The following is a 72,089-nucleotide window of genomic DNA, read 5'->3' on the forward strand; positions in this document are numbered from 1 at the left end:
ATTGTAGCTGGAAATGGCTGATTTTTTTATGGAATATCTACATAGGCGTACAGAGGCCCATTGTCAGCAACTATCACTCCTGTGTTCCAATGGCATGTTGTGTTAGCTAATCCAAGTTGATCATTTTAAAAGGCTAATTGGTCATTAGAAAACCCTTTTGCAATTATGTTAGCACAGCTGAAAACTGTTGTCCTGATCAAAGAAGCAATAAAACTGGACTTCTTTAGACTAGAATACGTGGACAACTACAAATACCTAGGTGTCTTGGCTAGACTGTAAACTCTCCTTCCAGACTCATATCAAACATCTCCAATCCAAAATCAAATCTAGAATCAGCTTTCTATTTCGCAACAAAGCCTCCTCTCACGCCGCCAAACTTACCCTAGTAAAACTGACTATCCTTGTCACGCTTGTCAAAAGGAGAGGACCAAGGTGCAGCGTGTGTGTGTGTGTAGTTCCACATTTTTATTTACTCTGTGAAACTATGCAATACATCAAATAACTGAATAGACAAAACAAACCATGACGCAGAGAAGAAACAAACACTACTCAAAAATATTCACCCACAAAACCCAGGAAGAAAAACCCCTACTTAAGTATGATCTCCAATTAAAGACAACGAGGACCGGCTGCCTCTAATTGGAGATCATCCCAAACAAACCAACATAGAAAAGAAAAACTAGAACCTAAGAACATAGAAATAGAACACATAGAATAAACCCCCCTGTCACACCCTGACCTACTCTACCATAGAAAATAACAGCTTACCATGGTCAGGACGTGACAACCCTACCGATCCTCGACTTTGGCGATGTCATCTACAAAATAGCTTCCAATACTCTGCTCAGCAAATTGGATGTAGTCTATCACAGTGCCATCCGTTTTGTTACCAAAGCGCCTTATACCACCCACCACTGCGACCTGTATGCTCTAGTCGGCTGGCCCTCGCTACATATTTGTCACCAGACCCACTGGCTCCAGGTCATCTTTAAGTCTATGCTAGGTAAAGCTCCGCCTTATCTCAGCTCACTGGTCACGATAACAACACCCACCCGTAGCACACGTTCCAGCAGGTATATCTCACTGGTCATCCCCAAAGCCAACTTTCCTTCCAGTTCTCTGCTGCCAGTGACTGGAACGAATTGCAAAAATTGCTGAAGCTGGAGACTTACATTTCCCTCACTAACTTTAAACATCAGCTATCTGAGCAGCTAACCGATCGCTGCAGCTGTACATAGTCCATCTGTAAATAGCCCACCCAATCTACCTACCTCATCCCCATATTGTTTTTATTTACTTTGCTGCTCTTTTGCACACCAGTATCACTACTTACACACCATCATCTGCTCATCATCATCTGCTCATCTATCACTCCAGAGTTAATCTGCTAAATTGTAATTACTTTGCTACTATGGCCTATTTATTGCCTTACCTCCTCATGCCATTTGCACACACTGTATATAGACTTTCTTTTTTTCTATTATGTTACTGACTGTATGCTTGTTTATTCCACGTGTAACTCTGTGTTGTTGTTTCTGTCGCACTGCTTTGCTTTATCTTGGCCAGGTCGCAGTTGTAAATGAGAACTTGTTCTCAACTAGCTTACTTGGTTAAATAAAGGTGAAATAAATGTTTTTTAATTATTTTTTTTAATAGTTGAGTATCTGGAGCTTCACCATTTATGGGTTCGATTACAGGCTCAAAATGGCCAGAAACAAAGAACTTCCTTCTGAAACTCGTCAGTCTGTTCTTGTTCTGAGAAATGAAGGCTATTCCATGCGAGAAATCGCCAAGAAACTGAAGATCTGGTACAACGCTGTGTACTACTCCCTTCACAGAACAGTGCAAACTGTCTCTAACCAGAATAGAAAGAGGAGTGGGAGGCCCCGGTGCACAACTGAGCAAGAGGACAAGTGTCTAGTTTGAGAAACGGATGCCTCACAAGTCCTTAACTGGCAGCTTCATTAAATAGTATCCGCAAAACACCAGTCTTAACGTCATCAGCGAAGAGACGACTCTGGGATGGTGGCCTTCTAGGCAGAGTTGCAAAGAAAAAGCCATATCTCAGACTGGCCAATAAAAAGAAAATATTAAAATCGGCAAAATAACACATATATGGCTTTTTAGTGTGAATAATGCAGAAGGGCAAATGCAAAAATGAGCTGTGCACACACATTATGATGAACATCTCTGAAAGCAGTACAATGAGACAATGTTGGTGGGAAGCTCAGGAGACAATGACTGTGTCATGGTACACTGTGGGCCTATGCGCCGTTCCACAAGTGTGGCTTCATATAGCCGGGGTCGGCAACCTTTTTCATGTGGAGTGCCAATTTAGGTCTACAATTGATCCTACCATTTCGAAAGATTAGAGTGCCAGTTATGAATTTCATATAAGCATTGTAGTCTACCTAACTGCCCAAAAAGTGTCTAACTGCCCACCAACGGAATAATTCTATTTGCCTTTATTTTTATTGACATCAAACAAGTTTTATTTTGACATGTGGACTTGAGAGACAGGGCTCCCCATGCAGGCGCTGTTCGAGATCGGGGGGAATTCATTACGCCGAATCTGTTGCAAAACGTTTATTGAACGGAAGCTAACAGAACGAAACCGGGAGGGACCTACCTGAATGTGTCCAATAGAAACAACTGTTTGGACTAATAGTAATGCCCACTGCGGTCCGTGCGTCCTGACATCACGGAGACATTGATATGGCAATGCTACTCTTGGAAACATTGTAGTCTGTTTCAGACGGACAGCATAAGCAACATCATGTCGTTTAGCTGGTCAGCAAAAGACCACAAGAGTTATACAAATCCACCCTCCAACCCAACCCAAGGGCTGAAGCGGCCACGGAACGACGCAGGGAACAAAGTGACAGTAGTGCTCGGTGCGCAATGGGGAGATGAAGGCAAAGGAAAAGTCGTCGATTTATTGGCGACTGAGTCTGACCTTGTTTGCAGATGTCAGGTAATATCGTGTGTATTATGATACGATATTAATGCAACGTTCACATACTTGAACTGACAAAAGTTATATCATCATGTCATTGAATTATAAGCATGGTTACTGTAAAATTCATGGTGCGTCTTTAGCAAATCGTGTTCCAACACATCGGAATCAGTGACTGTCACTGTAGCCTATTGTACTACAGTGTGACAGGTGTGGGGCAGGCATTGGAAAATGGTTGAAATAGAACATTTTTTGCCCTAAATGTTCTGTTATGTGATGTCCTCGAGGTTATAAGGGAATTTAGGATCAATAAAGTTCCGTTTTGTTTTCTATTTTATCATTGCAGGAAATTAGTTTAGATTGAATTATTTTAAGAATTTGAAAATTCCTTGGTGGACTATTACCCGTTCTTCAATTTCAACTGAATTTGCATTTATTGACTTGACTGGAGTTTAAATTAAACTTTTCAAATTGGAATGCTACTGACTGGTTATTTGTCTCTTACAACATGATCATTACAAGCATATTCTCTCAACTGGGGATTCATACCTCACACATCACTAAATTGTATCTATCTGAAGACCTATACAGTAAAATGCTCAAATAGACCGAAGTACCAACATATGGCAAAAAGCTAAATTCACACAGTACTGCTGGGGGAAGGAAGCATTAGAGCACAATTAGATCAATACTCATAGAATTACAAAGGGTTATTGATATCATAAAGAGGGTGTCATAAACTATTCTACTATATAGAGCTTGACCACCTTAATGAAGATGATGTCAATAATGACACTTAGGCAAAGTTTCTTAAGATCAAAGTTTCTCTTTGACCGGCAAAGAAAAACAAAACTTGCTCATAAATCATTTATTGGGAGACTAACAGTGTAAAGTCCATTACACAATTGTTGTGTTGTACTCTCCATTGACAGTAGGTCACAGCACTGTGCACTCTGTGTACTTCTTCAGCCAGCCCCACCCACTGGGCTGGTGCAGGGTCACATTCCCAGTGTGACTTGACATTTAGAAGGCCAGGTTTTAGCCGGGGTGCATGGAGTGTAGGGTCTGGCAGCCAAGTCTGTTAAAATAGTTGGTAGGGGGTAGCTTGGTGACAAGGAGGGGCCTTAGACTCTATTACACACTGACTAAAATAAGATTCTACATTTGCTCTGGATGTATGGCCAGTGTATGTCCTGACAGTTTTATGTCCATGTTCTGCTCACCCTTTACGCAAAACAGCCATAAATCAAACCAATAACTGTCCTTTGGTGAAATCAAGCTGATTGACTTTGGTGACAGTTGGAGGTTTGCTAAACACAATCTTGTTTTGATCTTCTAGGGCGGTAACAATGCAGGCCACACAGTGGTAGTGGAAGGCAAAGAGTATGACTTCCACCTTCTCCCCAGTGGAATTATCAACCCCAAAAGTATATGTGTCATTGGTGAGTGTTTCTCTACTCTTTATCCCCATTTCCACTAATTCCAGTTGGCAATGGTCAGTATGTTCTTATCTAGCATATGTTCCCTTGTAGGTAATGGCGTAGTCATACACCTACCAGGTTTGTTTGAGGAGGCAGAGAACAATGAGAAGAAAGGTAAATTAAATATTTTTAGAATAACAGTCAATGCTGTAGTTGTCAAGTGACGTGGAAACCATTACAGTACTTTTTTTCTCCATTCTCTGACCAGGTCTCAAAGGCTGGGAGAAGAGACTAATAGTCTCTGACAGAGCTCACCTTGGTATGTATGTATTTTTCTGGTTTCACAAATGAAGCGAAGATGTATACAGAATATGTGATTTTTTATCTGCATAATGTACTAAGTATACAAAACATTAAGAACACCTGCTCTTTCCATGAGATAGACTGACTAGGTGAATCCAGGTAAAAGATATGATCCCTTATTGATGTCACTTGTTGAATCCACTTCAATCAATGTAGATAAAGGGGAGGAGACAGGTTAAAGAAGGATTTTTAAGCCTTGAGACAATTGCGACATGGATCATGTTTGTGTGCCATTCAGAGTGTGACAAGCAAAATGTTTTGCTTGTCACCAATCAAGTTTTCAAGATATATAACTTAAAAAATACAGAAATCATCCCCATATGATACATTTTGCATCATATGATGCTGAATTTTGAAAAATACAAAATTAATCATACAGGGATGATTTCTGTATTTTGCAACTCAACATTAGAAGGTGTTCCTAATGTTTGGTATACTCAGTGTATATTTGTGTTCCTAATGTTTGGTATACTCAGTGTATATTTGTGTTCCTAATGTTTGGTATACTCAGTGTATATTTGTGTTCCTAACGTTTTGTATACTCAATGTATATTTGTGTTCCTAATGTTTGGTATACTCAGTGTATATTTGTGTTCCTAATGTTTGGTATACTCAGTGTATATTTGTGTTCCTAACGTTTTGTATACTCAATGTATATTTGTGTTCCTAATGTTTGGTATACTCAGTGTATATTTGTGTTCCTAATGTTTGGTATACTCAGTGTATATTTGTGTTCCTAATGTTTGGTATACTCAGTGTATATTTGTGTTCCTAATGTTTGGTATACTCAGTGTATATTTGTGTTCCTAATGTTTGGTATACTCAGTGTATATTTGTGTTCCTAATGTTTGGTATACTCAGTGTATATTTGTGTTCCTAATGTTTGGTATACTCAGTGTATATTTGTGTTCCTAATGTTTGGTATACTCAGTGTATATTTGTGTTCCTAACGTTTTGTATACTCAATGTATATTTGTGTTCCTAATGTTTGGTATACTCAGTGTATATTTGTGTTCCTAATGTTTGGTATACTCAGTGTATATTTGTGTTCCTAATGTTTGGTATACTCAGTGTATATTTGTGTTCCTAACGTTTTGTATACTCAATGTATATTTGTGTTCCTAATGTTTGGTATACTCAGTGTATATTTGTGTTCCTAATGTTTGGTATACTCAGTGTATATTTGTGTTCCTAATGTTTGGTATACTCAGTGTATATTTGTGTTCCTAATGTTTGGTATACTCAGTGTATATTTGTGTTCCTAATGTTTGGTATACTCAGTGTATATTTGTGTTCCTAATGTTTGGTATACTCAGTGTATATTTGTGTTCCTAATGTTTGGTATACTCAGTGTATATTTGTGTTCCTAATGTTTGGTATACTCAGTGTATATTTGTGTTCCTAATGTTTGGTATACTCAGTGTATATTTGTGTTCCTAATGTTTGGTATACTCAGTGTATATTTGTGTTCCTAATGTTTGGTATACTCAGTGTATATTTGTGTTCCTAATGTTTGGTATACTCAGTGTATATTTGTGTATTGTGCTTAGAGAAAGGATGACATTTATTTAGCTTTTATCTTTCAACAGTGTTTGATTTCCATCAGGTTGTGGATGGAATTCAGGAGACCCAGAGACAAGCAACAGAGGGAAAGATGTAAGGGTAGGGAAGGCAATGGTTGCTTACATAAAGGTAGAGAGTACAATGGCCCACTGTCAATAGAAATCCCAGGACTTCAGTCAATCACTTTCACAGTTGATGGAAAATTGCAAATGCTACTTTCTAATCCCTCTCAACTAAAACAGGTGTGTTTTTCTCATGACAGAATTGGAACAACCAAGAAAGGCATTGGACCCACCTATGCCAGCAAGGCATCTCGCATAGGACTGCGTGTCTGTGACCTGCTGGGAGACTTCAAGGAGTTCTCTACCAAGTATGCTTACTGACAGACAGAACACAATATAAACATCTAAACCTGACATACAATAAACATTTTGAGAGTCCAATAGTATATGGTTGTAGCTGTCTCAAGACTTTACTCTTGAACTAAATTGACCCACTAAAGTGAAAGGTAATAGAGATTGAGATGATTTGGGGGTTTCTTTCAGATTCAAGAACCTTGTCGAACAGTACCAGTCCATGTACTCATCCCTGACAGTTGATACTGAAAGTCAGCTGAAAAAACTTAAGGTATATGGTAAATCCCCTCTGAATGAATAGTCATGGGCTACAGATATATTAGATCTATGAGACTTCTTGTTGTCTTGTATTGTGCAGGAGTATGGAGAGAGGTTGCGGCCGATGGTTCGGGATGGAGTCTACTACATGTACGAGGCTCTTCATGGACCCCCAAAGAAAATTCTGGTGGAAGGGGCCAACGCTGCCCTCCTCGACATTGACTTTGGTAAGAAATGTTATGGTCCCATTGCGGACTGTTACAAAAAATAAATAGAGCCCGCACACTCCTAAGCTCCAACGTGGGCCTTTATTCACAAACAAACAACATTTTGATCTTACATTGAGGATCGTGCCAATGATAAGATGGACAAAAAAGTGTGATGGTTAAATGGACAACTCATCTGTATGTACGTTTATTTCCCACTTTCTCTCTTCCCTTTAGGCACATATCCTTTTGTGACCTCATCAAACTGCACCGTTGGTGGGGCATGCACTGGTCTTGGCATCCCTCCTCTGAATATTGGTGAAGTGTATGGTGTATCAAAGGCCTACACCACCAGGGTGGGAATTGGTGCCTTCCCAACAGAACAACTCAATGTAAGAGCTCATTCATCTATATGGACATTCTTGACTTTCTCAATGAGATTCTATTGCAATGTTAAAGATGAACAGCCATAGCAAGACTTGAACCAGTGACCTTGAGTGAGAGAGTGCACTATCACCTGTGCCTTGAAGGTGAAGAAGGTGTAGTGCATTTACATACAGGAAGGGTTAGTAGTTTGATATATACAGTTTGTTTGGAAATGTTGTTTTCTTTTGAGGTACAAGTTGAGTTGGATATGTATAGTAAGCCTAGTGTTTAAGATCATATGACTCTCACACATGTAGGAAGCCTGGTATCAAAAGGCGCTGCCTCTGTGGCCAGCTGTCAGATTGTGTGAGAGGCCTGTTACAACACTCTTTAGCTCTCATGCTGATCACATGTTCAAGGCCTAAATTTAGGCCAGAGTCAGGGTTCATGATAGATATACTGTCTGGTCTGGGGTTATGTAACCTAACATGAGAACTGTCCAGGGGGTTTTTGGTCAACATGTTTCAGCTTGATCCCTCACTCCAACTGTAAATGTATTGGTTTACTAAGTTTTTTATTAAATCAATCACATTTATTTTTTAAAGCTCTTATACAGATACCCAGTCTAAAACCCCAAAGAGCAAGCAATGCAGATGTAGAAGCACAGTGGCTAGGAAAAACTAGATAGAAACCTTTTGTAAAGGTACATGGTCATTAAGGCCAGATCGTTCTTCAAGATGTTCAAATGTTCATAGATGACCAACAGGGTCAAATAATAATCACAGTGGTTATAGAGGGTGCAACAGGTCAGGAGTAAATGTCAGTTGGCTTTTCATAGCCGAGCACTCAGAGGTCGGTGAACCGGTCAGGGTTTCATAGCCCTAGGTAGAACCGCATGAACTGGATCAGCAGCACAACCAGGTGGACTGAGGACGGGGACAGCCAGGAGTTGTCAGGCCAGATAGTTCTGAGGCATGGTCCTAGGGCTCAGGTCCTCCTGGAGGGGAGACAGAGAGAGAGAAAGAGAGGAGAGAGAGAAAGAGAGAAATAGAGGGAGCATACCTAAGATCACACAGAACACCATATCAGACAGGATAATTTAAACAGATGGGACAGACTGACCCTAGCCCCCTGCACATAGACTATTACAGAATAGATACTGGGGACTGATAATGTGGCTCCGTCCAAAGTTACCTCTGGACAGGGCCAACCAGGCAGGATGTTACCCCACCCACTTTGCCAAAGCACAGCCCCCACACCACCAACATTATATCAACAGACCACTAACTAACTGCCCTAAGACAAGGCTGAGTATAGCCGACAAAGATCTCCCCCACCGCACATGTGTTTATTTTTAATACTTTTTTTGTAATAAAAACTGTTAAGATTGGTGTCCATAAGTGGACAACACTGAAGTATTTGACTGTTGATCAATCAAATGATCTATTCTAAATAACTGAGTGTGTTTTGTGCAGGCGACAGGTGAGCTGCTGCAGACAAGGGGTCATGAGGTGGGCGTGACCGCAGGCAGGAAACGTCGCTGTGGCTGGCTGGACCTGGTCATCCTGAGATACGCTCACATGATCAATGGCTTCACTGCGTGAGTAGATATGACTGAAAGGCAGGTGGCCAAATCTTAACTCTTTTTGAATATCTGACCCTACTCTTTACTACATTCACATTCTACATGTTAGTCATTTAGCAGACACTCTTATCCAGTGAGACTTACAGTTAGTGCATTCATCTTAAGATAGCTAGGTGGGACAATCACATATCTCAGTCATAGTAAGTATATTTTTCCTAAATAAAGTAACTATCAGCAAAGTCAGTGCTAGTAGGGGAGAAAAAAGTCAAGGGCGATTGTTAGTTCACGAAAGGCAAGTTATTTTATTTGTTATTTCTTTGTCTGCCTTGTTCAATGTGCTGTATCTGTCTGTGACTGCTACTCTGAATGTAACTCATGTAGTAGTTTTCATCTCTTTCCTGAAATGTGTTAAACAAATAACATTGTTTCCTTAAAGAATTGCTTTGACAAAACTTGACATCCTTGATGTGCTGGATGAGATCAAAGTAGGAATGGCCTACAAAATCAATGGCAAAAGAATTCCCCATTTCCCAGGTATGCTCTCTAAATTCGATTCAAAAGTACTGTACCAAACTAGGCCTACCCTGTAAAATAGACATTTATAGAATTCATGAAGTATTATCTATACAAAAACATTTAATTTCTCCTGTGATTTATAATGATATTCATCCTACACTCACATAGCTGACATGGAGCTGTTGCACAAAGTGGAGGTAGAGTATGAGACCTTCCCCGGCTGGAAGAGTGACACGTCTGCAGCCAGGAAGTGGAATGATCTCCCCCAGAAGGCTCAGAACTACATCCGCTTTGTGGAGAGCCACATTGGAGTACCCAGTAAGTTACATATAGGATACAGGGTGTTCCTGCGGACCCAAACTGATAACAAAATAAAGCCTTCATATTGGACAAGTAGGCCTATAGGTTGTAGTAGTAGTACCTCCTCCATTTCACTCCATTTCAAAACATTTTCTTCAGTTGCATGTCTACTGAACATGACCCAGTTTTAACCATACCATAGTCCAGCATACTATTACTGACCCCTATATAGGAAACTGAAGAGCCAACTGAGTACCAGGGACATGGCTTAAATGTGCCAGTAGGGGGCACTATTGTCTATATCATAACTAGTACCCAGTTCTGCAAGGATGATACTAGTCTAGTGCAAATGTTTTGGGGATGTGTTCATGTTTTTTGAAATGTCCTTTGTCATTTCTCTCTACAGTTAAGTGGGTCGGTGTAGGAAAGTCCAGAGAGTGCATGATCCAGATGTTCTAGAGAGTTTACCTCCTCTCTCCCCAAGATGGATGCACAAAGATGTGGCATGATGTGACATATGTTTGCAACCCCCAAACTGTCTAATATTAGGTAAAAAACACTTATGCCAACAGATTTGTGTAGCTTTGAAACAATGTTGACTGCTAATGTTGGTAACTTTACATCTATCTATGCAGTGCTTCTCATCAGTAAGTTGCCTTGTGATGATGTCGGCCAGAAAGTCCTATTACTGACCCAGGAGTAAATCTTACCTTGTGCCACACAACAAACATGAAAGATAAAAACACATCCAATAACTTTTCCTCCTGTGTAACCTTACCTGCCTTACATCTACTGTTTCGGTCTTTACTCATTTATCACACCAGCAGACTACACATATTTTGTATCAACCAGCTGTTTGTTTGCACATGTTTAGGAGTGAAACAGTGTGATAAATAATTGTCATCCTTGTTAATGCAAGTCATTTTGTAGTAGGCTAATGTGGAATTTGATTTGTCTTTGCTAGCTACAATTTCATAAGCAAGACCTAACAAAGCATGAGTAAATGAGATGCTGCCTCACTGGAAGCTTTAAAATAAAACGTATATGATAGCTACATAACTTGGTATTTTTACATTTTAGGCATTGAGGAATGATAGTATGTAGCTAGTAGTGATATTAAAACGTGAGTTTTCTTAAACATTGTAACAGAATGCATCACTAACATTCATAAACTTGCGATTGTGGTTTGAGACACTTGAGTGAGAAAACGCTCAGTGTCATGTGATAAAGAGGTCCAAGATCGGATTGGTTAGTTAGCGCGCTAGTGTATTTTCCGCTGAGGTAGCTGGCTATAAGAACTGTATTTTTTTCCTCCCTGTGTTGAAGCAAGCAACTTTGGACGCTTGTTCTTTGCAGAAATGACTAAAAGAGCGTATCCTTTCGCTGAGTCATTCTCATCACAGTATAAAATTCACGTTGGACAAAAGGAGTTGAATCATCACGGCGTACTTGGGAACACGTACAGACAAGAGGTCTACGGTAATGTTTGCTGGCTAGCTAACCAATTATTCAGCTATTCGCTAACTTAGCAATGCTAGCTAGCTGGCCCTACGCTGTTTGCTGTTGTTTAGCTAGTTTGTACCAGATAAAACTGTATTAGCTAGATTACATACTGTTAACTACGCCAAATATTCATTTCCAGCGATTAGCTACTTGATAGTAACGTTAACTATATAGCTAATCCACCCACGACAGGCATTTCATGCAGTTTATGCCTTTGGTGGCTATTTCTAGGTAGCCACTACCTAGTAACAAGGCTAACAAATAGCTGGGTGAATCTTTAATCTAGACAACGTTAGGTGAATGTCTCATGCGCCACAGTACTGTAGTTAGCTAGCTAATACGAGGGACGTTTGAATTCTGGGAAGGCTTTCCACAGCAATGTTCCAACATCTAGTGGGGACTTGCTTCTGTTCAGTCACAGTTCATCCCAACGGTGTTTGATGGGGTTGAGGTCAGGGCCCTGTGCACACCAGTCAAGTTCTTCACCGATCTCAACAAACCATTTTTGTGTAGACCTTGCTTTGTGCACGGGGTGTTGTCATGCTGAAACAGTAAAGGGCCTTCCCCAAACAGCTGCCACAAAGTTGGAAGCACCAAATCGTCTAGAATGTTGTATGCTGTAGCTTTAAGATCTCTCTTCACAGGAACTAAGGGGCCTAGCCCAAAATACTGAAGAAAAGAAAAACGTACCATTATTCCTCCTCCACCAAACTTTACAGTTGGCACTATGCATTCCGGCAGAACCTTCTCCTGGCATCCGTCAAACAAAGTGTGGGAGCTGCTTTGTTAGACTTCAGTGCGGCTTTTGACATTATCGATCATAGTCTGCTGCTGGAAACTTGTGTTATGGCTTTACACTAGAGGTTGACTTATTATTTTTTTTATAATTTTTTTAATGATTTTTCAACGCCGATACCTTTTATTGGAGTACCCAAAAAAGCCGATACCGATTAATCGTCTTTTTATACATTTTTTATATATTTGTAATAATGACAATTACAACAATACTGAATGAACACTTTATTTTTATTTTAACTTAATATAATACATAAATAAAATAAATGTAGTCTCAAATAAATAATGAAACGTTTAAATAATGCAAAAACCGTGTTGGAGGAGAAAGTAAAAGTGCAACATGTGCCATGTAAATAAATCTAACTATTAAGTTCCTTGCTCAGAACATGAGAACATATGAAAGCTGGTGGTTCCTTTTAACATAAGTCTTCAATATTACCAGGTAAGAAGTTTTAGGTTGTAGTTATTTTAGGACTATTTCTCTATACCATTTGTATTTCATATAGCTTTGACTTTTGGATGTTCTTATAGGCACTATAGTATTGCCAGCCTAATCTCGGGAGTTGATGGGCTTGAAGTCATAAACAGCACTGTGCTTCAAGCATTGCGAAGAGCTGCTGGCAAACGCAGGAAAGTGCTGTTTGAATGAATGCTTATGAGCCTGCTGCTGCCTACCACCGCTCAGACTGCTATATCAAATCATAGACTTAATTATAATATAATAAACACACAAAGACGAGCCTTAGTTTCCGGATTTGGCCATATTAATGACCTATCATTTGAAAACAAAACATTTATTCTTTCAATGAAAATACGGAATCATTCCATATTTTATCAAACGGGTGGTATCCATAAGTCTAAATATTGCTGTTACATTGCACAACCTTCAATGTTATAATTATGTCAAATTTTGTCAAATTAATTAGTCTTTGTTAGGAAGAAATGGTCTTCACACCGTTCAATGAGCCAGGTGGCCCAAACTGCTGCATATACCCGGACTCTGCTTGCACTGAACGCAAGAGGAGTGGTATAATTTCCCTAGTTAATATTGCCTGCTAACATGAATTTCTTAACTAAATATGCAAGTTTAAAAAAATATATACTTGTGTATTGATTTTAAGAAAGGCATTGATGTTTATGGTTAGGTACATTGGTGCAATGATTGTGCTTTCTTCGCGAATGCACTTTTGTTAAATCATCATCCGTTTGGCAAAGTTGAAGTAGGCTGTGATTCGATGATACATTAACAGGCACTGCATTGATTATATGCAACGCAGGACAAGCTAGTTAAACTAGTAATATCATCAACCATGTGTAGTTAACTAGTGATTATGTTAGATTTTTTTTTCATATAAGATGTTTAATGCTAGCTTGCAACTTACCTTGGTTCCTTGCTGCACTCAAGTAACAGGTGGTCAGCCTGCCACGCAGTCTCCTCGTGGATTGCAGTGTAATCGGCCATAATCGGCGTCCAAAAATGCAGATTGCCGATTATGACAACTTGAAATCGGCCATGCCGATTAATCGGTCGACCTCTACTTTACATCCCCTGCTATATTGTGGATAAAGAGTTACCTGTCTAACAGAACAGAAGGTGTTCTTTAATGGAAGCCTCCCTGATAGTCCAGGTATAATCAGGAATTCCCTTGGGCAGCTGTCTAGGCCCATTACTTGTTTCAATCTCTACTAATGACATGCCACAAGCTTTGAGTAAAGCCAGTGTGTCTGTGTATGCGGATGACTAAAAGCTCTACATGTCAGCGACTGAAATGACTGCAACACTCAACAAAGAGTTGCAGTTAGTTTCAGAGTTGGCGGCAAGGAATAAGTTAGTCCTAAATATTTCTAAAAGCATTGTATTTGGGACAAATAATTTACTTAAACCTCAACTACATCTTGTAATAAATGTGGAAATTTAGCAAATTGAGGAGACTAAACTGCTTGGAGTAATCCTGGACTGTCATGGTCAACATGTTGATACAACAGTAGCTAAGATGGGGACAAGTCTGTCCTTAATAAAGGACTGCTCTACCTTAACAGCACTATCAACAAGGCAGGTCCTAGTTTTGTCGCACCTGGACTACTGTTCAGTCGTGTGGTCAGGTGCCACAAAGGATTTAGGAAAATTGCTATTGTCTCAGAACAGGGCAGCATGGCTGGACCTTGGATGTACACAGAGCTAATATTAATATGAATGTCAGTCTCTCCTGGTTAAAGTGGAGGAGAGATTGACTTAATCACTACTTGTATTGACATGTTGAAAGCACTGCACTGTTTCTTTTGAACTACTGGCGCACAGCTCGGACACCCATGCATACCCCACAAGAGGTCTCTTCAGTCCAGAACAGACTATGGGAGGCACACAGTACCTCAGAGCTATGACTACATGGAACTCTATTCCACATAGAGTAACTGATGCAAACAGTAAAATTTAGATTTAAAAACGCCTTATGGAACAGTGGGGACTGACGCAACACAGAGACATGCATACACATGATAACGTAAACTATACACGTACACATGGATTTTTGTACTGTCTATGTGGTGGAGTAGGGGCCTGAGGGTACAGTGTTGTGAATGTTTTTAAGATTAACTGCCTTAATTTTGTTGGACCGCAGGAACAATAGCTGCTTCCTTGGCAGCAGCTAATGGGGATCCATAATAAATACAAACTCAGATTTGTCCATCGGACTGCCAGATGGTGAAGTGATTCATCACTCCAGAGAACGCGTTTCCACTGCTCCAGAGTCCAATGGCGGCAAGCTTTACACCACTCCAGCCGACGCTTGGCATTGTGCATGGTGATCTTAGGCTTATGCGGCTGCTCGGCCATGGAAACCAATTTCATGAAGCTCCCGACCAACAGTTATTGTCTTGACGTTGCTTCCAGAAGCCGCATGGAACTCGGTAGTGAGTGAAACTGAGGCCCGACTACTTTTACGCACTTCAGCGCTCCTGTTCTGTGTGCTTGCGTGGCCTACCACTTCGCGACTGAGTTGTTGCTCTTTAGGTGTTTCCACTTCACAATAACTGCACTTACAGTTGACTGGGGAAGCTCTAGCAGGGCAGAGATTTGACGAACTGACTTGTTGAAAAGGTGGCATCATATGATGGTGCCACGTTGAGTCAGAGCTCTTCAGTAAGTCCTGTCAACGTTTGTCTACACCTATCAAATTAAACTTTATTTGCCAAATGCACCGAATACAACAAGTGTAGACTTTACCGTGAAATGCTTATTTACAAGCCCTTAACCAACAGTGCAGTTCAAGAAGAAAATATTTACCAAGTAGGCTAAAATAAAAAGTAGTAATAACAATAACTAGGATATATACAGGGGGCACCGGTACTGAGTCAGTGTGCAGGAGTACAGGCTAGTTGAGGTAATCTGTACATGTAGGTGGGGGTGAAGTGACTATGCATAGGTAACAAATAAACAGCGAGAAGCAGCCATGTAATGTAAATTATGAATTGTTCTGCAGTCTAATGGCTTGGGGGTAGAATCTTTTGAGGAGCCTTTTGGTCCTGGACTTGGCACTCCGGTACCGCTTGCCGTGCGGTAGCAGAGAACAGTCTAAGACTTGGGTGACTGGAGTCTCTGACAATTGTATGGGCTTTCCTCTGACACTGCCTAGTATATAGGTCCTGGATGGCAGGAAGCTTGGCCCCAGTGATGTACTGTGCCATTCGCACCACCCTCTGTAGTGCCTTACGGTCAGATGCTGAGTGGTGGCCATACCAGGCAATGATGCAACCGGTCAGGATTAGAGGTCGACCAATTAATCGGAATGGCGAATTAATTGGGGCCGATTTCAAGTTTTCATAACAATCCGTATTTTTGGCCACCGATTTAAAAAATGTAAATGTATTTTTTTAAACTAGGCAAGTCAGTTAAATGCATTCTTATTTTCAATGATGGCCTAGGAATGGTGGGTTAACTGCCTTGTTCAGGGGCAGAATGACATTTTTACCTTGTCAGCTCGGGGATTCAATCTTGCAACCTTACCGTTAACAAGTCCAACACTCTAACCACCTGCTTTACATTGCACTCCACGAGGAGCCTGCCTGTTATGCGAATGCAGTAAGAAGCCAAGGTAAGTTGCTAGCTAGCATTAAACTTACCTTATAAAACACAATCAATCATAATCACTAGTTAACTACACATGGTTGCTATTACTAGTTTATCTAGCCTGTCCTGCGTTGCATATAATCGGTGCGCATTCGCGAAAAAGGACGGTCGTTGCTCCAAAGTGTACCTAACCATAAACATCAATGTCTTTCTTAAAATCAATACACAAGTATATATTTTTAAACCTGCATATTAACCTGTTAGGGCTAGGGGGCAGTATTTACACGGCCGGATAAAAAACGTACCCGATTTAATCTGGTTACTACTCCTGCCCAGTAACTAGAATATGCATATAATTATTGGCTTTGGATAGAAAACACCCTAAAGTTTCTAAAACTGTTTGAATGGCAGGCAAAAACCTGAGAAGATTTCATGCAGGAAGTGGCCTGTCTGACAAGGAATCGTTCTTCTTGTCTCTGTTTATTGAAGAGTGGGGATCTTAGCTGTAACGTGACACTTCCTACGGCTTCCATAGGCTCTCGGAGCCCGGGAAAAAGCTGAACGATGACGAGGCAGCCCCAGGCTGAAACACATAATCGCCTTTGCCAAGTGGCCGAGAAGAGGACAAAGGAATTAGGCGCGTACCCGAGTCGACCCCGTGCTATATTTTCTTTCGGCTGTTTACCTAATTGCAGATTCCCGGTCGGAATATTATCGCTTTTTTTACGAGAAAAATGGCATAAAAATAGATTTTAAACAGCGGTTGACATGCTTCGAAGTACGGTAATGAAATATTTAGAAATCTTTTGTCACGAAATGCGCTGTGCGCATGACCCTTATTTACCATTGGGATAGTGTCTTGAACGCACGAACAAAACGTCGCTGTTGGAACATAACTATGAACAGGAAAGGTAATCAAACTTTTCTAATAGTAAATCTGATTTTGGTGAGCGCTAAACTTGGTGGGTGTCTAAATAGCTAGCCCGGCATCACAGGGCTTTCTACTTAGAATTTTGCAAAATGTGCTTTCACCGAAAAGCTATTTTAAAATCGGACATAGTGAGTGCATAGAGGAGTTCTGTATCTATAATTCTTAAAATAATTATGTTTTTTAACGTTTATCGTGAGTAATTTAGTAAATTCACCGGATGTTTGCGGGGGGTATGCTAGTTCTGAACGTCACATGCTAATGTAAAAAGCTGTTTTTTGATATAAATATGAACTTGATTGAACAAAACATGCATTTATTGTATAACATAATGTCGTATTTCTGTTTATTATATTATAATTAAGTCTATGATTTGATAGAGCAGTCTGAGCGGTGGTAGGCACCAGCACGCTCGTAAGCATTCATTCAAACAGCACTTTTGTGCGTTTTGCCAGCAGCCCTTCGCAATTCTTCAAGCATTGCGCTGTTTATGACTTCAAGCCTATCAACTCCCAAGATTAGGCTGGTGTAACCGATGTGAAATGGCTAGCTAGTTAGCGGGTGTGTGCTAATAGCGTTTCAAACATCACTCGCTCTGAGACTTGGAGTAGTTGTTCCCCTTGCTCTGCATGGGTAACGCTGCTTCGAGGGTGGCTGTTGTCGACGTGTTCCTGGTTTGAGCCCAGGTAGGAGTGAGGAGAGGGATGGAAGCTATACTGTTACACTGGCAATACTAAAGTGCCTATAACAATATCCAATAGTCAAAGGTATATGAAATACAAATCGTATAGAGAAATAGTCCTATAATTCCTATAATAACTACAACCTAAAACTTCTTACCTGGGAATATTGAAGACTCATGTTAAAAGGAACCACCAGCTTTCATATGTTCCCATGTTCTGAGCAAGGAACTTAAACGTTACCTTTTTTACATGACACATATTGCACTTTTACTTTCTTCTCCACCTTGTTTTTGCATTATTTAAACCAAATTGAACATGTTTTATTTATTTGAGGCTAAATTGATTATTAAGTTAGTGTTCATTCAGTATTGTAATTGTCATTATTACAAATATAAAATCGTCCGATTAATCGGTAGCGGCTTTTTTTGTCCCCTCAATAATCGGCATCGGCGTTGAAAAATCATAATCGGTCGACCTCTAGTCAGGATGCTCTCGATGGTGCAGCTGTAGAACCTTTTTGAGGATCTGGGACCCATACCAAATCTTTTCCGTCTCCTGAGGGGGAAAACGTTTTGTCGTGCCCTCTTCACGACTATCTTGGTATGTTTGGACCATGACATTTCAGTGACGTCGACACCAAGGAACTTGAAGCTCTCAACCTGCTCCACTGCAGCCCGTCAATGTTAATTGGGGCCTGTTCGGCCCGCCTTTTCCTGTAGTCCATGATCCGCTCCTTTGTCTTGCTCACATTGAGAGAGAGGTTGTTGTCCTGGCACCACACTGCCAGTTCTCTGACCACCTCCTTATAGGCCGTCTCATCGTTGTTGGTGATCAGGCCTACCACTGTGTCGTCAGCAAACTTAATGATGGTGTTGGAGTCGTGTTTGGCCACGCAGTCGTGGGTGAACAGGGAACACAGGAGGGGACTAAGTACACACCCCTGTGGGGCCCTAGTGTTGAGGATCAGAGTGGCAGATGTTGCTTACTCTTTCCACCTGGGGGCTTCCCGTCAGGAAGTCCAGGATCCAGTTGCAGAGGGAGGTGATTAGTCCCAGGGTCCTTAGCTTAGTGGTGAGCTTTGTATGCACTATGGTGTTGAACACTGAGCTGTAGTCAATGAACAGCATTCTCACATAGGTGTTCCTTTTGTCCAGGTGGGAAAGGGCAGTGTGGAGTGCGATTGAGATTGCGTCATCTGTGGATCTGTTGGGGCGGTATTCGAATTGGAGTGGGTCTAGGGTGTCCGGGAGGATGCTGTTATGAGCCATGACCAGCCTTTCAAAGCACTTCATGGCTGACGGGAGTGCCACGGGGCGGTAATCATTTAGGCAGGTTACCTTCGCTTCCTTGGGCACAGAGACTTGGGTGGTCCGCTTCAAACATGTAGGTATTTCAGACTCGGTCAGGGAGAGGTTGAAAATGTCAGTGAAGACACTTGACAGTTGGTTCGCATGCTTTGAGTACACGTCCTGGTAATCAGTCTGGCCCAGCGGATTTGTGAATGTTTACCTGTTTTAAAGGTTTTGTTCACATCGGCTACTGAGAGCATTATCACAGTCATCCAGAACAGCTGGTGCACTCGTGCATGTTTCAGTGTTGCTTGCCTCAAAGCGAGCATAAAAGGCATTTAGCTTGTCTGGTAGTCTCGCATCACTGGGCAGCTCGCATCTGGGTTTCCCTTTTGTAGTCCGTAATAGTTTTCAAGCCCTGCCACATCCAATGAATGTCAGAGCCGGTGTAGTAGGATTCAGTCTTAATCCTGTAATGATGCTTTGCTTGTTTGATGGTTCGTATAAGGGCATAGCGTGATTTCTTATAAGCGTCCGGATTAGTCTCCCGCTCCTTGAAAGCGGCAGCTGTAGCCTTTAGCTTGATGCGGATGTTGCCTGTAATCCATGGCTTCTGGTTGGGATATGTATGTACAGTCAATGTGGGGACGATGTCATCGATGCACTTATTGATGAAGCCGATGACTGACTGGGGTGGTTTATTCCTCAATGCCATTGGATGAATCCCGGAACGTATTCCAGTCTGTGCTAGCAAAACAGTCCTGTAGTGTAGCATCCGCGTCATCTGACCACTTCCGTATTGAACAAGTCGCTGGTACTTCTTGCTTTAGTTTTTGCTTGTAAGCAGGAATCGGAAGGATGGAATTATGGTCAGATTTTCCAAATGGAGGGAGAATTTTGTATGCATCTCTGTGGAGTAAAGGTGGTCTAGGATTATTATTTTTCCCCCCTGGTTGCACGTGACATGCTGGTAAAAATTTGGTGAAATCGCTTCTGGGTGAGCATTTTCTTCTTTGCTTATGGCCTTAGAGTTGGTTGAGAGCGGTCTTAGTGCCAGCTTCGCTTTGTGGTGGTAAAACATAGACGGCTACGAATAATGTGGTCGACAGCTTATCATAAGGTACTCTACCTCATGCGAGAAATACCTTGAGACTTCTTTAATATTAGACATTGCGCACCAGCTGTTATTGACAGACACACACACACCCACCCCTCGTCTTACCAGAGGTAGCATCTCTCTTCTGCCGGTGCTTGGAAAATCCCGCCAGCTCTATATTGTCAGTTTCTTCGTTCAGCCACTTCTCAGTGAAACATAAGAACTGCTGAAGGGGGCGTAGTTAGCCTGCAGAATTCTGTCCTACTATCCAGGTCTATGCCCAAACAGTTCGAGCTACTACTTTTAAAAATCAATTTCTCCAGAAATAAGTCCCTCACTGTTGCCGCTTGTTATAGACCCCTCAGCTCCCAGCTGTGCCCTGGACACCATATGTGAATTGATTGCCCCCAATCTGTCGTCAGAGTTCGTACTGTTAGGTGACCTAAGCTGGGATATGCTTAACACCCTAGCCGTCCTACAATCTAAGCTAGATGCCCTCAATCTCACACAAATTATCAAGGAACCTACCAGGTACAACCCCAAATCCGTAAACATGGGCACCGTCATAGATATCCTCCTGACCAACTTGCCCTCTAAATACACCTCTGCTGATTTCAACCAGGATTTCAGCGATCATTGCCTGTGTCTGTTATAGGTCTGCGGTCAAACGACCACCCCTCATCACTGTCAAACGCTCCCTAAAACACTTTCTAATCGACCTGGCCCGTGTATCCTCGAAGGATATTGACCTCATCCCGTGAGAGGATGCCTCGTTGTTCTTCAAAAGTGCCTTCCTCACCATCTTAAATAAGCATGCCCCTTTCAAAAAATGTAGAACTAAGAACAGATATAGCCCTTGGTTCTCTCCAGACTTGACTGCCCTTGACCAGCACAAAAACATCCTGTGGCGCACTGCACTAGCTTCTAATAGTCCCCGCGATATGCAACTTTTCAGGGAAGTCAGGAACCAATATACACAGTCAGTTAAGAAAGCAAAGGCTAGCTTTTTCAAATAGAAATTTGTTTCCTGCAGCACTAATTCCAAAATGTTTTGTGACACTAAAGTCCATGGAGAATAAGCGCACCTCAGCTGTCCACTGCACTGAGGCTAGGAAACACCTTCGCCACCAATAAATCCACGATAATCGAATTTCAATAAGCATTTTTCTATGGCTAGCCATGCTTTCCACCTGGCTACCCCTACCTCGGCCAACATCTCAGCACCCCCTGCAGCAGCTTTCCCAAGCCCCCCACTGAAATTGTTGCAACCACTATTACTAGATTGTTCAACTGCTCTTAAATGCTAGTAAAACTAAATGCATTCTGTTCAACCGATTGCTGCCCGCACCCTCCTGCCTGACTAGCATCACTACTCTGGACGGTTCTGACTTAGAATATATGGACAACTACAAATACCTAGTTGTCTGGTTAGACTAAACTCTCCTTCCAGACTCGCATTAACTATCTCCAATCCAAAATTTAAATCTAGAATCGGCTTCCTATTTCACAACAAAGCCTCCTTCACTCATGCTGCCAAACATACCCTCGTAAAACTGAATATCCTTCAGCGACGTCATGTGCAAAATAGTCTCCAATACTGTACTCAGACTACATCCAATTTGCTATCACAGTGCCATCCGTTTTGTCACCAAAGCCCCATATACTACCCACCACTGCGACCTGTATGCTCTCGTTGGCTGACCCTTGCTACATATTCGTTGCCAAAACCACTGGCTCCAGGTCATCTACAAGTCTTTGCTAGGTAAAGCCCCGCCTTATCTCAGCTCACTGGTCACCATAGCAACACCTACCCGTAGCACACACTCCAGCAGGTATATTTCACTGGTCATACCCAAAGCCGACACCTACTTTGGCTGCCTTTCCTTCCAGTTCTCTGCTGCCATTGACTGGAACGAATTGCAGAGCAGCTTACCGATCACTGTACCTGTACACAGGCCATCTGTAAATGGCACACCCAACTACCTCATCCCCATATTGTTACTTATCCTCTTGCTCTTTTGCACCCCAGTATCTCTACTTGCACATCTCACTCCTTACCGCCATAATCTTACTGCATTTGCACACACTGTACATAGATTTTTCTATTGTGTTATTGACTGTACATTTATCCCATATAACTCTGTTTGTCGCACTGCTTTATTTTATCTTGGCAAGGTCGCAGTTGTGAATGAGAACTTGTTCCCAACCGGCCTACCTGGTTAAATAAAAATAATAAACAGCTAATATGTGTTACTAATCTCTCGGCACCTCTCTTCCAGAAAAGACAAAGGACCTGCTCTTCAATGGTACCAAAGCTGTCATGGGGAAAATCTGGAATATAGATGCAGAGAAGTGCTCAGCAATACAGCCATCGGGTTCAAGTATGAAACCTAATGTGAGCCAGACACTCCTGAGGGGGCAGACACTGATTGGGCAGGATGGCAGACTACAGAGAACTACACCTGTTCAAGGTAATCTGCAACCGTTCACCCACATCTGAGAATGGGCTGATGGGGAAACCACTACTATCAAACTTGGAATTACCATTCCAACTCCATTTCAGGAAATTATTACTGTTTAGTACAGGGGTGTCAAACTGCTGGTTGTGTAAAAAAAAAAAAAATGTGTCCAATTAAGACTTAAACTAGGGCCGGGACAATACCAGTATCGCAAAAAAAAATTCAATGTAAAAAATGAACACCGCCGATGACCGGATCCTTTAAAAACGTTATGTATGTAAATATTGTGCCATGGGTTGTAAAATAAGTTATTGCAACTCTGGATGACATGTTTGTTTCAACATTAGGGCTGTTTTTCCTAAAGAAGTTAAATCCACTTTGTGTTTTGCTTCCTTGCCGCGATACTGGTATTGTCCCGGCCCTATATACAACCAGTTGATCTGATTTTCAGGCTCATCTGTGACCTTACAGGGGAGTGTGAACCCACAGATACTTGGCTCTCTGTGTAATGCGTTTGACACCTGTGCTTTAGTACATGAGACTGACACTTGCCCACAATTGGGATAGTTTGACACATTTCCAGAATGGTCTGTGTGTGGTTGTCTCAGGTTCAGCGTTGGCTCCAGCGGGGTGCTGTGTGTGTCAGAAGGCCCAGGGCACCAGGAGACCGTGCTCCCAGTGTGACCGCCCAGCCTGCCCCTCCTGCATCCAGCAGTGTGCCAGCTGCTCCAGATCCTGCTGCTCTGTCTGCACCGTCATCGAGTAAGTGACACTCCTCACCCTTCTCCTTTCATCCACTGAATTTGCCCTTTTTTTGAGTCAGAGGGAGCATCTCCGAGTTGAGTAAAAATGGCAAGCACTGCATCTACTGCGATTTCGCTATCGTAGTGTAATGACCTCAGGAAGTAGTAAATTAAATTATTCCCAGGGTATATGGAGTTCTCGACTTAGTTTATTCTCAACACGGTACCGTGTGGGCAACGCCAAATCTAATGAAATCAACAGGAAGCTCACTTTGTCAGGATGTACTAAAGGGGCAGAACAATAGACGGAATGGTCATTTAACGGAACCTGCACTGCCCCCCTCCCGCCTGCGGCCTGGCACAAATATTCCAGGCATTCCTGTGGTTGGCAGGATGACTGGCAGACGGGACTAGAGCTGGGCGACATATTGAATTTGTTTTTACACAATATCCAAAATGCCTGTATCGCAAGAATCAAGGTTTCTTTGAATTCATGTTTATGCATTTTATATTGGCTTCTCGTATTTTTGGTCTCGCCGCCTTCACTCCTGTGCTGTGCACCTTCCCATTTACACCAGAGTTCTGTATATAATGACGAGATGATCATGTCTCCGCCCTAACAATGAAAGCCGTTGTCCCAAAGGCACGTGACAAGCTTTAGTCCGAAATAAGCCCATAGAAACGCATTGGGCTTATTTTGGCGAGTGAAACCTCTCGCTTCGCCTCTTCCTTTGTTTACACACCAAGCCCCTCTCCCTGCAACTCACACTAACAAAATTGAGAGGTTACCTCTTCCCCTCTGACAAGCGGTTTCAATTCGCTATTTGCGTGAGGTTTGGTCCAACAATCGGTCATGGACACCGAAACAGATTGAGACATTATTTTACTGTAATAGAACATTTTTCCTTTCTAACAATGTGTTTGTCTCAACTACTCAAATTGCGCGCAGAGCACACATTACTAAAACAGGAGTATCAATGAACATTGATTCTGGAAATGTAATGCTCAGTTTGTCACATTGCTGTACCGCTAGCAGCATTTTAGTCCGACTGTTATACTGTATAGTCTGTTTATAAATGTGCAATAAGCGTAACACTACTAAGGATTTGGCAACACGTTCTCATTCTGAGAAATAAGGTAGGCCTCTTGATTTTTACATCTGAACAAAGTGGACAGTCTAGCATGCTGTTCAGTTGGAGACGTGTGTTCATAACAATTCAACTGTTCTGCCTCGTTAGCTAGCAAACAGATCCAAGTTGGTTAAACTTGAAATATAACATTTAGCTGGCTACTCATTAACACGTGTACTTGAGATTGCGCCGTGTTAATTTTCTATGCCTGCTACAATAAATTAGTCATTATTAGTGAATGTGCATTATGCATGGTTTTGGTTTTAAATTTGTAACTGGGTGTTTTCATAGACTTGAAAGCCACATCAGTGATTATTGCAAAAAAGCAGGTTAAACTAATTTGATAGAATAAATTGATTAGTGAGGCTTATTTAGCTTAATTTCACACACCTTGAATTCATTAGATTATTGCTGACTGAAATGCCTTGTATTTGAGCTTTAATTGTACAAGAGAGCTTATTTAGTAAGTTTCTCTAGTGAATTGCCTACAAGTTTTAAATCAGATTTAAATTTTTTTTTTTTTTTTTCGGCCGTATCACCCAGCCCTTGACTGGACTCTGCAAAACCTTGCATAACTGGTACATGTGCACTGACAACACAGGCGCAACTTTCCATGAGGGTACCTATGATGGTATGCAGTATTTTGATTTAAGCAAGCAGCACAGAGCATCTAATGTCTCCTGCACTTTATTTAGCCTGTTACTCATTGTTTTCTCTTTATCCTCCTCAGCTACAGTGGACAGTATGATCAAGTGCTGTGCTGTGGCTGCGCATCATAACTGGACATGGAGAAAATCAAGGATTGTTTTTATACATTTTAGTTGTCATTTCACATTAAATGTTAACTCTCAAATGTTATACATGTGTATATATGTTTGTGGAATAAATACTTTGCTTGCTTTCTACTTTGCTTGTCATGCACAGCTTACATACAGCTCTCATGAATGTTCAATTTCAATCATGACTTCTTATGCTGCCAGTAACAAGTGTAGGTAGATCAAGGTTCCACCAAGTAGTAATCTAGTGGACCAGCAGGTGGCAGCATACATCAAGGCCTGATTCAGACTCAGCTGGGAAAAGATTCCTGCGACTGCTAAATACACTGGCAACACTTCTTTTTTTTTCTTTTTTTTCTTGCCTTCAATCACTGACTGATTTCAGGGTCACTTACTTATTCTCTGGGTAATTGTTCACGGTTGTGGACATACCCGGATGTGCAGATTACCAGTCTAACAGGATTCAGTCATGTCACCCAGGCCCTAGCCTGCTCCCTTGGACACTTGTGTAAATCATAATGGATTGTAATACTCTAAAACCTGGATAAGGCACTAAAAGCCAGTGCAAAATGCACCTGCTAAATCTTGACTAGAATCTCAAATGTGTCATATTATTCCAGTACTAGCATCTACGCTGGCTTCCAGTTATGGCTAAGGCTGACTAAGGTTTTCCTGTTAACTTACAAAGCATTTCATTGACTTGCTAAGATTTGGTCCTGCCGTACATACACGTACTCTACGGTTATAGATGCAGGTCTCATTGTTCCTACAATTTCTAAGCAAACAACTGGAGGAATGGCTCTTTCCTATAGAGCTCCTTTCTTATGGAATGGTCTGCCGATCCATATGAGAGACGCAGACTGTCTCAACCTTTAAATTTAAGCTCCGGGATGCTGGCCTTCTAGGCAGAGTTGCAAAGAAAAAGCTATATCTCAGACTGGCCAATAAAAATAAAATATTAAGATGGGCAAAAGAACAGACAGTGGAACCCACATGCTGATGCTCCAGATACTCAACTAGTCTAAAGAAGGCCAGTTTTATTGCTTTAATCAGAACAGTTTTCAGCTGTGCTAACATAATTGCAAAAGGGTTTTCTAATGACCAATTAGCCGTTTAAAATGATCAATTGGATTAGCTAACACAACGTGCCATTGGAACACAGGAGTGATGGTTGGTGATAATGGGCCTCTGTACGCCTATGTAGATATTCCATTCAAAATCAGCTGTTTTCTAGCTACAATCGTCATTTACAACGTTAACGATGTCTACACTGTATTTCTGATCCATTTGTTATTTTAATAAAAAAATTGCTTTTCTTTCAAAAACAAGGACATTTCTAAGTGACCCCAAATTTTTGAATGTGTGTGTGTGTGGAAGCCCCTTGAAATGAGTGGATTCGGCTATTTCAGCCACACCCGTTGCAGACAGGTATAAAATCGAGCACACAGCCATGCGATCTCCATAGGAAAAACATTGGCAGTAGACTGGCCTTACTGAAGAGCTCAGTGACTTTCAATGTGGTGCTGTCCATATGATGTAACAATTCAGTTCATCAAATTTCTGCCCTGCTAGAGCTTCCCCCGGTCAACTAAGTGCTGTTGTGAAGTGGGAAGTCTAGGAGTGACAATGGCTCAGCAGTGAAGTGGTAGGCCACACAAGCTTACAGAACAGGACCGTCAAGTGCTGAAGCGCATAAAAATCAGCTGTCCTTGGTTGCAACACTCACTACCGAGTTCCAAAAACGTTCGGGAGCTTTATGAAATGGGTTTCCATGGCCGAGCAGCCACATACACGCCTAAAATCACCATGCGCAATGACAAGCGTCTGCTGGAGTGGTGTAAAGCTCGCTGCCATTGGGCTCTGGAGCAGTGGAAATGTGTTCTCTGGAGTGATTGTCGGCTAATGGGGATCCTAATAAATCAAATGAATCATGCTTCACCATCTGGCAGATCGAAGGATGAATTTGGGTTTGGCGGATGCCAGGAGAATGCCACCTGCCCAAATGCACAGTGCCAACTAAAGTTTGGTTTGGGCTAGGCCCCTAAGTTCCAGTGAATAGATCTTAAAGCTACAGCATACAATGACATTCTAGATGATTCGGTGCTTCCAACTTCGGCAGCTGTTTAGGGAAGGCCCTTTCCTGTTTCAGCATGACAATGCCCCCGTGAATAAAGCGAGGTCCATACAGAAATGGTTTGTCGAGATCGGTGTGGAAGAACTTGACTGGCCTGCACAGAAGAGTCTTGACCTCAACCCCATCGAACACCTTTGGGATGAATTGGAACCCGACTGCGAGTCAGGCCTAATCGCCCAACCTCACTAATGCTCTTGTGGCTGAATTGGGAGCAAGTCCTCGCAGCAATATTCCAACATCTAGTGGAATGCCTTCCCAGAAGAGTGGAGGCTGATAGGGCAGCAAAGGGAATACCAACTCCATATTAATGCCCATGATTCTGTTATGAGATGTTTGACTAGCAGGTCTTTTGGTAATACTTTTGGTAATGTAGTGTATCTACCTGAAATTACATTATCTAAGTGATTGATATATTGTATTCAGCAGTCATAAAAGTATGCCTTATTTACTGTAAAGAACTACAAAATAGTGATTCAGACCGCATAGGCAGCAGCTCTATAGAGATGAGATGACTTGGAATGAAAGTCATCAAATAAAACAAATGTAATATACACAACTAACATATTGGAATAAAGTAATGTGAATAAATTATTGTTAATAAGTGATGAGCAGAAATGGGCAGTCACTACCATCATTGGACTTTTATTGTTTTATTCTGTGTTACAGCATTCAACCCACAAAATGCATTTAATTTTTTAAAATTATTTTGTAATCCAAACTGGGTGGTTCAAGACCTGAATGCTGACAGCCGCGGTATATCAGACCGTATACCACAGGTATGACAAAACATTCATTTTTACTTCTCTAATTATGTTGGTAAACAGTTTATGATGGCAATAAGGCACCTCAGGGGTTTGTAAACTCAGCAAAAAAAGAAACTGCCCTTTTTCAGGACCCTGTCTTTCAAAGATAATTCGTAAAAATCCAAATAACTTCACAGATCTTCATTGTAAAGGGTTTAAACACTTTTTCCCCCATGCTTGTTCAATGAACCATAAACAATTAATGAACATGCACCTGTGGAACGGTTGTTAAGACACTAACAGCTTACAGACAGAAGGCAATTAAGGTCACAGTTATGAAAACGTAGGACACTAAAGATGCCTTTCTACTGACTCTGAAAAACACCAAAATAAAGATGCCCAGGGTCCCTGCTCATCTGCGTGAACGTGCCTTAGGCATGCTGCAAGGAGGCATGAGGACTGCTGATGTGGCCAGGGCAATAAATTGCAATGTCCGTACTGTGAGACGCCAAAGACAGCACTACAGGGAGACAGGACGGACAGCTGATCGTCCTCGCAGTGGCAGATCACGTATAACACCACCTGCACAGGATCGGTACATCCAAACATCACACCTGCGGGACAGGTACAGGATGGCAACAACAACTGCCCGAGTTACACCAGGAACACACAATCCCTCCATCAGTGCTCAGACTGTCCACAATAGGCTGAGAGAAGCTGGACTGAGGGCTTGTAGGCCTATTGTAAGGCAGGTCCTCACCTGAGTGCGGAAACATCTCACAGCAAGAACTGGCAAATCTGGTGCAGTCCATGAGGAGGAGATGCACTGCAGTACTTAATGCAGCTGGTAGCCACACCAGATACTGACTGTTACTTTTGATTTTAACCCCCCCTTTGTTCAGGGACACATTATTCAATTTCTGTTAGTCACATGTCTGTGAAACATATTCAGTTTATGTCTTGTTGAATCTTGTTATGTTCATACAAACATTTACACATGTTAAGTTTGCTGAAAATAAACACAGTTGTCAGTGAGAGGACGTTTCTTTTTTTGCTGAGTTTAGTATATAGCCTTCCCTGTAGCTCAGTTGGTAGAGCATGGTGTTTGCAACACCAGGGTTGTGGGTTCGATTCCCACGGGGGGCCAGCACAGAAAAATAATGTATGATATGTATGAAATTGTATGAAATGTATGTGTTCACTACTGTAAGTCGCTCTGGATAAGAGCGTCTGCTAAATGACTAAAATGTTAAAATGTATATGGCCAATATATCATGGCTAAGGGCTGTATCCGGGCACAACATGCATAAGAACACCCCTTAGCCGTGGTATTTTGGCCATATACCCCACCCCCTCGTGTCTTATTGATGAATTATACCATGGCGTTGTTGAATACTCGTTTCTGATTGGCTTGAAGGGAATTCTAGAGCGTCCATTATTTCCTTTTAACCCATGGTATATTTGCACAGTAGAATTCAATGGCTATGGTTAATTCTTACATGTTCTATATTTTAGCTGTTTTTGAAGGCAATAGTAGAATTGAAAACATTATTGGCATTGTTGAATTTGATTTTTATAATAGCAAGCCAGGACTGATGGTTTGGTTAGCTAAACTAGCAAGTCTGTTTGTTTGGTTACCAAGGCAACTACTGTCGCTATATAGTAAACTTGCTAACTACTTCAGTGGATATTGAACACATTTCTAGCGGCAAATGTGTTCAATTATAGCCATTGTGTGAAAGGGATAATCAACTCGTGGCTCTGCGTTCTTTGGAAAATAATGCAACTCCGTGAAAGGTTATTTCCACTCTGCTAGCGCGTCGTGGAACACACCTTCTACGTTGTTCATTATTTCCATAGAACGCATATATCCTCTTGATTATCCCTTACATAATCGAACTGAAAGCACTCTTCCCTCAGCACTAGTTAACTGTAAGGCACTGGAGGGATGAACCACTCTTGCTGTCTCTGCCTAGCCGGATCCCCTCCACTGGGATTCCCTGCCTCTGAGTCACTGCTTGCTCACGCTATCCCATGCCGTCCCTAATAGCATCATTTCATGCCAGGCTTTTTTCGCTATACTCAAATTGAGTGGGTTGAGTCACTGACCTGATCTTCCTGTCCCGGTATGCGCTCCTCATGCTATACTATGTGGGCTATACAAATCCAAATCAAATTTTATTGGTCACATTTAGCAGATGTTATTGGGGATGTAGCGAAATGCTTGTATTTTTAACTAAAACATTTCTGGGCTAATAATGTAAGAAATAACAGAAAAAAAACGTAATACTGCAAAGTTGCTTAGGAGCTAGAAGCAGAGCTGCCATATCTGTCTGTGCCATTTTACGAAGTACTCTACCTTGTTTCAGGGCAGTAAGCTTGTGGTCTGTTGACATCCCTTTGGTGGTGTGGGGGCTATGCTTTGGCAAAGTGGGTGGGGCCATATCCTGCCTGGTTGGCCCTGTCTGGGGTAACTTTGGACAGGGGCACAGTGTCCCCAACCCTCCTGTCTCAGTCCCCATGATCTATTCTGCAATAGTCTACATGCTGGGGGTCTAGGGCCAGTCTGTCCTATCTGGTGTAATTATCCTGTCTTATCTGGTATCCTGTGTGTTCTTAGGTATGCTATGGCAGTCTCTATGGGGGTGCCACAGAGTTCAATTGTCGGGCCGACTCTTTACTCTGTATATATCAATGATCTCGCTCTTGCTGCTGGTGATTCTCTGATCCACCTCTACGCAGACGACACTATACTGTAAACATCTGGCCCTTTTTTTAACACTGTGTTAACAAACCTCCAAACAAGCTTCAATGCCATACAACACCCCTTCCGTGGCTTCCAACTGCTTTTAAATGCTAGTAAAACTAAATGCAACCGATTGCTGCCCGCACCCTCCCGCCTGACTAGCATCACCAAAGGCCCATATACTACCCACCACTGCGACCTGTATGCTCTTGTTGGCTGGCCCTTGCTACATATTCATCGCCAAACCCACTGTCTCCAGGTCATCTATAAGTCTTTGCTAGGTAAAGCCCCGCCTTATCTCAGCTCACTGGTCACCATAGCAACACCTACCTGTAGCACACACTCCAGCAGGTATATTTCACTGGTCATCCCCAAAGCCAATACCTACTTTGGCCGCCTTTCCTTCCAGTTCTCTGCTGCCAATGACTGGAACGAATTGCAAAATTCACTGACGCTGGAGACTTATATCTCCCTCTCTAACTTTAAGCATCAGCTGTCAGAGCAGCTTTCCGATCACTGTACCTGTACACAGCCCATCTGTAAATAGCACATCCAACTACCTCATCCCCATATTATTATTATTAATTTTTTTTTGCTCTTTTGCACCCCAGTATCTCTACTCACACATCATCATCTGCACATCTATCACTCCAGTGTTAATGCTAAATTGTAATTATTTCGCCTCTATGGCCTATTTATTGTCTTACCTCCCTAATCTTACGACATTTGCACACACTGTACATACATTTTTCTATTGTGTTATTGACTGTACGTTTTGTTTATCCCATGTGTAACTCTGTGTTGTTGTTTTTGTCGCACTGCTTTGCTTTATCTTGGCCAGGTCGCAGTTGTAAATGAGAACTTGTTCTCAACTGGCCTACCTGGTTAAATAAAGGTGAAATAAAAAAAAATGCTCCCTATAATTATCCTGTCTGTCTCTCTCGGTCTCCTCTCCTGGAGGACGTGAGCCATAAGACCATGCTTCAGGCCTACCTGGCCTGACAACTCCTGGCTGTCCCTGTCCCCAGTCCACCTGATTGTGCTGCTGATCCAGTTTCTGCTGTTCTGCCTGCAGCTATGGAACCCTGACCTGTTCCCCCGACGTGCTACCTTGTCCCGGACTTGCTGTTTTGACTCTCTATTTCTCTCTCGCTCGCTCTCTCTACCAGACAAGCTGCCTCGACCTCTGAAAGCTCGGCTATGAAAAGCCAACTGACATTTACTCCTGAGGTGCTGACCTGTTGCACCCTATGTAACCACTGTGATTATTTGACCCTGCTGGTCATCTATGAACGTTTGTTCTTCAAGATATTCAATCTGGCCTTAATGGCCATGTATTCTTATAATCTACACCCGGCACAGCCAGAAGAGGGCTGGTCCTCTAGGTTTCTCCCTAGTTTCCTGCCTTTCTAGGGAGTTTTTCCTTGCCACTGTGCTTCTCCATCTGCAACGCTTGCTCTTTGGGGTTGTAGGCTGGGTATCAGTATAAGCACTTTGTGACAACTGCTGATGTAAAAAGGGCTTTATAAAATCTATGTGATTGAATTTGATAGGCCAGATGGAATTATCACCATATTGCTTATCAGAGACGACAGTGGTGCCACTTCTGTATAGATTTTTACCTATCTAATCCTTTGTTCACCTCAAGTGCTTTGGGAGTTCATCAGTCGAAGCACATTTGTTGGAAATTAAATCTTCAAAAACTGGCAACACATCACTGGAAGTAGGCTGCTGGGGCTGTCTCAAGTTAGGCGTGGGTCAAATATTAGCCATCCTAGTAAACACATTTGAGAGTGTACATGCCTGGCTGTTATCTGAAACATTTTCTTGAATTATTCCCTGTTCATTTATTATAAGGTGGATGCCAGAGCTGGGGTTATTCTCCCTTTGCTCGCTCTGAACTGTAATGACGTTGTGTTAATGCACTCTTAAAATGGGAACGTGCAGCTGTCAGGGTTCAACACATCCCTACATCTGTCACTCTAATGTAACTCTGAAGTTCATAGTTTGCCTCCTAAGACTGGTCTTCCTCTCCCCCTAGCATATGTATGGGGCCCTATGAGGAGAAGAGGCTGACTGGTCAGGCTTGGACACCAACTGCAGTGGGAGCGTGTGGCTTTGTCTTTCACCCATTCTTTTGGGGACCAGCTGTGCCCGGAGTGCGAGTGCCGAGCACAGCGATGCTACTGCTATAAATATGCGTCAGTGAGTGAGTGACAGCTGTGCAGTGGACCAAGGACACACTGTCTTGGCACTCCACGGACGAGTCACTCCAAACAAGGCAACCCCAGCATGACCTGAACACCAGTGATATATATCCAACTGTCTAGCTAATTGTCATTCATGTATTCAATTTCATAATGTAAGTTATGTATTGCAGAAGCATTTGAATGAAGCCAAACCAATTCTGTGACAAAATAAAAGGAAATGTAACTGAGAAAAACATTTTACGACAATGTCTATTTTTAAGTAAATATATTGTTACTGTTTCTGAGAGCAGTGTGATGGTGAGTCAATGTGAGTGAAAATAATGTCTATGCCGCAGATTAGTGTCTATATAGAGAAACGAGACTGGGTTTTTGTACCAAGCTGTTTGTTTCTTTGTGTGTGTGCCCTTTTCAAGTGTTACCACCTGTCTTTTGTTAAGAAATAAATAAATAAACATGGACCGCACCAGCTGTCCCTGGCAGTCCGTTCAGAGGTCAAGGGCTCCCACCACTGGCCTTGTGAGGTGGTGGACACTTACAACTTTCATCTCAACAACTTCCCCCAAGTCTGCCTCTAAACAGGGGAATAAATAAATACAGAGAGTATTGTAGAGGTCCAAAACCCTCTAAATGTACCAGGCTTAAAAGCCTTGGAAAGGAATGTTTTCAATATTCCATGATTTAACTCAGAGCCCACATCACAGCCCTGACATCTAGCAGTTAATCCTTATCACATGGACCATACTTTCCATACTCAGGTTTGGTTCATGTAGAAATCCATGTGATGGCCTAGTGCAGATATGACATGCTGATAGTGATGTGAATACCCTGAGAACAGGAGAAATGTTTACAGTGTGAGGTCCCTTATTTACTGGGAGCTAGTGGAGGCCGTTTGGTGTGTTTTTGAATGATCTTGTGCCGTGGCTGGCTGGCCAGCGCGGCAGTGTCGTCTGTTTGTGCATAAAGTTAGTGCTCGGGAGTGGGAGCAGACTGAGGGAGTGCCTGAGCTACTACCCAGTGGCTGGATGAGGCCACGGTTGGGGCCGTAATTCAGGGTTGGGGTGGGTGGGTGGATGCTGCCTTGTCTATGCACCACAGAATTGATGTGCTGGGGAGGGTAGTGGGAACTCCCAACCCATCCCCGAATGCATAGCAGAGCAGCTGGATTTTTTTTTAAATGTGCAGCGGGGGAATAATACCCCTCCGCAAAGAAAATGACCAGTGAATTGACATGGAGATCCCCAATTAGACACGCATTTTTTTGTTTGTTTGTTCACATATGCAGTTTACATTCATTAAAGAAAATGAAAAGGTGATTATTATGACACAATTGAAAGTATTCAAAGGTATTTTCTCTGCGGACTATTGGCAGCAGCTCCGGAAGAATGACATGCCACCGCTAAAGATCCCCTATCCTTGGCTGCATCTTATGGGTTCAATGGGATAGAGAAGACCCACAGTATTATCACATTGTGTTGTCTGTATACAGTCCTCTCACTACCACCACACACTTATCGGGTGTTGCTTGTGCACAGGCAACAATGAAGACTCTCCTTGACAATACCTAAAGGTCGACAGTGGAAAAATCCTCTTTCACCAGTTTGAATGCGTATTATTTCAATTTCCCATGCCAATTATTATATGGATTTATTGCCACAAATCCTGTCTTGGTTTAGTGTCAGATAATTTGGTGTGTCTTGGTCAGTAGAATACAAAACATAGGATTGGACAACTAAATCCCAAAGTGGGAAGAGCTGTGCCCCTACACATGTTAACATGGTAATATCAGGAAACGCACAAGAAAGACATCCACACGAGGCACAGAAAAGTGTTCTGTTTAATCTATGCATAATCTTAATAAAGACCTAACTCAGGACTGTCACATCTCCACAGCACGCACACACACACACACTCTCTGAAAGCGCAAACAAAACAAAAAAAGCACATACAATTACAGATCAAAATAAATTTCCTCAAGTTCTACACAATGTCAATTCTGAATAAGTTGACCCCAAATCTTTAAACCACTAACACAGAAGCAATTGATTACTATAAAATATAACTTTCTTATTAAAAAATTATATTAAATTCTAATGGCACTTCTACAAATTCTAATATTACCATTGACATTTATCAGCATCTTTCATTTTACAAATCAAAAAATTGAGTCAAATGTTGCACAAGAAACAATTCAATAAATATTTCTCATGATTATACACAATTTCATAGGCTTAACCTGCCAAAGACACAAATTCCAGTATTAAATGTAACCCAATACTCAGTTTTAGACTTAAATCCTACAGCATGAATTAGGAAAACAAAACCCCACTGATCAGGAGCAGTAGCATGAGTTTTCATTCGTCATAAATATATCTGTGTTTCACATTAAACATGACATCTATGGAAAACAATTAGGTTCATTCCCAAACATGGACTTAGCTTAGAGCCAAACAAAAATACTTGCATTCAGTTTGCTTAACATTAAATTGAATTCCAGATTAAAAACCTTTACAAAAGATTAATTCATTTAACAGTAGCAAACTCCAACCCTGAAACTCGTCTCTAAAAGCAGCAGAAAACGGGCTTAGTTGACATTTTGATAAGGTGAAGAAAATAAAATGTAACAGAAATTTGTATAGCCTGAATATCATCACAGCAGTCTGTGGCAAATGTACAGTGTATAAAAAGGGCAACTCCAGGTGCAACACTTGTCTGTGTTTCTACAAGGCACATTCTGTAACAATCCTGGAGATATAAATAATGACTGAGAAACCATCAAAACAAGAATTTACTGTTAGTTTTCTAAGCCTGTACAACTACATGTATGCATTAGAGAAAACAATACATCAATGTTTCAACTGCATCACATTAGAAATGTTCCTTTCAAAAGAGTGAGACAAAATATGCAACAAACTACATTCCTGTGTTTTGATTGAAATACCACAAATTGAACACTATATGACATTTATCTAAAACACACAGCTTCATGAAATATTGGGAAACTCATTCCAAGGGGAGGATGGGTATATAATTGGATGTTAATAAATACTACCTACATACTACTGAAGTTCAGATGAATCAGTGTTGCGATACCTCATCTCAAAAAGGTTCTTGAAAATCAGGCAACACCAACACTTGAAAAGAGAAATACGCTTACAATTATAGTGATTGTGTTGATAAAGATGCTATGGAGTCACTGTGGTATCCTCTCCACATAAAAGAACAATGAAGCACTTATCTAATGCATGCTGGAAATCGAGGGCTGTTCTTCGATGCCTCCAGACAATGCACCTGTTTACCGTCTTCCAGGTCTCCCTTTGCCTAATACATTTCTCGCATTCCAACGGCTCCATTCAATACAAAAAGTGCAAAGAGAGACTCATGGTGCCTTTTTCCCCCCACAGTGAGGGCATACATGCACAATGATCCCTTGAGAACTACCTGGGACAGGAGAACAATGCTTGTATTGTATGACTTCTATAGATATTCTACACCATATCGGTGTGTTTGTTCTTGTGAACAACTGCTTCCTCTGCCGGAACAGCAGTCATAGCGGTATTACTCCCTGTTTTGTTCTGGAGTGAAGACATGGCCTGTGAGACATTACATCTGAAAAGGAAGCCACGTTCACTGGAGTGAGACAGGAAAAGGAAACCCAAATGACGGTGGGAGGGAAGACATGAAACTCTTACCTAAGAGATTGAAGCCTTAGTAAAACACCTTGATAATCAACTCTACTTGTGTTCTTCTAATACAGAGAAACAGCATACATATTGATAAATAGAATATATATTTACATTAAATATACAAATAGTAACAAATAGCAGCCTAGACAATATCAGTGTTGAAACTATATGCATGCTCAAAACAAGTGCTTCGGTGAGAATACACAATTTAAGATTTCTGTGTAAGATACATTAACAGACCATTTCTTTACAGTAACAGGATTTGCAGAAATGAATAAATGACCCCAATATCAATTCCATAGTACCAAGATGACAAGGCATCAAAAGTCTCTAAGCTTAGAGAAATCAGCTCATCTTTACAGATCATACCTAAAGTAAACCCTGAACCAAGTTAAACAAATAAATCCTTCAGATCAAGTCTTCTCAGGACAGATGAAACCAATATCTTGGACTTTTAGTGCTACTCACCTTGTAGGAATCATATGTATAGCATCAAAATGAACCCAACTACAATGAAATCTTTCCAACACACAACAGGCCCATGAAGTCCACATTCTGTCCAAAGATTCTGTCAAGCAAAGTTCCACCAAAGGATTCACTCAAACGTTAAATCAGACATCAGTAGTACTTCAACATGAACAGAAAAATACATAGAATACAGTATAAGAGCAAACACAAGGGGCAAAATAAACTCAGTAGATTTAGCATTTTGAGCTACGTGTTCTGATGTACAGACAGTGTGGCAACAAGACATCCACAGTACACCATCTCCTCAGAGAAGCACTGAGGCACACCAAGAGTATACTTTGACCATCTCTCCCACTCTCTGCCCTATCTATCAGGGCATGTCTCCAGCATTATTATATGGATAGCAAAGGAATATGCAAACGTGGTTACCCTTTCTTTTACAGTGCTGTAATACAGACAAATAACCCAGAAATTGAACTTACTAAATAGAAGTCAACAATTGTTAATTAATAAAGAGCTTGATTTTAAGCCACATGTATTACATTACTGTAAGTACACTCATGAATCAATTGGCATACAAGTGCCAAGGAGAATCACTGAGTGACCAAGTTACTTCCTGGTATTAAGGCACTGTAAAGGGAAGGTGCTGATCACGGTTTTGAAGGCCCACAGATTAGTTGTATTGAAGGCAACAGGTCCTATGCTTGTATGAGAACAGGAGTGTCAATAATTTCAGTAGGCACCAGTGTTACAGGCATTAGCTGCAATCTTTAGTAATTACCACCCAACCTGTATATGCATCATGCTAGAGCATAAAGGTGACAAAACAATTCACTTCTAAATATTCATACAGCAGCCTGACAGCCTAAGCTGAGATGAACATTGAAAGGCCAGTGCAGCAAAAAAGTAATTCCTTCAGGATATGCTCCATCTTACTATATGAAAAAACCTTGCAACTCCTGTATTTATTTTAGTCCTCTATTCTAAGGAAACATTCTGTTGTCTGCTTCATTCCTACCATAAAGAAAATGACAATACTAGCTACCCCAAAAAATGATCCAGTAGTCCAACTTCAAGTATTTTTCCACTGCCTTGTGATATTTCTTCCTGTTAAGCAGGTTGACTAATAAATAAAGGTTGGATATAAAATAGAATATAGATTGCTACTCTTGGACAGTTTTAGTTTCCCCTTCCACTAATCAAATGCTGTTAATCCATTCAGGAGTGTGTGCTATAATTCACTTGCAGATATATGCATAGAAATGTGTTTCTATTAGCAGAATACACTCTTCATCTAGCTCAGCAGTTTTGCACTACCAAGACAGAAATAAACAAGTGCAACTGATTTGTCCACCTTCAACATATATCCAGCTTGAGTGGAAAAGCACCCGATCTTATTGTTGTAAAACAAAATTATAAAGTCCAACATCCTTCCAGTGAAGTCCAGTTTTGTGCATTATAAAGTTGCTACACTTTAACTTAAGAAATGCCACATGGATTAGAATTCCAAAAGGATATGTCTTTAACAATTTGTGAGTATGTATAACTAGTACTTTACTGTGGAGGTATATGCAGTAGTAGTACTCGAGTGATAAGACGCTACTCGGTCTCATTTCATGGCACTGGTGAGAGGGGTTTATCCAATGGCGAGGGTCTTGACAAGGCCACAGTGGAACTTGCGGATGTGGCGGTACAGGTCCCCAGACTGGGTGAAGCGCCGCTCACACCACTTGCAGGCGTGAGGCTTCTCACGTGTGTGAACCACGGCATGCCGGCTCAAGTTATGAGAGTACTGGAAGCTCTTGCCGCACTGGCCACAGGTGTACGGCTTCTCGCCAGAGTGTGTGCGCTCGTGCCGCTTCAGGGTGTACATGCAGGAGAAGGTCTTGCCACACTGTGAGCAGGTGGGAACAGAGCCGTCGGGGGAGAGCTTGGAGCGCGCCCCGTCCTTCTCGCGGAAATGCGAGCTGAGGTGCAGTTGGAGCACATGGGGACTGGGGAACACCTTGCTGCAAAGTGGACACACACACACCTGTTGCCCCGGGGGCAGGAGCACCCCACTGGAGGTGGAGATGTCTGAGGAGGCCAGGTCGTCCTCCTCCTCACTGTCCCCCAACAGCCTCCCCCTCCTCTCCTCGCCCTCTCTGCCCCTCGTGCCCCCCCTTCCTCCGCAGCCCACCCCCTCCTCCATCAGGTCTTCCTCCTGGGAGAGCAGGGCCGATGTGGAGCCGTTGTTGCCTGGGAAGAGGGCAGCGAACCCTGTCACCACTGAGCTCCTGGAACTATTCCCAAAGCGCTGGCTCTCCGGGCTCATCGCCTCACTGTCCTCCTGCTCTGACAGCAAGTCGTGTTCATCTTTAACAAGTGGCTCAGTGCCCTGCTGCTGGCTGTCGAGGGCCAGCTGTCCCGAGATGTAGGAGGGGTGTATGGGATCTCTGCTAGACAGTGGCTTGAAAGACAAATCCAGAGCACAGTCCATGTCAACTGAAGCCCGGGACCTCTGGGACAGCAATACTGTGCAACTACTGACATCAGCTTTTGTTTTTCCAGCTGTTTGGACGCAGGGCTCGGCCTCTGCTGACACATAATTGACACCTACAAGGTCCGGGGACCTGCCAGGGTGACCGTTTGCCTTCTGCCTGCTCTGTGCAGACCTATCACAATCTGTGACAGCCAGCCTGACTTCGCTGTTGTCCATGTCAAACTCCTCTGCCGGGGGGGCTCTCTGGGGCAGCTGCTGTGTCTGTCGCCGGCCTGGCCCTGGCTGCTTGCTCTGCAGCTCGCTGTCTGAGGAGCTCTCCTTGTCCAGACAGCTCAGTGCTATCCCCTCACTAACCTTCTCATCCAGGTAGCACAGTTCCTTATCTTTCAGCTTGCTTTTGCACACTTTCACTATATCATACATGTGAAGGTAACTGGCCGCAGCCAGGACATCCTCCACTGGCAGAGTGTTGAATTCCAGCTTCCCCTCATACATAAACTCAAGGAGCAGACTGAAAGCCGGGGCTGTCACAATGTCACTGTTCAGATGCACAACGTCCCTTTTGTCTGGCTGGTCCCTGTAGAAGAGATGGAAGTACATGCTGCATGAGGCCAACACGGCTCTATGCGCTTTGAATCGTGCATCCCCTACGAGAACAGTGCAGTCACAGAGGAAACCTTGGTGACGCTGCTGACTCAGGCACTGCAGCAACTGGCGGCTATGGTCTGGGAACTCCATTCTTCCGTCATAACCTGATGAAAAACAGGAAAAACTGGATATTAAATCAACGAAACGCTGCCATATAGAGGGCACCACAGAGCGTCCGCAACACATCTGGTGTTCAAGGAAACTACAAACAAACGTAAACAAACCCCAAACGGAAAGTACAGGAAAAGAATACAACTTGCAGAAAATGCCACAAAGTAGTCTATGAATGCAAACATTAGCAATTAAAATGCGAGACATGCACATAGTTGTTTAAAAAGAAAAGTTTAAGACTACATTTCCATTGAATGTTAAATAGAAGCGCCATCCCTATTACAATATGGTAAAGGGTCCTTATCATATCGACTTCTTTACGCATCAATAGGGCTACTTAAATCAATATAAATATTGTTATTTTATTCTCGATTAGCCTACAGATTGAGGTGTGTGTGTGTTTTTCAGTGTTGTCCTTTTGAGCTCTCCTACCTTTCTCTCAAGTTACCAACAGCAGTCCGATTAGTCGCACCAGCTTTTGAGCTTCACATGGAAATGCGAAACGGACGGACCGGGTACAGTCGCACGCACGCTTCCACACAGACAAAAACGATCGCTACTCAGCCTTGTTCGTGTGTACTGAACAATGATCAGGAACCGTTCATTTACCAAGCATGCAAACAGAGACAGGCAAAAACTCAGGCTTGTGGATACCAGCACTCGCCCATCGGGCAAGGTTAAGAAAGACGCCAGGGGAGTGAGTAAACTGGTGCTCTGTTAGCTAATTACACTGCAAGCTGTAGAGTCAGCTGCTCTGACATCACCGCAATGGGAACGCTACCTCCAGCTGTGCTCCCCTTTAAGCCATATGTTACTCTGAGTCGAGTTACGTACAATAGACACACAAACTTGTTTCAGAGGTTGCATCAGTCCCAACGCTAAAATATTATACACTTAAGAAAATGTATTTTATTTTAGGATTAAATGACACTTGACAACAGTCGAAATATGGATAACTTTATAACGCATCGTTGTTCCTTTTACGCACTGGTCAGCCACAACTTGAATGACACATACTTTTGTTCTATTGGTGTAAAAACATTTAAAGTTATTAAAATAACAATGGACCAGACTACAAATAACAAACAAATGTCCCTTTGAACTTTTAATTAGGCATAACCAATAATAAACCGAACATACAAATATTTGCTTTTCGCGAACTACTTTGCCCTGTTTTAACGAAAGGAAAACTACAAGCAGAGGCAAGAACGCAGGAAGATAACGCTGCGTGGTCGTAATTCATGGCTAGAAGCCTTTACACAGCAAAGGAGCTCAGCAACTGTCGCTGACCAAGCCAGCTGCGCTGCACGGAGGTAGCGCTGGGTATTATAACTTTCGGTTTCAACATTTTCATTGTCAAAACGCATTACTTACAGATATTTTCCTTGCCCCCGTGTTTTCTTAAATGTTCTGACGTCCTTTCATGATGTACGGACAGATGTTCGCTTCTCCTGTCGTTTATTGAGCTTAGTTCGACCCTGGCAGGCAAGCTGCACTCAATTCTGTGTGTCAAGCAGGTTGTTAATGGACCAGTCTCGCGATAACACGGACCACAATAAATTCTGTACTACTGCATGAACTCACAAAGTGGCAGCAAGTAGCAGTGTTCTTTGAGAACATAATTTGACTTACCTTAATCTATCTCCCTTTTCTGGAATATGTCCACCTGGGAATTGATTGATGCTTTGAACGATGTCTGTTCGCACACTGCATAATGTGTATCAAATGTTTTGATAATTTTCTTTCTTCTCTTTAATGTATATGGAAAAGACAATTATTATTCCATTCTTTATACAGTATTTTTTTGATTGAGGATGCAGAACAGAACATCTTTTTGATATTCCAGCAGATATGTATTTTTATCTTGTTGCTACAACTTATATTGGGTGAGCCCAGGCTGCAACAAATGGGAAGGAAAAAGGCAGAAAGTTTATATAAAAAAACAGGAAAATACATTTAGGGGGGATCGCAACTTGCCATACCCCCAACACTTTGTCACATCTATAATAAAATATACACTTTCATATTTTCTTTAGGAATGATGGAACCTGTTCAATAAACATGCTGCATTTATCTATCAAAGAGGAGTTGATCATAAGGATTCATTATGGAGAGTAATTAAGACCAAAATACAGATGTTTCTCATTTTCACTGCTCGTCATAGATTTCTAATTCCATATTTTCAAAATACATATATTGAGGGAAAGAAGTGGCTTCAAGTTGCAGCTGCTCTTCTTGTGGCCCCCTCTCCACCCACCCTGCAACTGCTTCAGTCACCTTTGCCCTGTGTTCCAGCTGTCGTGTGTTTTGAAAGGGCCATTTGCTGTTACTCTCTGCCCCTTGACAGAGAGGGGAATGAGCAATGTGACGGGAGACGGCAGGCACTGGTCAGAAGGGGACACTGGCTAAAGATCCAATTACTGCTTTATTCCATTTTTAGTCTACCGTTGACAATTAAATCTATAATCACCATGGCATCTTGTCCCAAGCCTTAGCAAAGCTCAAAATAACAGCAGGTTTATTTTTTTGTGTTCTCTCATCCTGTCGGCCAATATTGATTTTAGTGGTGAAACATATATGATCTATTAAAGTCATGTACAATTTTTCTGTTTGGTCAAAAGGTCAAAATATGAGGAACCAGTAATATAAAATATGCATAAGAAAGTAAGTGTTATTGAGTGAATTTACATCATTTTCAAATACTTATTGCAATAAAAATGATCCAAAATGATTTCTAACATGTATGCCAAATGCCAACAATGTTAGTTATTTATATTTGTTAGGCCAAGCCTTGTAAAGAACAGCTATGTGTATAAGAATGGGACCACTGGCAGCCCCTGGGTCCCTGGCCACACAGACCCAGAAAGCAACCAGTAGAGGACGGGTGGTGGTGGTGTGGTATGTGTTTATGGGGTGAGACAAAGCAGTGGTTGTGCCCAGGGATTGTGGCCTCTGAGAGAGGCTCAGCAGGGTCAAGTTTCTCACACAGAGAAAAAGAGAGAGGTATGGAGAGAGAGATGGAAAGGGAGAGCGAGAGAGAGAGAGTGAGAGAGAGAGAGAGAGAGAGAGAGAGAGAGAGAGAGCGAGAGCACTTCCTGGAGGTTCTTTCCACCTCTCTGCAATCATCAATGGCATTCTCCCCCTGACCCACTCTTCGCTCAGATAGACAAAGGCCCTGCATTCCTCTGCAGTCTGACTGCCAGGCCTAGCCAGGTCCAATTTAAGCATATCACTCATTCCCTCTGGACCAATGGGCTCATCAGGGGACTGGTCATGAATGATAATTCACAGGTTTAATGCATTTTAATTGTTACTATTTATATCACACAATTTGTTCTACTGGTTTCCCCCCAATGTATTAAATTGTTTCTAGAATAACATTAAAATGACAACTGTGGTTTTGTTACAGAGTTGAATATATGAAATGTCATACTTTCTCTTCATCTAAGCCTTTGCCATAATAAGCTGAACACTTTTATACACCTATACATACAGTACAAGTCAAAAGTTTGGACACACCTACTCATCCAAGGGTATTTCTTTATTTTTACTATTTTTTACATTGTCGAATAATAGTGAAGACGTCAAAACTATGAAATAACACATATGGAATCATGTAGTAACCAAAGAATTGTTAAACAAATCAATATATATTTTATATTCTTCAAAGTAGCCTGGAGGTGTGTTAGGTCATTGTCCTGTTGAAAAACAAATGATAGTCCCACTAAGCACAAACCAGATGGGATGGCATTTCGCTGCAGAATGCTGTGGTAGCCATGCTGGTTAAGTGTGCCTTGAATTCTAAATAAATCACAGACAGTGTCACCAGCAAAGCACCCCCACGCCACCTATTAATTGAAATGAATTCCAGGTGACTACCTCATGAAGCTGGTTGAGAGAATGCCAAGCGTGTGCAAAGCTGTTATCAAGGCAAAGGGTGGCTACTTTGAAGAATCTCAAATATAAAATATATTTAGATTTGTTTAACACTTTTTTGGTTACTACATGATTCCATATGTGTTATTTCATAGTTTGATGTCTTCACTACAATGTAGAAAATAATACAAATAAAGAAAAACCCTTGAATGAGTAGGTGTGTCCAAACTTTTGATGGGTACTGTATATCCTATTCATATTTAGCAGCAGGACATCACGTGTGTCTTCTTTACATTATCTCAGATGTTGAATACAGTTTTCAAACCAAAGTAATTTAGCACCAAACAGATGTAAAGCTAAGCACCGTTAGAGCAAAAGTATTTGAGTAAATACCTATACAGAAACACAAAGAGACAATGTGAGATGGTGGTACACTGTCTGCTTTTCTCTGTCCCAAAATGTGTGGTGTTTATGATCAAATAGAAAGGAAAAGAGAGACAGGCTGTGAAGAAGCAGGATGTATGCTTGTCTGGTAGTAGAGACTGAGGCAAATAACTAAACATGGTCTTTTGACCTTATTAAAATAAAGATCAGTTACATCCCAGGGTGCACCACTTCACTACTCTCCACTGGGGCAAAGTTTCAAACCAGGGAGGACGGAGTCATCACCTAAAACATCAACAGCAGGTTATTGGTGGAGAAAAAGGGGGAGGAAGACGGGGTGCCTTGTAAGAATTCGCAGACGAGTAGGTAAACCGCCACTACCCTCCGTATTATTGGCCAATGTGTAATCATTGGAAAACAAACTGGACAATCTACGATTAAGACTATCCTACCAAAGGCGCATTAAAAACTGTAATATCTTATGTTTCACCGAGACGTGGCTAAACAACGACATGGATAATATAGAGATGGCTGGCTTCTCCGTGCATCGGCAGGACAGAGCAGCTACGTCTGGTAAAAATTAGGGGCAGGGGTGTGTGTCTATTTGTCAATAACTGCTGGTGCGCAATGTCTAATATTAAAGAAGTCTCGAGGTATTGCTCGCCTGAGGTAGAATACCTCATGGGAAACTGTAGACCACACTATCTACCAAGAGAGTTCTCATCTATATTATTCGTAGTTGTCTATTTACCACCACAAACCAATGCTGCCATTAAGAACACACTCAACGAGCTGTATAAGGCCATAAACAAACAAGAAAATGCTCATCCAGAAGCGGCGCGCCAAGTGGCCGGGGACTTTAATGCAGACAAATGTAAATCCGTTTTACTTCATTTCTACCAGCATGTCACATGTGCAACCAGAGAAAAAAAACCCTAGACCACCTTTACTCCACACACAAAGACGCATACAAAGCTTTCACTCACTCTCCATTTGGCAAATCTGACCATAATTCTATCCTCCTGATTCCTGCTTACAAGCAAAAACTAAAGCAGGAAGTACAAGTGGCTCGCTCAGTACGGAAGGGATCAGATGACGCGGATGCAACACTACAGGACTGTTTTGCTAGCACAGACTGGAATATGTTCCGGGATTCATACAATGGCATTGAGGAGTATACCACCTCAGTCACCAGCTTCATCAATAAGTGCATCGACGACGTCGTCACCGCAGTGATCGTACGTACATATCCCAACCAGAAGCCATGGATTACAGGCAACATCCACACCGAGCTAAAGGCCAGAGCTGCCGCTTTCAAGGAGCGGGACACTACTCCGGACGCTTATAAGAAATCCCGCTATGCCCTCAGATGAAACATCAAACAGGCAAAGCATCAATACAGGACTAAGATGGAATCCTACTACACCAGCTCTGACGCTCGTTGGATGTGGCAGGGCTTGAAAACTATTACGGACTACAAAGGGAAACCCAGCCACGAGCTGCCCAGTGACGTGGGCCTTCCAGACGAGCTAAATGCCTTTTATGCTCACTTCGTGGCAAGCAATACTGAAGCATGCATGAGAGCACCAGCTGTTCTGGAAGACTGTGTGATCACACTCTCCATAGCCGATGTGAGAAAGACCTTTAAACAGATCAACATTCACAAAGCCCAGGGGCCAGACAGATTACCAGGACATGTACTCAAAGTATGCACGGACCAACTTGCAAGTGTCTTTACTGAACCTCTCCCTGACCGAGTCTGTAATACCGACATGTTTCAAACAGACCACCATAGTCCCTGTGCCCAAGAAAGTGAAGGTAACCTGCCTAAATGATTACCGCTGTCAAGGATCCCCCTGGTACTGATGCTCATTCTGTTCACCAGTTCTGGAGGTCTACGTCACCGGCTTTCTACGCTTCACTGAACGGGATTCATTATCATCAATTCCGGACTGTCTTGTCTGATTACACACACCTGGTTCCCATTTCCCCTGATTAGTATGTTATATATGTGCCCTCTTTTCCTTCTTTCTTTGTCGGTTATTGTTCCCATGTCCGTTGGTCGTGTGAGTACCTATGCGTTGGTGCAGCTGTTATTCTGCGTTCTGTATATATTGTGTATTACTGGTATTGTCCCATGTTGTTCAATGAGGTTTCCCCTCGCTCTTTTGTTTGGGTACAGCCCAGTGTTTTTGTATACGTGTTTGTTTTGGGTGTATTAAAAACCCTTATTGTGTATTCCTGCGCCTGTCTCCAAATCCTTTATACCAGCATGACAACCGCCATATAGCACTCACGTCAGTAGCCATGAAGTGCTTTGAAAGGCTGGTCATGGCTCACATCAACACCATCATGACGGAAACCCTAGACTTACTCCAATTCGCATACCCCCCCCCAACAGATCCACAGATGATGCAATCTCAATGGCACTCCACACTGCCCTTTCCCACCTGGACAAAAGGAACACCTATGTGAGAAAGCTGCTCATTGACTACAGCTCAGCTTTCAACACTATAGTACCCACGAAGCTCATCACTTCAACTGGATCCTGCACTTCCTGATGGGCTGCCCCCAGGTGGTAGGGGTAGGCAACAACACATCTTCCACGCTGATCCTCAACACTGGGGCCCCTCAGGGGTGCGTACTTAGTCCCCTCCTGTACTCCCTGTTCACCCACGACTGCGTGGCCAAGCACGACTCCAACACCGTCATTAAGTTTGCTGACGACACAACAGTGGTAGGCCTGATCACCGACAATGATGAGACAGCCTATTGGCAGGAGGTCAGAGACCTGGCAGTGTGGTGCCAGGACAACAACCTTTCCCTCAATGTGAGCAAGACAAAGGAGCTAATCGTAGACTATAGGAAAAGGAGGGCTGGACATGCCCCCATTAACATCGAGTTTCAAGTTCCTTGGTGTCCACATCACCAACGAAATTATCATGGTCCAAACCTACCAAGACAGTCTTGAAGAGGGCACGACAACACCTTTCCCCCTTCAGGAGACTAATAAGATTTGGCATGTGTCCCCAGATCCTCAAAAAGTTCTACAGCTGCACCATCCAGAGCATCCTGACCGGTTGCATCACCGCCTGGTATGGCAACTGCTCGGCATCTGACCATATGGCGCTACAGAGGGTAGTGCGTACAGCACAGTACATCACTGGGGCCAAGCTTCCTGACATTCATGACCTATATACGAAATAGGCGGTGTCAGAGGAAGACCCCAAAAATTGTCAAAGACTCCAGTCACCCAAGTCAGAGACTGTTCTCTCTGCTACCGCACGGCAAGTAGTACCGGAGCGTCAATTCTATGACCAAAAGGCTTCTAAACAGTTTCTACCCCCAAGCCACTAGACTGCTGAATACTGCTGCTACTTGCTGTTTATTATCTCCACATAGTCACTTTACAAATTACCTTGACTAACCTGCACCCCCGCACTTTGACTCGGTACCGGTACCCCCTCTATATAGCCTCGTTATTGTTATGTCATTTTCTTGTGTTACTTTAGGATTATATATATTTTTTACTTTAGTTTATTTAGTAAATATTTTCTAAACTATTTCATGAGATGCATTGTTGGTTAAGGGCTTGAAAGTAAGCATTTCACAGTAAGGTCTTCACCTGTGCATTCGGCGCATGTGACAAATAAAATATGTTTTGATTTGGCTACAGTTGGTCAGCCCTGTTTCTATTATGTGGAGCAGCATGGAAGTATGAGTTGTGAAGAGCTCATTTACAGTACAAGTGACAATGAGAGGAAATGGCACAGAACTGGAGGGAGGAGGCAGTGGGTCAATATATCTTTCATCAAGGGGAAGGGTTTCCAGCAGCCCCATGCTCCTCCACCCCCCTGCCGTTGTGATATTACTCAATTATTACACAACCTTTCACCAAGTCTCTGTCAAAACAGTGGTGTTATTAGGGACAGCACAGTAACATGCCTCAATCTTAAACATACAGTGCATTCGGAAAGTATTCAGACCCCTTGACTTTTTCCACATTTTGTTACGTTACAGCCTTATTCTAAAATGGATTAAATAACTTTTTTCCTCATCAATCTACACACAATACCTCATAATGACAATGTGAAAACAGGTTTTTAGAATATATTTTTTTTTAATGTATAAAAAAAAACAGAAATACCTTATTAACATAAGTATTCAGACCCTTTGCTATGAGACTTGAAATTGAGCTCAGGTGCATCCTGTTTCCATTGATCATCCTTGAGATGTTTCTACAACTTGATTGGAATCCAACTGTGGTAAATTAAATTGATTGTACATGGTTTGGAAAGACAGGATTGTGTCGGGGAAGAGATCTGAGGAGGGGTACCAAAACATTTCTGCAGCATTGAAGGTCCCCAAGAACATAGTGGCCTCCATCTTTCTTAAATGGAAGAAGTTTGGAACCACCAAGACTCTTCCTAGAGCTGGCCGCCTGGCCAAACTGAGTAATTGGGGGAGAAGGGCCTTGGTCAGGGAGGTGACCAAGAACCCAATGGTCACTGACAGAGCTCTAGAGTTCCTCTGTGGAGATGGGAGAACCTTCCAGAAGGACAACCATCTCTGCAGCACTCCACCAATCAGGCCTTTATGGTAGAGTTTCCAGACGGAAGCCACTCCTCAGTAAAAGGCACATGACAGCCCACTTGGAGTTTGCCAAAAGACACCTAAAGGACTCTCAGACCATGAGAAACAAGATTCTCTGGTCTGATGAAACCAAGATTGAACTCTTTGGCCTGAATACCAAGTGTCACGTCTGGAGGAAATCTGGCACCATCCCTACAGTGAAGCATGGTGGTGGCAGCATCATGCTGTGGGGATGTTTTTCAGCGACAGGGACTGGGAAAGTAGTCAGGATTATTTACAATGACGGCCTACCAAAAGGCAAAAGGCCTCCTTTGGGGACGAGCCTGGGATTAAAAATAAATCATCTGCATATAAATGGATGAGAGAACTTCCTACTGCCTGAGCTATGTTGTTGATGTAAATTGAGAAGAGCGTGGGGTCTAGGATCGAGCCTTGGGGTACTTCCTTGGTGACAGGCAGTGGCTGAGACAACAGATGTTCTGACTTTATACACTGCACTCTTAGTTATCAAACCAGGCCAAAGACCCCTCAGAGACACCAATACTCCTTAGCTGGCCCACAAGAATGGAATGGTCTACCATGTCAAAAAAGGCAATAAAAATAGCAGCACAACATTGCTTAGAATCAAGGGCAATGGTGACATCACCAAGGATCTTTAAGGTTGGAGTGACACATCCATAGCCTGAGCAGAAACCAGATTGCATACCAGAGAGAGTACTATAGACATCAAGAATACCAGTCAGTTGATTATTGACAAGTTTTTTCAACACTTTTGATAAACAGGGCAAAATTGAAATAGGCCTATAACAGTTAGGATCAGCTTGATCTCGAACCATGGTTGCCTTCCAAGCAATGAGAATCTCCCCAGAAAGGAGAGACAGGTTAAAAAGGTCAGAGATAGGCTTGGCGATGATGGGGCAGCAACCTTAAAGAAGAAAGGGGTATAAACCATCTGACCCAGATGTTTTTTGGGGGTCAAGTTTACATCAGTTAATCATTTACATTTTAGTCATTTAGCAGACACTCTTATCCAGAGCAACTTACAGTAGTGAATGCATACATTTCATTTCATGCATTTATTTTACATTTTTTTTGTACTGGCCCCCCATGGGAATCAAACCCACAACCCTGCCATGCTCTATCAACTGAGCCACAGGTGAAATTATGTGAAGATGAACTCAAACAAACCATATTTTTAATGGGATGGTTTTGATGGCTCATCCTACATAAAATGATTGATTTATTATGAAAAAATATGTAGATTAAACATATGTCCGGAATCTTTATCCGTCTCTGTGTGTAGCCCTCTCTCTGGATCGCAAACAGTCCAATCGGCGCTAGGACCTAGGAGATGAGTATGCCACAGAAGCATTGCAGACATAACGTTTGGGAGGTGTTGTAGAAGAAAGGCAAAAGAAACCGAGTAAATGAGAGCACTTTTTGTACAGATTATTGAAGGATTTATCAGCTAAATAAATCGCCGAAACAGCTCATTATAATGCAACGGACACACTATTGAAATCCTGTCCAGGTAAAGGCCTGCATTTTGTTTTTCGTGTTGACTGAGGTCGACTGCTACTAGAGCGGTTAGATCCCATTGTATAAAATAGGATGCGGTTATTCTCACTCAAACTGCCCTGCTAGGCCCCATATCCAGACTAAAATGAAGTGCATTCCTGACATCAGTTTATTCTCGGGTATAGTTATGTTTACTAAAGAAGTTAGTTAAGTGTCCAAACTTTAACCTTAGCAGAGACTGTGCCTCATAAACAAAACTAAAATATCGTATAACATTGTCATTTATTGACTATGCTTTTGAATTTTACACAATGTCCGCCTTTGAGACAGCCTACAGGCGAACATGTTTATGTCGTTTTTACTGTACATTACTTTCATACAATTATAAGTCACCTATATGAACGAACTATACGTTTTATAAATGAACTTTATGGACATATAAATGCATTTGCAAGGCGTCTTAAAAACAAACTATGATGAGATGTTGCGGGTGGCCGGTTCAACACTGTAACTCTACTCATTCATTTATCTGCACGTTCGTCAACAAGACAATTCATTTCGTTTTCTGATATGTTCTTGTTTGTCAATATGTCACACAAGATGAAATATCTTTTACTGGCTTCATTCAAAATTCCACGATTTCTAAACCGAATATTTTACGTTTAGATTATCTGAAGGCAGGCAGCCACGTTGTTGCATTGTTGTTACAATGTAGCAATGACTGAAACAGAAATTGATACAAAGTATCCACCTTTTGCTTTGTTATGTCGGACGAATACATGTGTTGTATAGTAGATCTACAGTTGATGACTTTTGAAAGCATACTTCCTTTATTCTTGTGTGACAGTTGTATGCTTTCTGGGACATGCCTCAGTAATTTTCCTTTATTTTCCATTAGCACAATTATCCTTGAATAAGCATCCCCCAAATCCCCTAACATTCAATCTCCACTGTGCTCCCTATTTTCCATCTTTTAGATGTCATTTTTCATAACATATTTTACATTTGGACTAAGTGATGAATACTCTTATGATTCACTGTCTACTTTTTTTAGTTTTGGTTAGTCATTTTCAGTATTTTTTGTTGTTGTAATGTGTGCATGTAAAGTAACTCTCACACTGAACAGTAGTCATCCCCAAGCATGTTGTGTGCCATGCATGTCTTAAATGTGATAATTTGTTTTGAGTCATGAGACCGACCATAACTAGCCACAGTCTGAATGTGAAGGGACCCAGGCAGGCAGCACAGCAGCAGCATGTGACATTAGTCTGAGGGTGGTTAAGTGATGTGTTTACTGTTTGACTCACTCACCCTGTTCTTCCTGGGAGATGTTGACGTCCTTCGCTCCCATTGGTATGGGAAAGGACTTTGAGATCCTCTGGCCTTGTTGATGCAAATGTGCCACCAGTTGTATGCAGAATCTGAGGAATGCTGTTTGAAATCTGCCCTTACACAGTCAGGCTTATTGTGGCTAATCTGAGGCCTGTACGCCACAGGAGCTAGGAGACTTTATCAGTGTAATGGGTCCACACACTTCCTGGCCCTCCGTGCACATCATATGACTGTCCTCTCCCTGGTCTCTCTGTGTCACAGTCATAGACAGCACTGCTTCCTCTGCTGCTGTCCATGTGGCTGCAAGCAAGTTGTTTACATTCTGAACTTCAAGCCCTCAAGTCAGAACCAACAGCATAGATGGAATTAGGGGATGCCATGAACGGATACAAGATGCTGATGAAGTGTCACCAACAGTAATATTTTTGAAGAGGAGACTGGAGAACAATAGGAGGGTTTCTGCCAAGTTACACCATATCAAAGGTGCCTTTTCTATTCAAAACAGACTTTACCCAACTTTCTTTCTTAGTATGTATAGATCCATTTGAATGGTCTTTCATTTTTTTCTGTCTGGGAATTTGTATACAATACCAGTCAAAAGTTAGGACACACCTACTCGTTCAAGGGTTTTTCTTTATTTTTACTATTTTCTACATTGTAGAATAATAGTGAAGACATCAAAACTATGAAATGACACATATGGAATCATGTAGTAACCAATTTTCTTTTAACAAATCTAAATATATTTTAGATTCTTCAAACCCTTTGCCTTGATGACAGCTTTGCACAGTCTTAGCATTCTCTCAACCAGCTTCACGAGGAATGCTTTTCAAACTGTCTTGAAGGAGTTCCCACATATCTTTTCCTTCACTCTGCGGTCCAACTCATCCCAAACCATCTCAATTGGGTTGAGGTTGGGTGATTGTGTTGGCCAGGTCATCTGATGCAGCACCCTCACTCTCCTTCTTAGTCAAATAGCCCTTACACAGCCTGGAGGTGTGTTTTGGGTCATTGTCCTGTTGAAAAACAAATTATTTCCCGAAGTCCCGGTTGGAGATTTCTCAGAATAAGCAGGAAATCTGTAATTCTCCAACAAGGATTTCTGGAAAACCAGGGAATTTATTGAAATTTCCCAGAATTTTGCAACTCTAGAACCAACACATGCAGAGATAATCTGTTCACCTACTCTGCATCTCACAAAGACACAGCGGTTGGAACCAAAAATCTCAAATTTGGATTCATCAGACCAAAGGACAGATTTCCATCGGTCTGATGTCCATTGCTCATGTTTCTTGGCCCAAGCAAGTCTCTTCTTACTAATGGAGTGTCCTTTTAGTAGTGGTTTCTTTGAAGCAATTTGACCATGAAGGCCTGATTCACGCAGTCTCCTCTGAACAATTGATGTTGAGATGTCTCGCAGTTTACTCTAATGAACTTATCCTCTGCAGGTAACTCTGGGGCTTCCTTTCCTGTGGCGGTCCTCATGAGAGCCAGTTTCATCATAGAGCTTCATGGTTTTTGCGACTGCACTTGAAGAAACTTGGACATTTCTTGAAATTTTCCAGATTGACTGACCTTCAGGTCTTAAAGTAATGATGGACTGTCGTTTCTCTTTGCTTATTTGAGCTGTTCGTGCCATAAAATGGACTTGGTCTTTTACCAAATAGGGCTATCTTCTGTACCCCTACCTTGTCACAACACAACTGATTGGCTCAAACGCATTAAGGTGGAAAGAAATTCCACAAATTTACTTTTGTGGTCTTCCCTGTGGCTCAGTTGGTAGAGCATGGTGTTTGCAACGCCAGCATGGTGTGTGCAACGCCAGGGTTGTGGGTTCGATTCCCACGGGGGGCCAGTACAATTTTTTTTTTTTTAAATGCATGAAATGTATGTATTCACTACTGTAAGTCACTCTGGATAAGAGTGTCTGCTAAACGACTAAAATGTAAACAAGACACATCTGTTAATTGAAATGCATTCCAGGTGACTACCTCATGAAGCTGGTTGAGAGAATGCCAAGAGTGTGCAATTCTGTCATCAAGGCAAAGGGTGGCTACTTTGAAGAATCTCAATTATAAAATATATTTTGATTTGTTTAACACGTTTTTGGTTACTACATGATTCCATGTGTTATTTCATATTTTTGGTGTCTTCACTATTATTCTACAATGTAAAATAAAGAAAATCCCTTGAATGAGTAGGTGTGTCCAAACTTTTGACTGGTACTTTATATTTGTTTATGCTAATGTGAGTTGCTTTATGCTCTTCTCTCTCTCTGTAATTGTGATTGTTCTGCTGGAACAGACACCAAGAACAAACTTGATTGTGTGTGGAGGCATGACTAGTCATTTGACCTGTCTACTTTTTTATTTGTACGTCTTGTTTGAAGGAAAATTGCATAGATGCATATTGGTATTACTATTCAGTAAACATTTCCTTTGATGCACAGTAGTATCGGGACACTGCTTACCTGCACCCTTCTACTAGGACTCCAAGACAAAGCCAATATAGGCACAGAGGCACACACATTGTTGATATAGAAGACAATACAACAAATGATATAGGTCAACCTGCTGCCTCCATACACAGCCTCTTTGCTTGAACCCAGCCAAGTCTCAAGACTAGTCTGGGATGATACCCAATGGACTACATTAATCAACAAGTGTTTGTATGACTGGCTCTGTGTGTGGTTTCCATACTGCATGATACTGATTTGCATTGAGGGGGGCCCTGGAACCAGAGCCAGAATGATGAAAGTCAAGCAGGCAGGGCAGGCAGTCAGGGAGAGACAGAGCGAGAGAGTGAAGCAGGCAGATAGGGAAATAGTGAGTGAAGCAGTCAGGCAGTAGCCCGGGCCCCTGGACCATGTGACCTGCTGTTAGGGTACTAGGTTCATTCACTGGCTACAGTTCTGGCTGTGTCCTGGCTGCGGCCCGGCTTTTCCACACTGCCCACAGTAGCGACGGCTCGGTCACATTAAACATCAACACTGTGTTGTGACTCCAGAGCCGTGTGTGTGTGTGTGTGTGTGTGTGTGTGTGTGTGTGTGTGTGTGTGTGTCAAAGTCAGAGAGTGCATGCTGAGAGCACAGAGGCCTGGTTTGCGTTTGTGATCAAAGTTTGAATTGGTCTCAGTAGGGTATACAGTGCTCTAGTGGACAGGCCTGCTCAGTCAGTTCCCCAGAGCTCATCTCTCTCTCTCTCTCTCTCTACTACTGTGACAGGCCCAGCCACAGCCAGAGATGACTGGAGCACAACACACTGCTGGCCCAGCCACAGCCAGAGAGGACTGGAGCACAATGTGCTGCTGCCAGTACTCAGAGCATGCGGGACCAACTGGCAGGTGTCATTTTCAACCTCTCCCTGACCAAGTCTGCAGTAACTACATGTTTCAATCAGACCACCATAGTCCATGTGCCCAAGAAAGCGAAGGTAACCTGCCTAAATGACTATCGCCCTATAGCACTCAAGTCGGTAGCCATGAAGTGCTTTGAAAGTCATGGCTCACATCAACACCGTCATCCCGGAAACTCTAGATCCAATTCGCATACCGCTCCAACAGATCCACAGATGATGCAATCTCAATGGCACTCCACACTGGCCTTTCTCACCTGGACAAAAGGAACACCTATGTGAGAATGCTATTCATTGACTACAGCTCAGCGTTCAACACCATAGTGCCCACGAAGCTCATCACTAAGCTAAGGACCCTGGGACTAAACACCTCCCTCTGCAACTGGATCCTGGACTTCCTGATGGGCCGCCCCCAGGTGGTAAGGGTAGGCAACAACACATCTGTCACGCTGATCCTCATCACGGGGGCCCCTCAGGGGTGTGTGCTTAGTCCCTGTTCACCCACGACTGCGTGGCCAAGCACGACTCCAACACCATCATTAAGTTTGCTGACGACACAACAGCAGTAGGCCTGATCACCAATAACGATGAGACAGCCTATCGGGAGGAGGTCAGAGACTGTGTGTTGCCAGGACAACAACCTCTCCCTCAACGTAAGCAAGACAAAGCTGATCGTGTACTACAGGAAAAGGAGGGCCGAACACGTCCCCATTAACATTGACGGGGTTGTAGTGGAGCGGATCGAGAGTTTCAAGTTCCTTGGTGTCCAAGGAACTTGAACAACAAACTATCATGGTGCAAACACACCAAGACAGCCGTGAAGAGGGCACGACAACACCTTTTCCCCTTCAGGAGACTGAAAAGATTTGGCATGGGTCCTCAGAACCTCGAAAAGTTCTAAAGCTGCATCATCGAGAGCATCCTGACTGGTTGCATCACCGCCTGGTATGGCAACTGCTCTGCATCTAAGGCGCTACAGAGGGTAGTGCGTATGGCCCAGTACAGCACTGGGGCCAAGCTTCCTAACATCCAGGACCTATATACTAGGCGGTGTCAGAGGAAGGCCCAAAAAATTGTCATAGACTCCAGCCACCCAGGTCATAGACTTCTCTCTGCTACCGCACGGCAAGCGGTACCGGAGCGCCAAGTCTAGGTCCAAAAGGTGACTCCTTAACAGCTTCTACCCCCCCAAGCCTTAAGACTGCTGAACAATTAATCAAATGGCCACCCGGACTATTTGATAACCCCCCCCCCCCCCCCTTTGTTTTTAACACTGCTGCTACTCGCTGTTTATTATCTATGCATAGTCACTTTACCCCTACCTAAATGTACAAATTACCTCAACTAACATGTACCCCTTGCACATTGACTCGGTACCGGTACCCCCTGTATATAGCCTTGTTATTGTTATTTTGTGTTACTTTTTATTACATTTTTACTTTTGTTTATTTAGTAAATATTTTCTTAACTACATTTCTTGAACTGCATTGTTGGTTCAGTGCTTGTAAGTAAGAATTTCACGCTAAGGTCTACTACAGCGCATGTGTCAAAAAAAATGTATTTGATAATTGAATACATTTGATTTCCAGTGAGTAAAAATAACTCTGTGTAGTGTTTACAATTAATATGAGTTCACTCATAATAATTTGTAAACACAATGGATGTTAAAGGCTCCTATCATGCTGGTTTAATGGGGGATGTTAAAGGCTCCTATCATGCTGGTTTAATGGGGGATGTTAAAGGCTCCTATCATGCTGGTTTAATGGGGGATGTTAAAGGCTCCTATCATGCTGGTTTAATGGGGGATGTTAAAGGCTCCTATCATGCTGGTTTAATGGGGGATGTTAAAGGCTCCTATCATGCTGGTTTAATGGGGGATGTTAAAGGCTCCTATCATGCTGGTTTAATGGGGGATGTATTAGGCCTGGGGCTCTAACTCCCAGCCTGTCAATAGCTACTGCTTCCTGTTGTTTTCCTCTGCAGCCACTGATGAGGTCACATTAACAGGCCTCTCTTGTGATGATGGAGCTCTGGAGGATAAATTGATTTCAGTGGATGGTCAGAGAGAGCCATCCGCACACTGGTCACAGAACTTAGTCATTAGTTTTGAAGTGTTTGGCCCTGTGGTGAGTTTGTGGATACTGTCTTAACTCTTGTTCCTCATTTGGGAGTGATGCCACATGCTCATACTGAACTGGAATAATACCCATCTGGTGTGTGGAACAACTATTTTCCACTGTCTGGACAGACCACAGAAGTATGGAACCAGCGTGTTTCCACTGAGATGCACTGATGTTGACTGGTGAAGTTAATATTCAGACAGGTGCAGAGGAAATGTTTCACTGTCAGATGAGGCTAATTTTTACTCTTCCCTTTACACTAAAAGGAAACTGGTGAAAAGGCGGCAACAGGCTCCTGCCCTGGACTGAGTGAAGGACACTTGGGGAACAGAGCTGTGTCTCTCCCTGTCAGAACCCTGGACACACTAACCAGCCCACCAACATGACCCATGTGGCGATAATGAAGGAGGGATGGCTGCACAAAAGAGGTGAGTGGGTTTGGACTATTTCCTGTATCAACAAATGCTTTGCTCCTTATTTGACTACAACATGAGCATGAGTGCTGATGTCATTTTGGTATTATTTGTATAGTTTCCTGTATGTGATTCCTATTTCCTAGTCGACAGTATACCGTAGGCCCTAGTATCCCTCTTGCCCAGCTAGCTACTCTGTGTGGTATGGTGTGGCTCTATGGCAGGCGTGAGTGCCGTTGTTTGGATGAGGAGGCATTCCTCGCATACCTGCTGGATTTGTGTGTGTGTGTGTGTGTGTGTGTGTGTGTGTGTGTGTGTGTGTGTGTGTGTGTGTGCGTGTGCGTGTATGCGTGTGCGTGCGGACTCCTCCAGCACAGAGAGAGAGCAGGGGTGTGGTACCTGGGACAGAGGCTCAGGGGACACGTCACTAGGAGTGGAGAGTCCCAGAGGCTGTAACCCAGGGAACAGCATTCTACTCAGTACGCTCTCCCTCTAAGGCCTCAGCAGGAACACAACAGGGGCTTGTGTCTTAACAGAGTCATCCTGGGTTAGCTACGCAGGCAGACCCAGGCCCACGCAGACTGATGCAGCCCCTGGTCCTGACAACCCTTCCCTGGGGCGGAGAGAGCAATGCTGGGTACTACTGACTGCTCATTTCAAAAAGAACCTCAGTGATTTACTTAAAACAGCAGATCGCCCTGGGATTCTTGGTACATGTCTAGAGGCTGAGGAACACATATCAGTCTGATGTAAGAGATCTTTGTCTAAATAACAAGGAAAAAGGAAACAGCATTTTCCTTATTGGAAGGAAATGGACCAAAGTTGATCATTTAGAAGAGTTCTGATTTAATAACAAACATGTCAGCTAAGGGGAGGGTCTTTATAAGGGTGTCTAGTTCTTCTGAAACTTTTTAAAAATCATGCATGTGATTTTACCGTCTTTACCTCATCTTATGCATGTTCTGTTGGCACATTTGACGTGCAGTATGTGATGCAGTATAACATGCACTATGTCGTTTCCACTACTCCTTGCCAGAGTGATACGAAGGGAAGCAGGAAGGTTTCTGACAGATTGCCGGTGTAAAATGTAATGGTCCAAGGACTGTCAAATAGTGACCAGTGAGAAAAACAAACTCCTTTGATCTCAAGTCACATCTTAACCTTGAATTATTGAAGAACAAAGCCAACACACAAACAGACCGAACAAACAAGCCTTCAGGAATACTGAGTTGGCATGCTGTCATACCCTAGCAGCTGTGCCCGGTGAAATGTCACCCAGAGCAACACTGTTTTGATTGGAGGGCTTCTGCCTGCTTGCTGTGCGTATCTTGACAGGATGGGTTTTAATGTCACGTCACTGTCACCCAGTCTCTGTCCCAGTGCAACAGCACAGAAGGTGAGTCTGCAATAACAATGTTCTGCTGCCCATCACTTCAGCCAACCACCCTCTTCCTGTGAATCTTTTCATTTTAGCCCATCTAACCTCACCACTAAGATTTTGGACTGCAGTCACAGAACATTTCACTGACTGATTGCATTGTGTGTTTGATGGAATGGAATTGAGGCAGGCCTCAGCAGCATTCTGAAGGGACATACAGGTAGGTGGTGGCCTGCCTAGTGCCTCAGAAATGTCCCTGTAATTATGTGCCATCGTGACTGTATTCCATTCTACAGACACGGCCACGGCCACGGAGAGGAGCAGCTCAGGTCTGGCTGGGAGCTGAGAAGGTCCATGCCACCTTTAACCCTCCTAACCCTGATTCCTATCTGATTAGTCATGCAACTGTAAGCTGGTTTTGTGGTATCCTTTTGCTGCCAGACAATGACAGAGTACAGAAAGTGGAGCAGCAAACTTGGTTTCTTATGTGGACTAAGTCCACCCAGCCTATTCCACAAAACAGCCAGATTCCCAACCTTGGAGTGTTCGGTTCTGTACCTTTTTTCCCCCAGACAGGCCCAGCTGAGTCTGATCATCCCCAACGTCAGACCACACCTTCCCACTCCATCAGCCTTGTGCTGCTGGGCAGTGGGATTGTCTCAGCCATTTGTCACCCATCATGATATAAAGAGGGTTATCTGTTCAAGGCCAGGTTTGGACTTCCAATACATAGCACTAGGGAATAGGCCAGTAATCCTGTGCTGTATACCAAGCCACCAATGGCTCCTCTATAGGCCCGTGTGTGTATCTGCGGAAGTGTGTGTCTGCGGAAGTGTGTGCATGAGGTAAAGCATACAATTGCAGGAGTAACAGTGGTTGAATGTTTAAATGTTTTTCCACTGCCCGCATGTACAGGTTGCCTAGCACACTGAGGCTTGTAGTTCAACATCCGCTTGTATCTTGTTGCGTCTGTTACAAACCAGTTGTCATGTCCCTGAGGGCCACACAGACAGTCATCCAGCAACGGATGACTCCCATTGAAAAACCATTGGATCAATCTGGGTTTGATTAATCCGTAAATGTGTTGGGTCTACTTTACACCACCCACACAGTTTACATTATGCCTGCAGCCTCTAGTGGTCAGTCTATAGTTTATTCCCTAATGTTTCCATCAAAGGCAGAGCATCATCCAACATCAAAGAAGCAGATTGCAGGTTCTCTAGATTCCATCTGAGTGCTGTGTCCAAGAGCCTAGTGAAGTGTAACAGAACTGTGCTTGTTGGCCCTCTCTCTTCCAGGCAGCCCTTGGCCCTCTCTCTTCCAGGCAGCCCTTGGCCCTCTCTCTTCCAGGCAGCCCTTGGCCCTCTCTCTTCCAGGCAGCCCTTGGCCCTCTCTCTTCCAGGCAGCCCTTGGCCCTCTCTCTTCCAGGCAGCCCTTGTTCGTTTGAATCATTTGCTCCCTGACAGGTATAAGGAGCCGGCCCCCTCGTTAGGCTAACGAAGGTTACAACAACTGTTGGATTTGGGTAGCACTCTCAGCTGGCTCGGAGGCAGGAGTGAATGGATGGGGGAGGGAACTGAGAGGAAACAGAGCTCCAGGTCTTTGTGATATTCCCAGAACATCATCACTCTGTGTGCAGTCCTTTTCTCACAGACCAAGCCTGACGTAGAAACAGGGTGTTCTGTGTGATGTGTCACTCTGACTAATAGGTTGATGCTTATTGGATGATTTACTCCAAGGGGTCACATGATTAGTCCATGGGGTCATGTACTAGAGGACACCTTTGAGTCATTCCACTGAGAATAACAAAAAGAGTGCGTGGTCAAAGAGTGTGTGTGAGAGTATGTTTGTTTGTTTGTTTGTGTGTGTTGGTATGCATGCATGCAAGATTTTGAGTACCTAATATAGTTACACCTCAAACAATCACATAACATTTTGAAACACCTCTTTTTAAAGATTTTCTCAGTATCAAAGCAGTAAAAGGGAACTGTGTGTGGGAGTTAGATTTTCACTCTTCAAAGGAACCAACCCACCTGATTAACTCTGTCTCATGACACTGCAATGCTGATCGCACAAGGACTTTGTCTGGCTGCCAGCTTTACCGCCAGGCTCGCCTTGCCTCTTTCACACATACCCCTTCATTAGCTTCTAGCCTGCCATGGACCACACAGCGGCCCTGCTACCACACACACCAACAACCTCACTACAACAGCTCCAGCAGCAGGGGATGCCCCAGAGCCATTATGCCCTGTCCACACTCCCATCGCCCAGCTAACTACATAAAACAATACCAGCAGCAAAACTTTGAGCGACAGAACCAGAGTCACGAGGTGAAGCCCCCAAGGCAGGGCCAGCAGCAGAGGGTGGCTCCCCAGGAGGGGAGGGCTCTGGCTGGTGTCTGGCTGTCAGCAGGGTCCCCTGCTCTCAGTAATGGGAAGCAGCCTCCTGCTAAATGTGGTGGAGAAAAGTAAATTGCCTGGGTGCAGCTGTCGATAGGCAGGCTGGATGGGAGGGGACCAGGAGGCCAGAGAGAGCCACCTCCGTCACTTGTGTCTGCTCGCAGTGAGCCCGCTGTGTGCTTACTTTTCTGTGCAGAATCCTCCTGCTCCACAACTGGCGCTTGGCTGTGCTCCCCCTGCCCCCTACCCCTCTCTCTCTCTGTCTTTGTCACTTCCTCTCTCTCTTTCTTCAATTCTCTATCTCTGTTCCCCTCTTTTTCTTTCTTTACCTCATATCCTGCTTCCTACTCCCACTCTACTCCTCCTCTCCCTCTTTCTTAATCCCCATCTCATTTCTTCTCTGCCTCTGCCAGTCGCCCCCCACCATCTCCTTGCCCACTTTCCCTCCTCCGCTCCCCCCCCCCCCCTTGCCAGGATAATGACCCTGCTGACAACACCGAGGCGGAAGCTGCTTCCGACTGCCGTGGCGCTCCCAGTCTCAGACATCAATCACATCACTGGCTCTCCCTGGCAACTGGGACAGACAGAGGGGTAGCGAGAGAGAGAGGGAGTGGTGGAGTGTGGACAGGAAGGGGCTGCTCAGCTGTCCATAGAGTCTGACTGTATGTTCAGACTGCTGTCACATTCACATCAGACCATCATCAGGATACACACCCAGATCACACTTAGCCTCTCATCCGGCTCAGGGACAATTTGTCATTATGGATCACAGACAAATATACCAATGTATTTGACTTGGCCTTAACTCTCCTAAAGGTTGAAATGTAATCTTAGGTATATCCCCCTTTTATTATACATGGTTGTATAATTTAAGAATGATCGACTGTTCCCTGGTCGTTTAGTGTTAATTGGCACTAATTTGAACTAAATAATGTGTTTATTTGTTTGTCATGCAGTAACGCAGTTAACTAATCCATGGGCTGCTTGTTTACCGAGAGGAGGGGCCAAATTAATCACACAGAAAAGCAGGGTGAACTTCCCACAGTGTCTCTATGGTAATCAGCAGGTGTCACTCGCTATGGAGAAGAAGTGAGGGCTTTCTTATGAGCGTGAGAAAGAGGGGCTCCACCACCCCCCTCCCCACTGTTCACCCCCCCTTTTTTTTCCTGTAGCGGCAGAAGCCGCATCAGCAGAGAGAGAGGGGAAGGGAGGGTGATGGAGAGAAAAGAGAGGGCTGCAGTGGAGGCTGGGGCAGCCCTTCCCTGTGACCTGTTGATGCTGTTGCCAAAGCCCCGGCAGTGCAGTCCCATCCAGCTGCATGAGAGAAAGAGAGACGCCAACAAAAGAGGAGAGGGACAGCAGGAAGAAAAAAAAGAGGGGGGAGAAAAGAAAGAATGAAGAAACCCAAACTCCTGGGCGGTTTAGCCTGGCATGTGAGAGGCCTGTTGTGAGCCTGGGCAGCCTTATATGGTCATGGGGAGAGGGGCAGCCTGGCGGCCCAGTCTGCCCTGAGTCCCAGAGCTAGGAAGGGGATGGGACGGGGGGCAGTATTGGGGTGGTGGTACAGAGTGGTGACCCTTCCATCAGGGAGCCCCCTCTTGTCTGGAGCGGGTGGCGGCACAGAGGCTCATTGAGATGCAGGGCACATGGCGGCAGGTTGCAGCTGCAGGCTACAGGCAGGGCCAACAGAAAAGGGCCGAAGGGGGCAACCGAGGAAAAACTAACAAAATACACTGCCTCCCCTGCTTTGGAGTTTTAATTCCCTAATCCTCAATCCCCCCCCTCTCGACACTCTCACACATACACTCTATCACACAGTTACCACTGGCTCCCATCCTCCCTCTCATCCCCAAACTATGAATGAGTGGCCATGCAGAGACAAAACACCACAGCAGCCCTCTCAGGAAGTCCAATCCTGGGCACTGTGCTGAGAAGGGCTTGTTTTGACTGACCTCTTCTCCCCTTCCTTAACATTTTATTTTCTGCTCTCATTCCTCTCTCTCTGTGTCTGTGTCTCTGTCTGTGTGTGTCTCTCTCTCTGTGTCTGTCTGTATTCTATGTGCCTGTGATGCCAGACAGAGCACAGCGGTTGGCCTCTCCTTTGCAGTGTGATGAATGTTGCATGATGTGTTTATTAAAGAGCTGTGGCAGCTGGGACCTTAGATTCCTGTCGTTGTCACGTAGAGACAGAGAGAACACAACGCTCCTCTGACACACAGGCTAACCTCTGACACACAGGCTAACCTCTGACACACAGGCTAACCTCTGACACACAGGCTAACCTCTGACACACAGGCTAACCTCTGACACACAGGCTAACCTCAGACACACAGGCTAACCTCAGACACACAGGCTAACCTCAGACACACAGGCTAACCTCAGACACACAGGCTAACCTCAGACACACAGGCTAACACCTCAGACACACAGGCTAACCTCTGACACACTGGCTAACCTCTGGCACACAGGCTAACCTCTGACACACAGGCTAACCTCTGACACACAGGCTAACCTCTGACACACAGGCTAACCTCTGACACACAGGCTAACCTCTGACACACAGGCTAACCTCTGACACACAGGCTAACCTCTGACACACAGGCTAACCTCAGACACACAGGCTAACCTCTGACACACAGACTAACCTCTGACACACTCTCTTGCATACTCTCCTTTTTACATTTAATCTTCTTTTTAATGACACAGACTGCCTGGATTCTAAAGCCAAGCTGACTTGCAAATGGTCTCTGTGTCAATTGGTAGTATTAACATGGATCCGAATTGGCCGCATGCTCGTTCTTTTACAAGGGACTGACCTTGAAAACCGTAACTAGGTACAGTCTGACCATTGAGTGAATTATTTTAGTCTGACTGCAGACGGTTCGCCTTTGGTCAATCAAAATGCTCTTATTGCCAGTAGAAGTTTTTTGACGAATAAGCTGGTTTTCATGTGTCTGTTGAGAGCTCTATGGAACTACGCTGTCAACTCACAAACCATTCAGACACATCCAGCTTATTCAATAATAGCTCCAGTTCTGAAGAAAATGACACTCAACACGGTAGCATACAGTATTTGGACAATTGGCCCTCTGCAGCTGTAAGTCATTGAGTGTGTGTGTATGCATATGAGAGAGCATTTGTGCATGTGTGTGTGGAGGGCATGGCACTGGTACAATTTGGCTGTCCACACAAGCCATGCAGCAGTTGGCAAATAAAGATGAATTCTCTTGTGTTTGGCAGAGGCTCACTGTTCATTATTTTCTACTTTGCCCAGTGCGCATCCCAGACCTCAGCAGCTGTTTAACATGTAAAGACACTCTACCAGCCCCTGACAGCTCCTCGCATGGCCCTCGTCTACACACACACACACACACACAAACACAGTCAAAATTGTAGTCGAATTTGCCTATCCCAAAGACTGTTCTGTTCTTGATCTTATCTGCTGTCAGGTTGTTTCCTGTTTTCTACAATTAAAATGTTCTACTGAGATGAAAAGGGCCAGTTTACTGCAGCTGAAAGACTTTGAAGACGGATGGATGGATTGAGTTGATAGCAGGGGACTTCTGTGTCCCAAGTCCCTTCTGCTCTTAGTCAGCATGTTGTCTTCTCTCTTATTCTGTATTCTGCAATTTGCCCATTTGGTCCAATCTGTCAAAATATACTGTATCAAAAAAGCATATAAATACTTAGTCAGTAATTTGAAATTGTCTACGAATTAGTCTTTTGGCATCTCCTGCTGTTGTCTGTACATCCTCTGCTTCCTATTCCTAAGCCTCCAGTTCCTAGTTGTGGAGTATCATGGTAGGATGTCATCATAACATCAGAAACAGAGTGAGAAAAGTACAGTACAGTAGTGGGCTGGGTTTTTAGTTTCAAGTCTAGTCAATGAGAAAGACAAAGGTCAGATGAGAATAGAAAAACAAAGTGTTAGTAAATAGGAAAGACATCTGGGTCATGGCTGTGGTTTTCTAACGAAGAGATGGACTGCAGAGGTAGGTGACAGAAATGATAAGACAGATAGACGAGGACGTTTCTTCAGTCACATGACTCTCCATGCCCCAGTCAGGATGACGTTTACCTGGTCAGGATATCCTCTCCAGCCAGACAATGTTCTCAATAACGTAGCTGATAACATGCATACTGCCAGTTTCTCCACAGCCATTGTTTTCACCACACGCACATTTTGGAAAATGTGTAACGTTATGCTTTATTTGGAAGAGCAAAAGAAGCACACAGACAATTATGTTCTTACAAGTGCACCAATGTCAGTCCTGCTGTGGTCAGAGCATGCTGTGGAGTCTTTAGGGTGGGATTAGGTGGAGGGTTATAGGGGGGTGGAGGGGTATGGGGGGGTAGAGATGTGCCCTAGGTGTCACATTCCACCATGATGAGCTTGCTCAGTTCACTGAACTCTACTCGCTGGTCTTTACAAGCTGTGGTCTCTGAGAGGAAAGGAAACACTATTAAAAGTGTCCTTTACCAATGACATTTGCATTACAGTGCATGGTGACCATTAAGTGACTGTCCCCATGGCTTTGTTGCTGTGTAGTCACACTGTGAAAGGCTAGCCTGGCTGACGCGACCCACGTGACTCAGTGCAGGGAGATATGTGACCCCACTGGTCTGAAAAGTAGACCGTTTGTTAATGCAATATTCGCTTAGAAATTGTGTGACGGGTTTGATTGGTTCTCTCAACCCCAAAACAATCTTCATGAGTTGAGAGCTTTTGTTGTTTGGATTTGAAAATGGATTGGGGCGGTGCCATGGGGCTGTATGTGGGTGTTTTGAGGAGAGCCAACCAGTAAAAGCACAGCCTCCTTCATTATCGACGCATTGTGCCGACAACATCAAAGAGCCATTCCAGACTCTGAAGTCAGGAGGACTTTGAGAGTTAGGTGTTAGCTAGACTAATGAAAGGGTACAGTGCGTATTCATTGTCACCTCATTGAGAGCCATGTGACAGAGCCCGTCTCTGCGCGGAAGAATGTCTCTGCAGTGCATGCCACGCACGGTGGCATCATCACAAGGCACGGTGGATGCCAACTCTTGCCAGCCTGGGTGGGCTTCGTGCGTCAGAGGGGCTGGCAGGCCAAATCAAATCAAATTTTATTTATCACATGTGCCGAATACAACAGGTGTAGACCTTACCATGAAATGCTTACTTCAAGCCCTTAACCAACAATGCAGTTTTAAGAAAACTGTTAAAGTTAAGAAAATATTTACATTAATAAACTAAAGTAAAACATTTTTTTTTTAAATTACAAGAAAATGACCTTACAATAACAAGGCTATATACAGCAGGTACCGGTATATATGATCTATGCCCTCTGTGCTTGAGGAAGGCAAGACCTTTCTGTCGTCAGATATACATTCACACATACACACTGTAGTGTACTTTCATACACGCCAGTGCATATAAACAAACATCTGTCTTTGCTTGTCAGTGTCTGTGTTGGGACCATGGTCTTGATGCCAGTTTGTGGCCTCAACACAATTAACGTAATCAATCAGCCTTTCAGCGTCATTGTTGGAAGCACCAAACATGCGCTTGACCTATTTCCTGAATCTCTCTGTATTCTTCCCTAAAGAGGTGAGCGGAGCGCTGCCAGTGTGTAGGCTAACCTATTTCCCATTTTTTGGGGGGGCTCCAGAGTGGCGCAGCGGTCTAAGGCAGTGCTAGAGGTGTCACTACAGACCCTGGTTCGATTCCAGGCTGTATCACAACCGGCCTTGATTGGGAGTCCCTTAGGGTGGTGCACAATTGGCCCAGCGTTGTCCGGGTTAGGGTTTGGCCGGGGTAGGCCGTTATTGTAAATAAGAATTTGTTCTTAACTGACTTGCCAGGTTAAATAAAAAAACGAAAAAAGCTCCCTCTGATGTCACTGTGCTCGGATGACACATGGCTGGAGGTAGGGAGCTTATTATGCTGCCTTTGCATTGTGCACATACTGTCCCCAGCTTGCCCTGCCAGGGGCTCTGAGCCTGGGGTGGGGTGGGGGATATGGGTCAGCCAAGACCTGTAGAAGTAAGGCCTTGATTTATGGTAGATTGAGGCTGAGGGTGTTCTGTACATAATGCACCGCAGGTTTAGGATGAGTCTGGAAATGGTCTTGGATATGGAGGGTGGGGTCTGGGTCCCAGTGTTGTAAGCTGTTGGCTTCTCAACCATGAGATTGCTCCTTATAGCAGTATCTCTGTTCCACCTTACCAATGCCCACCACTGTGCTGACGTAACAAGAAATTCAGTCAGTCGTGTGAAGCCGCTGTTGACCCGTAGTTGTAAATCACGTTGATGTTGATTCTCTGGGGACCTGTGTGTGTGTGTGTGTGTGTGTGTGTGTGTGCGTGCATGGATTAGTGCTGTGAATGTTGATTCATGAGCCATGTAGTGTAAAATAGACAAATGACTCATCACTGTAATTGCAGCATATTGAACAGACATGGGGAAATCCACAGAGCTTTCCTCTTTATCACACTGTGTTTTTTTCAATGAGGACGGTTCGTGCTCGGCTTTGTAGGCAAGCAGTAAGCATTGCAATCTGAAGTCTGACAAAGTCTAACTAATTTCTAAATGAGCTGCGTTTGGTGTAAAAACACTTAGCCAGCAGAATGGAGATGAAATATCTCCTCCCATGCCGTGATGAAAAATGACAACAGCCGTAGTAACATATTGGACATCTGCTGCAGACTGACATCTAAAGTATACAGTGCTCTGAGACAGATGTTTTCTCTAGTGCTGTGATTTGTGCTGCCACCTCGCTTGTTGCAGTAAATCAGGTGCTTTACTGTGTGTGTGTGTGTGTGTGTGTGTGTGTGTGTGTGTGTGTGTGTGTGTGTGTGTGTGTGTGTGTGTGTGTGTGTTCCTGCTGTAATGGTTGCACCCTGTGGTGTTTGAATGATGTAGCCCCGCTCAGGTGGGATTCCGTTAGTCGGACAGTTGAACCATCACATTGAGGTGAGACATCCTAGAATATGGAATACAATCCACTTAGTGATTATCTACATAGCCTCTTCTCACTAAGAGGAGTTTATATGAAGTGTGTTAAGTTGACTAGAGGTAAATTAGGTTCTGTTATTGAGGGATTCTGGTCAGTCTGCCTCGTCACAGACAGGTCTGGGATCAGTTTCCTCAGACTGGAGCCAGTGGTGTGCCAGGCGAGGCTTGGGGAGAGGAGGGACAGGACCTGGCATTAACTGATCTCCACTTTCCCCAGACTTCTGTGTCGGAGGAAATGGGGCAATTAAGGACAGCTTGCTCAGACACTGCATGGGGTTAATACCCGGCTCTCGTAATTAAAAATAAATGACATTTTTCCTGTATAAATATTCAAGCCCCTCTCCGATCTGTGCTGCTGACTTTTTATGGTGCATAAGCTGTTTTTTCAGATTTCAGGAACATTTGGCATAATGTTTCCTGAACCGTCCGCAGAATAAATAGAGTTTCATTGCCTCTGAGAGATTCATCTGTGGGTGTCTTGTGTTGGAGGAGATAGGCAAGGATGGAGACATGGATTCCTGTATAACCTCTGTATTGGAACGAAGGGGCAAAGGCAAGGGTCCTGACTCCAGCTAAAACAGCCATTTGTCCTGGCTTTGACCTGCTATAGCTGAAAGTGGGTGACAACATGGTCATTTAGGGAATGTTGGTGAACCTCTTAGCAATTAAATCACAAGAAATGGGTCAGAACCGCTGTGAATAAGTGTCAGCGATTGCTAGGAGTGGTGGTAGGAGTCAGGCGCAGAGAGCAGAGGTAAGGAAAAATGTGTTTATTCCTTAATACGAAAACGGTCGACGCCAACACAACCGGCGTAAATAATGAAGTGCCCAAATACAACGGGTCCACAGTACGCATATAAAACAACACATGCAGATCGCCAGCACATCCAACAACAAAAAAAGCACTCTGACGAAAATAATCCCGCACAAACCTGGCGGGCTAAACAGGCTTAAATAACCATAAATCAAGAGACACAAATAAGGAACAGGTGCAAACAATAAGACAAAACCAACAGAAAAGGAAAAAGGGATCAGCGGCGGCTAGTAGGCCGGCGACGACGACCGCCGAGCGCCGCCCGAGCAGGCAGGGGAGCCACCTTCGGTGGGATTCGTGACAATAAGGATGTCACCTTGAAGATAATAGCTTTGTGTATCATAAATCATCAAACCGCACAGCTTCATTTTCATAGACCAATCAACAATTTAAAGAATGGAACCTTTTGAAACCAGCACATTATAGTAACCAATTATCCTCATCCCTTTCTCCATCTCTCTTTGCAGGAGAGTACATTAAGACCTGGAGGCCCAGGTATTTTCTACTCAAGAGTGATGGTACATTCATTGGCTACAAGGAACGACCACAAGATGTTGACGCGTTTGAAACCCCCTTAAATAACTTCTCAGTAGCACGTGAGTATCTACTCTTTCAAGAACCTACTATCTACATTACTTCACTCATTAAGATTATACGACACTTTATATTGTATAATCACCAATATAAATATATTTTCGTTCAGTAGCTCCTATGACAATGTCTTCCCTTAATGGTACACTTCAAAGCCACAAAGTTGTGGTTAGAAACATCAGAATAGACTGGTGGTACATTAGCATTATGCCGGTATTCTCCCTGGCTGTGTGTGAATTCCAGTTTTGTCTATGGGACTACCCCCTACATGACAGGAAGTTGCTGGGACAAGCTCGGCAGATGATTGAACAGAGTAATTAGACAACATACTGTTTGTTAAACAAAATGTTTCCTGACATTCTTGAGTTATAGTGGTTATTAACCATCTGATTTCAATTATTTATCTGTGGGCTGCTCTGTCTCTATCAGCAGTACAGAGAGGGTGGCACAGTTTGTCACTGAGCAGACATGCAGTAGACCCACAGACAGAGGGGCCATGTGATGCTGCTGATATGGCTGATGAGGTGGTGGGGCTGGGTTACACAGCCACACTGACAGGGCCCTGCTGGAGCTCAGTGGTGGCCCAGCCCCATATCTTCCATCTAACAGACTTCCTGACAAACTCTTCCATGTTTCTTTTTGGCATACGCGGTTTGTTGACTGTGTGAAACAGCTGCACTGGGAAACTGTCTGCTCTCTAAAAATTGTAACTTAGTTTCAAGCTAATTGAAAATTGAAATTCCTTTTATTTTTATGTGAATGTCATCTGTGGCCCATATTATAACTTGGACACATTTTCTGGAATTGACTGAAACGTCTGCCCTGATCACTGCTCACAGGCCCATGTATTGACTAAATCCTGAGGTAAAAATACACTATATATACAAATTAGTGGATTTGGCTATTTATTTATTTTTGTATTTTTTTCTCCCCAATTTTCATGGTATCCAATTGGTAGTTACAGTCTTGTCTCATCGCTGCAACTCCGTGAGGTGAAGCCTGAGAGCCGTGTGTCCTCCGAAAGACATCCCAGCCAAGCCGCACTGCTTCTTGGCACAATGCCCACTTAACCCGGAAGCCAGCCGCACCAATGTGTTGGAGGAAACACCGTACACATGGTGACCGTGTCAGCGTGCACTGCGCCCGGCCCACCACAGGAGTCGCTAGTGCGCGATAGGTCAAGGAGAACCCTGCCGGCCAAACCCTCCCCTAACCCGGACGATGCTGGGACAATTGTGTGCCACCCCATGGGTCTCCCGGGCATGGCCAGCTGCGACAGAGCCTGGACTCGAACCCAGAATCTCTAGTGGCACAGCTGCGATGCAGTGCCTTAGACCACTGCACCACTCGGGAGGCCCTGGATTAGGCTATTTCAGCCACACCTGTTACTGACAGGTGTAAAAATTGAGCACACAGCCATGCAATCTCCATAGACAAACATTGGCAGTAGAATGGCCTTAATGAAGAGCTCAGTGACATTCAATGTGTCACCGTCATAAGATGTCACCTTTCCAACAAGTCAGTTAATCAAATTTCTGCCCTGCTAGAGCTGTCCCGGTCAACTGTAAGTGCTGTTACTGTGAAGTGGAAAAGTCTAGGAGCAACAACGGTTCAGCCACAAAGTGGTATGCCAGACAAGCTCACAGAACGGGACTGCCAAGCGCTGGCTGGAGTGGTGTAAAGCTCGCTGCCATTGGACTCTGGAGCGGTGGAAACGGGTTCTCTGGAGTGATAAATC

General features: G+C 43.4%; 4 protein-coding genes across 5 annotated transcripts in view; 3 read left to right on the forward strand and 1 right to left on the reverse strand.

Annotated features, from left to right (window-relative positions):
- Positions 1 to 2,706: 2,706 nt before the first annotated feature.
- Positions 2,707 to 10,944, forward strand: LOC115172664 (adenylosuccinate synthetase isozyme 1 C). The gene is made up of 13 exons (XM_029730328.1): positions 2,707 to 2,974; positions 4,296 to 4,398; positions 4,489 to 4,551; positions 4,646 to 4,696; positions 6,330 to 6,396; positions 6,566 to 6,673; positions 6,849 to 6,930; positions 7,018 to 7,144; positions 7,361 to 7,515; positions 8,965 to 9,089; positions 9,511 to 9,608; positions 9,759 to 9,908; positions 10,297 to 10,944. Exons 1-13 carry the CDS (start codon positions 2,777 to 2,779, stop codon positions 10,347 to 10,349), a joined length of 1,380 nt encoding a protein of 459 aa, XP_029586188.1. The 5' UTR covers positions 2,707 to 2,776; the 3' UTR covers positions 10,350 to 10,944.
- Positions 10,945 to 11,153: 209 nt separating this feature from the next.
- On the forward strand, positions 11,154 to 25,487 carry siva1 (SIVA1, apoptosis-inducing factor). The gene is made up of 4 exons (XM_029730329.1): positions 11,154 to 11,369; positions 22,530 to 22,721; positions 23,318 to 23,471; positions 25,313 to 25,487. The coding sequence occupies exons 1-4, from the start codon at positions 11,249 to 11,251 to the stop codon at positions 25,359 to 25,361; spliced, it is 516 nt and encodes a 171-aa protein (XP_029586189.1). The 5' UTR covers positions 11,154 to 11,248; the 3' UTR covers positions 25,362 to 25,487.
- A 9,520-nt stretch (positions 25,488 to 35,007) lies between these two features.
- zbtb42 (zinc finger and BTB domain containing 42) lies at positions 35,008 to 42,094 on the reverse strand. The gene is made up of 3 exons (XM_029730330.1): positions 41,958 to 42,094; positions 39,561 to 40,576; positions 35,008 to 39,473 (listed from the first exon to the last, which is right to left on the reverse strand). Exons 2-3 carry the CDS (start codon positions 40,560 to 40,562, stop codon positions 38,979 to 38,981), a joined length of 1,497 nt encoding a protein of 498 aa, XP_029586190.1. The 5' UTR covers positions 40,563 to 40,576; positions 41,958 to 42,094; the 3' UTR covers positions 35,008 to 38,978.
- An 8,707-nt stretch (positions 42,095 to 50,801) lies between these two features.
- The window catches only part of LOC115172667 (RAC-alpha serine/threonine-protein kinase), a 39,026-nt gene continuing 17,738 nt past the window's right edge, over positions 50,802 to 72,089 (forward strand). Inside the window, exons 1-3 of one of the 2 annotated variants that reach the window (XM_029730331.1) lie at positions 50,802 to 50,967; positions 58,026 to 58,187; positions 70,228 to 70,356. In XM_029730331.1, coding sequence (XP_029586191.1) covers positions 58,142 to 58,187; positions 70,228 to 70,356 — 175 coding nt within the window. In that variant the 5' untranslated portion in view covers positions 50,802 to 50,967; positions 58,026 to 58,141. Of the gene's footprint in view, positions 50,968 to 56,781; positions 56,802 to 58,025; positions 58,188 to 70,227; positions 70,357 to 72,089 lie in introns of those variants that run through there. The other variant, XM_029730333.1, reaches the window with a different exon arrangement.

Source organism: Salmo trutta, chromosome 33, assembly GCF_901001165.1.
Source record: "Salmo trutta chromosome 33, fSalTru1.1, whole genome shotgun sequence".
NCBI classification, from domain to species: Eukaryota; Metazoa; Chordata; class Actinopteri; order Salmoniformes; family Salmonidae; genus Salmo; species Salmo trutta.

Coding starts and splice junctions, on each gene's coding strand:
- LOC115172664 (XM_029730328.1), top strand. CDS start 2,777: ATGTCGTTTAGCTGGTCAGCAAAAGACCACAAGAGTTATACAAATCCA. Junction 4,399..4,488: donor CAAAAGTATATGTGTCATTG/GTGAGTGTTTCT, acceptor GTTCCCTTGTAG/GTAATGGCGTAGTCATACAC. Junction 6,397..6,565: donor CAAGCAACAGAGGGAAAGAT/GTAAGGGTAGGG, acceptor TTCTCATGACAG/AATTGGAACAACCAAGAAAG.
- siva1 (XM_029730329.1), top strand. CDS start 11,249: ATGACTAAAAGAGCGTATCCTTTCGCTGAGTCATTCTCATCACAGTAT. Junction 22,722..23,317: donor GAGAACTACACCTGTTCAAG/GTAATCTGCAAC, acceptor TGGTTGTCTCAG/GTTCAGCGTTGGCTCCAGCG. Junction 23,472..25,312: donor TCTGTCTGCACCGTCATCGA/GTAAGTGACACT, acceptor TATCCTCCTCAG/CTACAGTGGACAGTATGATC.
- zbtb42 (XM_029730330.1), bottom strand. CDS start 40,562: ATGGAGTTCCCAGACCATAGCCGCCAGTTGCTGCAGTGCCTGAGTCAG. Junction 39,474..39,560: donor GCAACAACGGCTCCACATCG/GCCCTGCTCTCC, acceptor GAGGGCGAGGAG/AGGAGGGGGAGGCTGTTGGG.